This window comes from Solanum lycopersicum, chromosome 4, assembly GCF_036512215.1.
Source record: "Solanum lycopersicum chromosome 4, SLM_r2.1".
Taxonomy (NCBI): domain Eukaryota; kingdom Viridiplantae; phylum Streptophyta; class Magnoliopsida; order Solanales; family Solanaceae; genus Solanum; species Solanum lycopersicum.
The window spans coordinates 5,784,664-5,846,069 of NC_090803.1; the positions used below are offsets into that span (position 1 = coordinate 5,784,664).

General features: G+C 37.2%; 4 protein-coding genes and 2 long non-coding RNA genes across 13 annotated transcripts; 3 read left to right on the forward strand and 3 right to left on the reverse strand.

Annotated features, from left to right (window-relative positions):
* Window positions 1–4,070: 4,070 nt before the first annotated feature.
* On the forward strand, window positions 4,071–11,529 carry LOC101055593 (RNA-dependent RNA polymerase 6). 3 transcript variants are annotated; one of them, XM_010320818.4, is made up of 4 exons: window positions 4,071–4,420; window positions 5,835–5,948; window positions 6,914–9,694; window positions 10,237–11,529. In XM_010320818.4, exons 3-4 carry the CDS (start codon window positions 6,977–6,979, stop codon window positions 11,110–11,112), a joined length of 3,594 nt encoding a protein of 1,197 aa, XP_010319120.1. In that variant the 5' UTR covers window positions 4,071–4,420; window positions 5,835–5,948; window positions 6,914–6,976; the 3' UTR covers window positions 11,113–11,529.
* Window positions 11,530–13,841: 2,312 nt separating this feature from the next.
* LOC101257653 (two-pore potassium channel 1-like) lies at window positions 13,842–17,046 on the forward strand. 3 transcript variants are annotated; one of them, XM_019213315.3, is made up of 4 exons: window positions 13,857–13,952; window positions 14,550–14,635; window positions 14,721–15,659; window positions 16,044–17,046. In XM_019213315.3, exons 3-4 carry the CDS (start codon window positions 14,761–14,763, stop codon window positions 16,207–16,209), a joined length of 1,065 nt encoding a protein of 354 aa, XP_019068860.1. In that variant the 5' UTR covers window positions 13,857–13,952; window positions 14,550–14,635; window positions 14,721–14,760; the 3' UTR covers window positions 16,210–17,046. The 3 variants fall into 3 exon arrangements, with proteins under 3 accessions (XP_019068861.1, XP_019068860.1, XP_069153110.1); XM_069297009.1 differs by having other exon boundaries at window positions 13,866–13,952; window positions 14,546–14,635; XM_019213316.3 differs by lacking the exon at window positions 14,550–14,635 and having other exon boundaries at window positions 13,842–13,952.
* Window positions 17,047–18,355: 1,309 nt separating this feature from the next.
* On the reverse strand, window positions 18,356–23,063 carry LOC138337089 (receptor kinase-like protein Xa21). The gene is made up of 3 exons (XM_069296391.1): window positions 22,960–23,063; window positions 18,892–19,424; window positions 18,356–18,757 (listed from the first exon to the last, which is right to left on the reverse strand). Exons 1-3 carry the CDS (start codon window positions 23,061–23,063, stop codon window positions 18,666–18,668), a joined length of 729 nt encoding a protein of 242 aa, XP_069152492.1. The 3' UTR covers window positions 18,356–18,665.
* Window positions 23,064–26,439: 3,376 nt separating this feature from the next.
* On the reverse strand, window positions 26,440–28,607 carry LOC101257064 (receptor kinase-like protein Xa21). Its single transcript, XM_010320922.4, has 3 exons — window positions 27,813–28,607; window positions 27,055–27,714; window positions 26,440–26,931 (listed from the first exon to the last, which is right to left on the reverse strand). The coding sequence occupies exons 1-3, from the start codon at window positions 28,471–28,473 to the stop codon at window positions 26,585–26,587; spliced, it is 1,668 nt and encodes a 555-aa protein (XP_010319224.1). The 5' UTR covers window positions 28,474–28,607; the 3' UTR covers window positions 26,440–26,584.
* Window positions 28,608–29,906: 1,299 nt separating this feature from the next.
* LOC101258848 (uncharacterized) lies at window positions 29,907–35,867 on the forward strand. 3 transcript variants are annotated; one of them, XR_740856.4, is made up of 5 exons: window positions 29,907–30,056; window positions 30,158–30,279; window positions 31,984–32,057; window positions 34,552–35,249; window positions 35,338–35,867. It is a non-coding gene; the product is annotated as an uncharacterized lncRNA (long non-coding RNA). The 3 variants fall into 3 exon arrangements; XR_740857.4 differs by having other exon boundaries at window positions 30,161–30,279; XR_011220551.1 differs by lacking the exons at window positions 34,552–35,249; window positions 35,338–35,867 and adding an exon at window positions 32,143–32,171 and having other exon boundaries at window positions 29,909–30,056.
* A 20,774-nt stretch (window positions 35,868–56,641) lies between these two features.
* Window positions 56,642–58,926, reverse strand: LOC104646684 (uncharacterized). 2 transcript variants are annotated; one of them, XR_011220553.1, is made up of 4 exons: window positions 58,803–58,926; window positions 58,581–58,699; window positions 56,807–56,877; window positions 56,642–56,721 (listed from the first exon to the last, which is right to left on the reverse strand). It is a non-coding gene; the product is annotated as an uncharacterized lncRNA (long non-coding RNA). The 2 variants fall into 2 exon arrangements; XR_011220552.1 differs by having other exon boundaries at window positions 56,643–56,721; window positions 58,581–58,702; window positions 58,803–58,904.
* Window positions 58,927–61,406: the final 2,480 nt, after the last annotated feature.

The window sequence follows — 61,406 nt, forward strand, 5'->3', positions numbered from 1 at the left end:
TTGCGATGATCCAAGAATAGTGCCGAAAAAATGTTGAACGTGCATTCGGAGTTTTGCAATCACGTTTTACAATTATTTGCAGGACCGTCACGTTTTTAGAGAAAGAATTTGCTACATGATATAATGACTACATGTATTATACTGCACAACATTCTAATTGAGGATGAATGTGATCTCAATGCACCAATTCAAGATGTCGTAGAGGCTTCAACTCCTACTATAAAAATCGTGGTCGATGAAAATCTTCGATTTGAATAATTTTTAGCTAGACATTAAAAAATTAAGGACAAAAATGCTCATTTTAATCTCCGAAATACATTAATAGAGCATTTATGAAAGCAATGTAAAAAATTTCAAAAATTGTGTATTTATGTAATTGTATGTTACTTTATTTAAATTCGTCCCCTAATTTATGTATTATAATATATTTTCTTGCAATTTATGTTATTTAAAAATTTAGAATAAAATATAATTTTATATCACATTAAAAATTAAATAAAGTAATTATTTGGAAATAAAATAAATGATTTATATTATGAAATAAATAATTAAAAATATTAATGATATAATATTGAGGAGAGAGAAAAAGATTCCTTTTTAAGAGAGTAAAATAGAGAACTGAATTGGAATTGGTTGTCTAAAAAAAAATTATATTTAGAAAATATAACAAAAAAATAATGAGGAGATGCCCTTGGCTCAATTTTAGGCTTTTAATTAATTTCTATTTTTAATTGAGTCAATTACTCAATTTTAGGCTTTTAGTTTTTCAGTTCAATTCTCTCTCTTTTTTCTTTATGTATTTTCATTAATTAAAACATATGTTTCATCGTTTATCTAATTTAGTGATAATTAAAAAAAATTGCATTACGTAAATATATTTTGTATTCATATTTTCATTATTCCATCTTCACTCTATCAACATGGCTTGCTTATTTGTATTCACATTTATGACCCACTTTAATTCTTGTCATTCACCTTACAAAGTTGAGTGGGGATCCACGTAGGTATTCCACACTTATCCTCGGACCCCATATATATATATATATATATATATATATATATATATATATATATATATATATATATATATATATATATATATATATATATATATATATATATATATATATATATATATATATATATATATATATCTTATTTTAGTTGTTATGATTTTCTTTTTTAATTCAAATTATAGAAACTTCGATTAACATTTTATAATGTATTTTTTCATCATATTAATATAAAAAAATTGCAATTCATAGTATCTTCGTATTTTTTAAATATCTGAATTTTTTGTTCAAAATATGGAATTAATGTAATTTAATTTAATTTTAAAAATTATCAAATTGACTTTCAAAAAGCGTAACATGATAACCAAAAGAAGATGGACAGAGTAGTAATTAGTAGTTACCGACTTCAATTAGTACATCGGATCCTAAATTCTTGTCATTCACTTTACAAAGTTGAGTGGGGATCCAGGTAGGTATTCCACATTCATCCTCTAATGGGTCCGCTTCAGTTTACAATTATATCGCAAATTTTACATTTTAATATATATATATATATATATATATATATATATATATATATATATATATATATATATATATATATATAAACTTTCTATCTTCATCCATGGATCCTTTATTCATACTTATTCAATTGGAAGTATTGATCCAATTCAAAAATTCTGTTTCGCAATTTCATAATCCAATTTTTCTCACGTGAAGATGCAGAATTAAAAAGAATTCGTTTATTCGTCTTATTTTATTTATATAAAAAAATTTTTTATTATATATATTTATTAATTAATATTATAATGTTAGACAATTTAATATTAGCGATGGGGTCTTACTAAGACTTCTTCAGAAAAATATTTATCCACCCTATATCTATAGTATTAATCTATAGTATTATTTATATCTATATACTATAGATATAGAAGATATAGAAAATACTTTAGATTATGGTGTTTATACATCAGCCCAACCAATGACTATTCATGATTCCATAATTGAATCAATTCCATACCGGTTCTTAGAGGAATGTTATGGTAAAACTTCGTTTGAAACGATGTGGTAGAAAGCAACGTGCGACTTGAAGGACACGATCCGTTGTGGATTTGTACATCCACCATTTTTTGTAGGAATGAAGGTGCTCTTAACTCGACATCATTGGTTCTGTTTCACTAGAACCCCTCGTTTTTTGTTGTCTTGGAATGTAAATAGTCCATGATGGAGCTCGAGTAGAAAGTATTAATTTCTTTCTCGGGGCAAGGGTCTAGGGTTAATGCCAATCAATAAAACAATTGAAACAACTTCGTAAATATATCTAATATATCTTAGGTATGGAAATCGAAAGAATCCAATTCGAGCAAGTATATATATATATATATATATATCTTTTTTAATTGTTATGATTATCTTTTTTAATTCAAATTATAGAAACTTCGATTAACATTTTATGATGTATTTTTTCATCATATTGATATAAAAAAATCGCAATCCATAGTATTTTCGTATTTTTTAAATATCTGAATTTTTTGTTCAAAATATGGAATTAATGTAATGTAATGTAATTTAATTTTAAAAATTATCAAATTGACTTTCGAAAGGCGTAACATGACAACCAAAAGAAGATGGTCAGAGTAGTAATTAGTACAGTTACCGACTTCAATTAGTACATCGGATCCTAAATTCTTGTCATTCACTTTACAAAGTTGAGTGGGGATCTAGGTAGGTATTCCACATTCATCCTCTAATGGGTCCGCTTCAGTTTACAATTATATCGCAAATTTTACATTTTATTATATATATATATATATATATATCTTTTTTTAATTGTTATGATTTTATTTTTTAATTCAAACTATAGAAACTTCGATTAACATTTTATGATGTATTTTTCATCATATTGATATAAAAAAATCGCAATCCATAGTATTTTTGTATTTTTTAAATATCTGAATTTTTTGTTCAAAATATGGAATTAATGTAATGTAATGTAATTTAATTTTAAAAATTATCAAATTGACTTTCGAAAAGCGTAACATGACAACTAAAAGAGGATGGACAGAGTAGTAATTAGTACAGTTACCGACTTCAATTAGTACATCGAATCCTAAATTATTGTCATTCACCTTACAAAGTTGAGTGGGGATCCAGGTAGGTATTCCACATTCATCGTCTAATGGGTCCGCTTCAGTTTACAATTATATCACAAATTTTACATTTTACTGTATATATATACATCTTTTTTTAATTGTTATGATTTTCTTTTTTAATTCAAACTATAAAAACTTCGATTAACATTATATGATGTATTTTTTCATCATATTGATATAAAAAAATCACAATCCATAGTATTTTCGTATTTTTTAAATATCTGAATTTTTTGTTCAAAATATGGAATTAATGTAATTTAATTTTAAAAATTCTCAAATTGACTTTTAAAAAGCGCAACATAATAACTAAAAGTGGATGGATAGAGTAGTAATTGGTACAGTTACCGACTTCAATTAGTACATAAGATCCTAAATTCTGTAAATATCACTCTTGTGAATGTCAATATTTATTTGCTAACAAAAATTTAGTTTTCTCTCAAAATTCTATTGTGCCTTACAAAATGAGACTAAAAAGGTAACATAGATTATTTGAAAATGACATAAAACTTATTAAAAATCACAATAATTATGAACTTAAAATATTTAGGAGACAGATAAAAAATTGGTTGAACTCTTGAACATAGAAAGTAATATATGTTATTGAAAAATTAAATTAAAAGTACTATAAATTACAATAATTGATAATTTAAAATGTCCACAAGATAACAAAAAATAATAACTCTTGTACTGCTTTTGTCACATAAATTAGAATTGAAATGATTTTAAAATTTTAATTTTTGATTATACATTATAAAATAGTCAAAAATGTGAAATGCTATAATTTTTTAAAATTAACCAACTGAACCGTCCTAGCGCTAATGTTATCTCTGCACGATTTAATTTTACTTAAATTTTAAAAAAAATTATGTCATTTTTATCCTCAGTTTCATCGCTATATTTATTTATTGTTTTCTTTTTAAATTTTACTACGACGCAAAACATGAACAAATTTCCTAGTGTCATAAAATTGCTAAAGATAATATAATCTGTTTACACTTTGCATTTGTAGAAATACTTTATAATACGATTCAATACATTAGGAAACATTAGAGAACAACAATTGAGATCCCAACAAAATATATAAATGAAATTAAATAAATAACGGAGAAAATGGTAGCATCCTTGTCGCGTGAAATCCCTTACCCAGCCCCCTAGTACACTGTAACTGCAAGTGCTTCTTGAAGAAGCAAAAGATACACACCCTTATTGTTCTGATTTCTTGTATTTGTGTATTTGATCAATCAGTTCAGAAAGGTTAGTGGGGTTCTCTTATTTTTCCTTTTTTCTCAATTGGATATCTTAAAGTTTGTATCTGTGTTGAAGTTCTTGATCAAAATTTGCATCCATGGTTGATTTGCTTACTGCATTTCTTCTATGGGTTTTCCATTTTTCTCAATTGGGTATCTTAAAGTTTGTATCTTGATCCAAATTTGCATCTATGGATGATTTTGCTTTACTGTATAGTTTATACTGTTCTTTTTTTTGGTCATTTTTTCTCAATTGGGTTTCTTAAAGTTTGTTTCTTGTTGAAGTTCTTTGATCAAAATTTGCATCCATGGTTGATTTTCTTTACTGCATTTCCTACATAGTTTTTTCTATTTTTTTGTATCTTGTGCAACTAGGGGTGATTTTGCTTTACTGTTTTCTCAATTGGGTTTCTTAAAGTTTGTATCTTGTTGAAGTTCTTGATCCATATATGCATCTGCGGTTGATTTGCTTTACTGCATTGAGTATACAGTTTTTTTCCTTTAATACAGAAATGGGGTTCTTAAAGTTTGTTTCTTGGCGAAATTTGGTATCAGAGCAGTCAGGTTTATCCTACTGTGATGGCTCAGCTATACATGTGAACCGTCCTATGGCTCCCTGAGGGTTAAAGCCAAGGTGTTGCATCCATGTATACGTTTCCCTCGGAGTAAAAGTACCGTAGGCTTCGGTCTGGTAATATAGCTGAGGGGCCAAGATGATGGCGAAGTTCTTGACCAAAATTTGCATCCATGGCTGATTATCTTACTGCATATCTTATATGGGTTTCCGTTTTTCTCAATTGGGTATCTTAAAGTTTGTATCTTGATCCAAATTTGCAACTATGGGTGATTTTGCTTTACTGTATGGTTTATACTGTTTTCCCCATTTTTCTCAATTGGGTTTCTTAGAGGTTGTATCTTGTTGAAGTTCTTGATCCAATTTTTCATTTATAGTTTATTTGCTTTACTGCATTGAGTGTACAGTTTTTTCCTAATTACAGAAAGTGGGGTTCTTTTATTTTTCTATTTTTCTGAATTAGGTTGTTAAAGTTTGTATCTTTTTGAAGTTCTTGATCCAAATTTGCATCTATGCTTGATTTGCTTTACTGGTTTATACATTTTTTTCCTTTAGTTACAGGAAGTGGGGTTCTCTTGTTATGTATATTTCTCCATTTGGTTTCTAAAAGTTTGTATCTTTGATGTTTTGAGTCCAAATTTGTCTTTATGGTTGATTTGGTTTTCTGCATTGTTTATACGGTTCTTTCCTTTAATTACAGAAAGTGGGGTTATTTTTCGTTTTTTCTCAATTGGTTTCTTAAAGTTTGTCTCTTGTTGATGTTATTGATCCAAATTTGCATCTACGGTTGTTGTTGTTGTGTTCTTGTTGAGTTTCTTACATATTGTCTTGCTACCCTGTTTTGTAGTAGCTTTTGTTGAGCCAAGGGTCTATCGGAAACAAACTATCTACCCCCACAAAGGTGGGGGGTAAGGTTTGTGCACATTCTACTCTCCGGACCCCATTTGTGGAACCTAACTGGGTATGTTATTGTTGAGTTTCTTACATTTTGTATCTTTTCTAAGTTCTGATCCAGATTCTCATCAATTGGTGATTTGTCCTTCACTAAGGGAAAAGAGGTGAGATATTGGGAAAAGAATTAGGCATAATTTGTATGATTAGCTATTTTTCACTTGCTGTTTTGGATGTATCTTCTGAAGGAGTAGAGAGCTGGTTCTAGAACACTATTACTTATAGGACACAAAAGATCTTTGTTTTGCGAAATGGCTAGTATATTTTTTTGTACTTGCTTCACTTTATGTTATGGATTGATACTGCAAATAAAGTTGTGTTTATATAGGTTTTTCTTCTTCAGAGAAAATCAAATTTAGGCTAAGAGCTCTTTTCTGAGATTGCTTGACTAGTTATATGTTATTGCTAGCTGAATGTCTTAATTTCACTAGGCCAGACAAAACGGTATTCAAAGGCTAGCTGTTAGATGTTTTCACATATCTGATAATCAGATAAAAGAATAGGAGTTTTGGACAAAAATATGACTAATACCTGAAGATAGAAATACTGATCTGCAGATGTCTGTTTTTCAAATTCTCAACTGGGAAATATGTGAATCTATTAGCTCATGTTGCCCTCTTGATCACTGTCTTCTACAGTGTCTCATCACGGTCTGATTACTAAAATGCAGTGTACATATATTTCATCTTGTTGTCCTTGATTGGTTAGTTTATTTAATATTTGTTCTGCACTTGGAAGGTAGAAATGCTTAAGGATGTTTCAGAAGGTTATCTATGTTGTCTAAATGTATTATCAACATTTCGATTGGTATGGTTGTGAACTATGATGTCCAGCTCATGGATGGCTTTTCTTAGCAACCTGATGCTCTATCATATTCTATAAATAGTTAAATATTTTGTTGTCTCATACATTGGCCATTCTATAAGATTTGTTCAGTTGTTTCGTTTTATTCACAAATTTTTGGTCATGTAACAGGTGAACTTGGAGGCTGTGTGAATAAGTGAGTCCAAAAGTCTGTGTGACTCCTTCAAGGAAAAGATGGGATCAGAGGGTTCTGAAAAGAATCTCGTAGTGACTCAAATTAGTGTTGGTGGGTTCAGCAATGATGTCAATGCGAAAATGCTTTCAGAATATCTGGAAGAACAAGTTGGACAAGTGTGGAGGTGTAGATTAAAGACTTCATCCACTCCTCCTGACTCTTACCCGACTTATGACATTGATGTAGAGAAAGTGCGAAGAATGAACAATTACATAAAAGTGGAACCTCATGCATTCGTTCATTTTGCATCTTCAGAGTCCGCACAGAATGCTCTTGCTGCTGCTAGGCGTGATGAACTCTTCTTAGAAGAGAAGCCTTTGAAGGTTAGTTTGGGTCCTGAGAATACCTTTAATATGAATGAGAGGAGAAGAACTTTCATGCCTTATAAGTTTTCGGACGTTGGTGTAGAAATTGGAGTACTGGTTAGTAATGATGACTTTGTGGTTGGTTGGAGGGGACCTCATTCTGGTGTTAACTTTCTTGTGGATCCATTCAATGGGAAATGCAAAATACTTTTCACAAGGGATACTGCTTTCTGTTTCAAGGGTGAAGGAAAGCATGCAGTTATAAAGTGCAATTTCAAGATTGAGTTTTTGCTGAGGGAAATCAATGAGATAAACGAATGCAAAGACTTTTCATCTTTGGTATTATTGTTGCAGCTGGCGTCATCTCCATTGGTTTTCTATAGAACTGCTGATGATGACATTGAAGAATCAGTTGCTTTTGACTTATTAGATGACGATGATCAGTGGATCCGAACCACAGATATTACATTTAGTGGAGCCATTGGTAGGTTTAATACCTACCGTGTTTCAATTCGACCTCGCAATGGTCCTAGCTTTAAGAAGGCCATGAACTATTTCAGAGAAAGTAGGGTGCCTGTGGTAGAACAGGGTGAGCAGATGCTCCGGGTGAGAAATGAGCCGGATTTTGGGGAGTCCGTCTCAGAACCTTTCTTCTGCTTTCAAAACCATGAAGGTATAAGCTTTAAGGTCTTGTTTCTGGTAAATGCGGTTTTGCACAAAGGCATAGTTAATCAGCATCAGATGACTGCTGAATTCTTTTCTTTGCTTAGAAAGCATCAGGAGGGAGTAAATTTAGCTGCACTGAAGCACATCTTTTCTTACAAAAGGCCTGTCAATGATGCTATTCGGAAGTTAGCAAGTGTACAGAAATGGCTATTTAATAATCCTAACCTTCTCGAGAGAACTGGACAGTTGGATGATGTTGTAGAGGTTAGAAGGTTGGTTATTACCCCAACCAAAGCATACTGTCTTCCGCCAACTGTGGAGCTATCCAATAGAGTCCTCAGGAAGTATAAGCATATTTCAGATCGATTTTTGCGAGTTACTTTTATGGATGAGGGCATGCGTAACCTGAACAGGAATGCTCTGACATACTATGCAGCTAATATTGTGAGAGAAATTACATCAAGTTCTAATCCCCAGAGAACTGGAATCTTCCAAAGGGTGAAAATTATTGTGAATAAAGGATTTTATCTGTGTGGTCGAAGGTATTCTTTTTTGGCTTTTTCAGCTAACCAGCTGAGGGATCGTTCTGCCTGGTTTTTTGCTGAAACCCCGGAAATTAGGGTGACCAGCATCATAAACTGGATGGGTAAGTTCGGTAACAGGAATGTTGCAAAATGTGCTGCTAGGATGGGACAGTGCTTTTCATCAACCTATGCAACAGTGGAAGTCCTTCCAAGCGAGGTTAACTCCGAGCTTCCAGATATAGAAAGAAATGGGTATGTTTTCTCTGATGGAATCGGCATGATGACAGCAGATCTATCTATAGAAGTTGCAGCGAAGTTGCAATTAAGTGTCAATCCTCCTTGTGCTTATCAGATAAGGTATGCTGGTTGTAAAGGTGTTGTTGCATGTTGGCCGGCGGAGAAAGATGGTATCCGCCTTTCTCTGAGACCAAGTATGAAGAAATTTGACTCAAATCACACTATCCTTGAAATCTGCTCTTGGACGAGATTACAGCCTGGTTTTCTGAACCGGCAAATAATAACCTTGCTCTCATCCTTGGAAGTTAAAGATGAAATGTTTTGGGAAATGCAGAAAGAAATGTTATCAAAGTTGGATAAGATACTTGTGGATTCGGACGTGGCTTTTGATGTGATTACAGCTTCATGTGCCGAGGCAGGAAATACAGCGGCTATAATGTTGAGTGCAGGGTTTAAACCTCAAAGTGAACCTCATTTGAGAGGGATGTTGGCTAGCATTAGAGCTGCTCAGCTTGGCGACCTCAGGAATAAGACAAGGATGTTTGTTACTTCAGGAAGGTGGTTGATGGGCTGTTTGGATGAATTAGGTGAACTTGAGCAAGGCCAATGCTTTATTCAAGTGTCAAGCCCTTCTTTGGAGACCTGTTTTGTTAAGCATGGTCCAGAGTTTTCTGAAATCAAGAAAAATCTTCAAGTAGTAAAGGGCCTTGTTGTAATTGCAAAGAACCCGTGTCTTCATCCCGGGGATGTGAGGATTCTGGAGGCTGTAGATGTTCCTGGTTTACACCATCTCTATGATTGTCTGGTCTTCCCTCAGAAAGGGGATAGGCCACATTCAAATGAAGCATCAGGGAGTGACCTTGATGGTGATCTCTACTTTGTGACTTGGGATGAAAATCTCATTCCACCCAGTAAGAAAAGCTGGATGCCAATGGCCTATGCACCTGCAGAAGCCAAACAGTTGGGTCGTCAAGTTCAACATACGGTAACTATCCAACTATGATGATATTTCTTGCAGCTTTGTTCACATCTTCCTATATTTGGTTAGCTTTTCCAGATCTGTATAAGTTTGTTTTACCGCGTAATGCTCATTTGGTTAGAATGCTGATGAGATTATTATAAGCCTTCTTGAAAAGCTAGCATTAATTGTTCTTTAGCTAATATTTACTATCATTGAACAACTGTATTGGGTTTTGTTGCATGTATTGCTCACTTTTCTTGTATAATGCATCCCAGTGGTATTCAACCATATTTAAGTTGTATGGTTTTTCCATACTGTAGTTGGTTGTAATAGAAGAGGGAGACTCTTTTTCTGTAGGCACACTCACTATGATAAAAAGAAAAATTTAAAGACACTCACCAATGATCTTGTGCTCTTCTTGCACTTGATTAGGAATTTCAGTCTTCTTTATGTCACTTATTATTTGTTGGATCATTTAACTGATTGCATAATATTCTTTTGTATTTATTTTTCTGATGTACTGTTCATTTGTTCAGTTTTTTAACTATCGTCTTCTTTTTTTACAGGACATAATAGATTTTTTCTTAAAGAACATGGTCCAAGAGAGTCTAGGAGAAATCTGCAACGCACATGTGGTTCATGCTGACCTCAGTGAATTTGGAGCTATGGATGAGAAGTGCCTTAAATTGGCAGAACTTGCTGCTCTAGCCGTTGATTTCCCCAAAACTGGAAAACTTGTCACCATGCCATTTGACCTCAAACCAAAAATGTATCCCGACTTCATGGGGAAAGAGCCGTTTCAATCATACGAGTCAAAGAAAATTTTGGGTAAATTATATAGGCAAGTGATAGATGTATATGATGCAGAGGGTGGAGAATCTTCTGGACTTGAGTATGTCCCTAAAGACATCCCATATGACACTAATCTTGAGATTCCGGGATACGAAGATTTCATAGATGATGCATGGAACCACAAATGTTCTTATGATGGTCAGTTGAATGGTCTTCTAGGACAATACAAAGTAAACGGGGAGGAAGAGGTGGTTACTGGACATATATGGTCCATGCCAAAGTACAGTGCTAAGAAGCAAGGGGAATTAAAAGAGAGGCTGAAACACGCATATAATATGTTGAGGAAGGAGTTCAGGAATGTTTTCGAGCAAATGGAGCCTGATTTTGATCTGCTTCCCATTGATGAGAAGAATGATATGTATGAAAGAAAGGCATTTGCGTGGTATCGGGTCACCTACCATCCTCATTGGGTGACTAGATCACTAGAGCTGCAATTGCCAGATGCTGTTTCAAATGGTGTTATGTTAAGTTTTGCTTGGATTGCAGCAGATTACATTGCTCGAATTAAAATTAGACAACGGGGAATGCAAAATTTTGACTCTACCAAGCCTATCGATTCTCTTGGAAGGTACCTTGTTAACAAGATATAACAGCCAAAACTGTCATGCGGTTAAATGCAAATCTATTGGCTTCTTATCAGCTATTTGGCTGTAAGGCCACTCTGCCATTATCAATACCTGGTTTGATGTCCTTCCGAACCTCCTTAATCCTACTATTGGATTGTTTCCTTGTGTGATCAGTTATTATATGAAATGTCGTCCAGGAGTTTGCCTGCTGATCGATGAAAATCTTCTCTTTTCATCATTGCTGTTTTCTGGTTTGTAGTATATGTCATATCCTCGCTACTAGTTTGTATCTGTTGTTGTTGCTGCTGTAGAGGATGTTATGGTTACTCTCGAACTGCTTATGTACTTTCTCTTACTTTTTTCGTGGTTGGTCCCTAACCTCTGTAATCTATTGATTTCGGACAATGGAGACCAGAAATGTGAGTGGTGAAGTTGAACTTAGCATTGCCACACATGTGTATTGACATTTTTCAGTCCAAGAAAACAAAGAGTGAATATAACAACATATATTGAGTGTAATATTACAAGTGCGGTCTGAGGAGGATAGAGTGTACGTAGATCTTACCCTACCTTTGGAGACTATTTCCTTTGAGATACCTTCACTGTCATTCGTGATGAACGTTGCCCTGTTTTGGAACGATACAGTAAGTGGATTTACATCAATCTAGCTCTAGTCTCATCTGAAGTAGTGCTCTCACTCATTTGTTTGGGTACTACTATGTACAGGACATGAACATCAAAATTGTGTTTATACATGGCGCCCCTCGCGTTTATTTCCTTAATTTCGCGTGACTAAAGTGTGTTGTTACTTGTTAGGGACAAAATTCTGCATCTCCTTTAAGGGACTTATGTTTAAAGCTATGTTGATGGAGTCCCGAAATGTTGTCACACTCGTGTTGAATTTTTCAAAAATGCACTACTTTTAAAGATTTTAACACTATCTGTCGATATTTTCAAAGAGTCTTCAGCCAACATAGGCTTAAAGTATTTCAACAGATGACATTTTAACAGCACTGTAAGGCAAGCAGATAATGATACAAATCTCTGAATAATCAAACAAAAGGAATACGTGTGAATGGTAAATTACATTTACAGGTGAAACCAGCAAAAGCAATACAACTCTTGTCGAGGCTCTTGCCTACATCAAAGTTCCATGTTCGATCTCTCGATGTCAACAAACAATAATATACTCAATGTAACTTCAAAAATGAGATATGTGGGAGATCTTACTTGTACTTGTGAGGGGTAGAGACGTTGATTTCAAATAATGAAAAAGAAAAGTATTTAACACCTGATATGGTAAGTGTTAGGATCGAAAAAATAGCAGGTGTAACTGCGGAAGCTAGCAAAGCAAACCTCGAAAGATCACGAGTAAGAAGACAACGAAAAATATACCAAAAGACACAAAGATTTAACGTGGTTCGGTCAATCGACCTACGTCCACAAAGGAAGTGAGCAATCCATTATAAATATGAGAGTATAAAATATAGAGAAAAACAACCTCAACCAATTCACTTGAAATACATGGGAGGTTCACACAAGTGATAACGTATCAAACTTGTGACCCACAAATTCTCTCTCTAACTAAAACTCTCAAAGTCTTAAGATTACATTGTGAATGCTGATTAAGTTAGAAGGAACATTCATCTATTTATAGAATCCTAACCCTTTTCCTACGAGAAAAAGATTAGTCAATCTAAAACCTTCATCTTAAAGGAAAATCTATTTATGGTAAGAAATTTAGGGCAAATAAAACCCAACAAATCTCCCCCTTGACCTGAATTTTTGACAAAATAAATTTGTCTACCTTCTTTACTTAATCTTCAACAAGTTGATTCCCCTCTCCATAATCTCCTTTGCAAAATATGTGTCTCAACACAGAGAATCTCTCTGAAACAATTTCTCCAACAGAATCTTCATTATTGTAAAAAAGGTTGCGTCTAGAACTACACTTGTCAAGATGAACACCTCTTTCTAACTCTGGTTCAATCATCGATTATCAAACCACTAAACCTGACTCCATCATTGAATCTGGTATTGATACCACTTGTTAGGACCAGAAATATGTAGGTGTAAATGCGGAAGCTAGCAATGCAAACCTTGAAAGACCATGAGTAAGAAGACAATGAGAAATATACCAAAAGACACAAAGATTTAACGTGATTCGGTCAATCACCTACGTCCACAAAGGAAATGAGCAATTCACTATAAATATGAGAGTACAAAATACAGAGGGAAACAACCTCAACCAAATTCACTCGGAATACATGGGAGGTACACACACGTGATAACGTATCAAGCTTGTGAACCACAAATTCTCCCTCTAACCAAAACTCTCAAAGCCCTTAAGATTACATTGTGAATGTTGATTAAGTTAGAAGGAAATAGAGTCCTAAACCTTTTCCTACAAGAAAATGATTAGTCAATTCAAAACTTTTTCCTAAAAGGAAAACCTATTTATGGTAAAAAATTTAGGGCAAATAAAATCTAACAAGAAAAGAAACAATAATCATGCAAAAAATCAGATTGAATGATAAATACGGTAAGTTAATTAAAATTAAGTAAAGTTAAAATAGAGTAACCATATAATATTGTTAAAAAATTAGAATCAATTGAAAGCCTCCAATAAATTTTGTAAGGTGAGTGGACAACATTAATTTATTTGTGATTCACAATAACATGTCATTTTTATCCTCTAATCATAAACCCCTTTTTGTAGCCCTAACTAAAAAAATCTTTTTTTTTTCATGCTCATTATTCCTTTTTTCCTTTTGATTTTTTTATTGCTTTCTGTTTTCATCGAAAAGAAGAATAATTGCATGGATTTGAATATTTGATGAATATGATAGTTTTTTTAACATAAGGTAATATAACATTCTCCACCTTATACATATTTTTTGGAAATTTTCTCTAGATTATCTTTATTACACATTTGTTTCTTGTTTTTTGAAGTTGGATTTAAAATATTCAAAGTTGTTGCACTTGCATACTCATTGGATTTCTCTCATTAGTGTTGATTTCTTGAATTCTGTTCATCATGTGTTTATTCCTTTATATTTCGACTCTCTTAATTGAAAATCCTGATTTCGTCGCCTTCAGTATATATAGTGATATTTTGACTGGATTGTTGAAACAAGTGACCATAAAGAGGTATATGTGTATGCAATTCCCATTTTTCTAATTTTTATGGTTAAAGCCAGTGTTGCAAAAGATCGAAACTTTGACATGGCGATTGGATTCAACATCAACTATATATACTAGAAATATAATTTTAACCTTATGTATAACAAATTTTTCAATGGAAGGGGCTCAGATGAACCCTATTCGAAATCCCCTTCTGGTACCCTAGCTCCGCCCATGGATGTTATGCATAGTTCAAGGTTATATCATTAACAATATTTTGAACTATATTCTAATTAAGACAACAAATGATTGAAACTTAAATATTTGAACTTAGAAAGATTACAATCATATGCATTGGGAATAGGCGAGATGAGTCGAGGGTCTACTGGAAACAACCTCTTTATGTTCCAAGAGGGGGGGTAAGGTACACACTACCCTTCCCAAACTCCAGTTGTGGAATTACACTGGTATGTTGTTATTATTATTGATCAACATTACCTTGATTGCAGTTTGATTTTGATACTTAAAACCATGTTCTTTTGAGCTGTCATGGCGAATGGCGATGTTGAAGAGCCTCTACTACGAGGCAATGCAAATTCATCGATTCGATTTAGTGATGTGAACTCATTTAAGCGAAGGCGGTCTCAATCTAGCAGCACTTGTTGTACTATTAGTCATACACAGATAAATAATGAGGAACCCCCTCATTACCCTGAGTTCATTTCAACAAAGAGTTTTAGACTCAGAGATGTACTCTTGTTCTTGTTTGTTTATATAGGAGTCGGAGCGATTTGCTTCTTCATCATAAGCGATCAAATCGAGGGAAAAAAGACTAATGGGATTCTTGATGCTATATACTTGTGTATTGTTACAATGACTACTGTTGGATATGGTGATCTTGTTCCTAAAAGCATCTTAGCTAAGTTTCTCGCGTGTGTTTATGTGTTCACCGGTATGGCTCTTGTTGGATTTGTTCTGAGTAAAGCAGCAGATAGTTTTCTTGAGAGGCAACAAATCATGTTTCTCAAAGCCATAAAGATGAGGAAAGATAGTATTGTTAGTTCAACAGAGGTTTTGAAAGAGGTAGAAACGAACATCGAAAAGTACAAACTGTTAAGTACTTTGGCACTTCTTGTTGTACTTACTATGCTTGGAACAATTTTTCTATGCCAAGTTGAGGATTTGAATTTGTTTGATGCTTTTTATTGTGTTTGTGCTACTATTACTACACTGGGGTATGGAGATAAGAGTTTCTCGACGAAATGGGGGCGTTTATTTGCTTCTTTTTGGATATTGATGAGCACAATTTGTTTGGGACAGTTATTTTACTCCCTTGCTGAGTTATATACAGAACAAAGGCGAAAATCTATGATCAAATGGGCTCTAACTCGCGAGTTGACAAATTCAGACCTCCAGGCTGCAGATCTTGATCATGACAGTGAAGTGAGGTAAGTCGTTAACGTGCAACAGACATAGAGCAGAACGAAAGAAAACGATCTATACGATGATAACAATTAGTTGGGAATATATTTTAGTCATTTTATAAGACGTTTACGAAGGAGAGCCTTGGTGCAATAGAAACAGGGTTGTCGTTTGACCAAGAGGTCACAGGTTCAAGTGGCGAAAACAACCTCTTGCAAAACTGCAAGGTAAGGTTGGGTACATTAGACCTAATGTGGTCTGGCACTTCTTAGTCCACCGGAATGTCCTTTTACGTTCCTATGCTTTCCAACACCAACTTGTTTAGAACTGAGGCGTAGTTGTTATTGTTATATCGTGTTCAAGTTTTTGTGCTAACATTCTAATTATCATTTTCATTTGTCTTCATCCAGCGCTGCAGAATTCATCGTCTATAAACTTAAAGAGTTGGGGAAGATAACTGAGGAAGACATCTCTATAGTGATGGAGAGTTTCAAATTACTTGATGTTGATCATTCAGGCACATTGACTGAAAATGATATTGCACTTTTGCAGTCGTCGTCTCAATCCAAAAGCTGATAACACCCCTCTAAACATCTTATGCTTAGATGATAGAACTATGGAAATTGCATAGAAATTTTCGTTAACTTTCAAACCTATGCACTTAATGTTTGGAAAAAGGGATGATAGTTACATTCAAGATTCAAACAGATCGAAATATGGTTAGTGAGAATTCATATAGTCGACACAAACCTATTTTAAATTGAGGCATAGTTATCGTTGTTGTTATTTCACGTCGTCTATAAACTAATTTTCTTCAAGACTATTGCGAAGAATGTAAGTTTAAGGCATGTAAAATTTTGAACAAATTGAGACATGTTACATTGCCAATATCATCTTAGTAGCTCTTTAAACATGAACAAGAATGTACATTTATCAATCATTTACCATACATACACTTTCCACCAGAGGCGGATCCAGAATTTTAAGAAACACCGTTTCCAAGGTCCTGGATACACTATTTTACACATTTTAAGTAGATTTATTAACATAAATACAGAGTTTTGACCTAAGCTACTAGATTCTCCCGAACCCTTAAGGCCTTCAGAACCGTTGCGGGCGACTGAATATTAGAACTCTTCAAGTTGCTCCTGGTGTTGGTGCCCTGCAAGAAAATCAAGTAATGATCCTTCACTTTCTTTTACATTGGAGAATTCAACAGCTAATGGTGGTACATTATTGAAGGCAAGAATTGTGACTAAAAGTAGAGTTGTGGATAGCAAAAGAGGCCAGAAATAAGTAAGAATATTTGGTGCCAACATTAAAAAAAAAGTTATGAAAATTGATAAGGAAATCAATGTGACAATGTGGTTTTTGAAGTGCAAAATCTTGGCAAAGATTTCCATATTGTGATTCAATTTTAGAGATTTAATCAATCATACACTTAATATGTTGTGTTTTGAAGGAAGAGAGGTTTTTGTCTCTGTGCTAAAGATTCTTTGTCCAAAGTGACAAGATTTTGTGTTGTGTCTAAATTGTTTCACAAGTAATTCTATTCTTTGCTACCTTTGCATTTAGTTTTATTTTAATGGATTGTGCATTCTTGTCTAGTTGTCTTTAGATTTCTTCATGTTGAGGGATATGCTAAGATTAAAAAAGTTGTGAGTATGGGAAACCTCTCACAATTAATGTTTCGGAGGGTGATGTGTACGCAATTTTATTTCTATCTTGTGTTAAAGGTAGAGAGACACTTTTAAAACATCCGGCTCAAGTAAAATGTATCTAAATGGGTAAAAAATGAAAATACAGAAGTAAGGAACCATATAAAAAATAATTTCTTGATGATCATTATTATTATCGATTTTTAACTTACGAGTAGTTTTCTGTTCTTGTGGAATTTTTTTCATATTGCAGTAAAACATTCATTTATGGGATGGCTCTATATCCAATAGAGTTCGAATCGGTCGAGACATTTTGCTAAGTACGAAGGAGTGATTTTAACACTCTATCACATTCCTCGTTGATACGCTACAAGTAGTTATGTTTAGCTGCATAGAAGTTTAATTTTTTCTATATATGATCTTTCAACCATCTCAAAGTGAGCAAAACTCCTCTTTGGTGGAATTTTAAGGATCAATAATAACCTAATTAGTGAAAATTAGCACTAAAACACTGTGAAATTTTTAGTTGTAACAATGCATCTTCTAAGTTCTAATAAGTGCAAATTAGTACTTTAATTGTCCTTTGACTAGATAAAGAGATTAAATATAAAATATATATTTTTGAACTTGCAAGGTAAAATAAGTCATAAATATTTTTACAAAGTGACTTTGATTACATCATTCGTGCAAATAATTTACATGACTTTGATTACATCATTCGTCCAATATGTACTACTCTATTTTTACCGGGTTAAAATGACTTATAATAAGTTAACGACTCCGTTAGAGAAATTAGGTTCTAACCATAATGTGTAAAAATTATTGAATTATATTTATGATCTGTTCTTTCATTCACCTACAAAATTCACCAACTCCAACTAAGCATTCCATTTATTAAATAGTTGAATATGAAGTAGAGGCAAACAGAAAGTATATTAGTGCAGCTAAACACTTTCTTAATTTTATTCAAGCGTTCAAAACATATTAAAGACTACTCAAATGTAAAATCACAAAATGAGGGAAATGCGTACGAATAGTACATGTCTTCAGGAAGTACGAACGACTAAAGAAACAAAAAGTATCATATTAACTTGCAGCGCAAAAAAGAGCACCATCGATCACTTCTACGTTTCCAGATATGTATTGTTGATTTTGTTAAGCCTCTTCACAACATCTTTCATGGTTATTCTTGATTCTGGCATTTCCTTTGTGCATTCTAAAGCCAATTTTATCATGGAGGCTATGCACATTTCACTTTTACTAGTGATTTGTTCTTCCTCACAAAAAATATTGGCATCCACAACATCCATCATACTCCCTGAAAATGATTGTATTATCCATTTCCTCAGGTCAAGATTTTCATTGCATATCTCTTCATCTGTTGGCCTTCGTCAAAATCTCCATCAACATGATGCTGTAGCTATAAACGTCACCGCTAGCAGACACTATTCCCTCTGAGCCATATTCTTAGAAAAGGATTGAACATAAGTTACTCAATTGAAACACAACAATTACTCTGCATAAATGAAGACTTGCTTTTTTTACTTCTAGAATGCTAAACTATGATAAGAGAAAATCAAAGAGAGAATTTTCTTTATACCTGGTGCAATGTATCCAAGAGTGCCCAATGTTTCTGTATAAGCCATTGACTTGCTTATGGCTAAAATTCTAGAGATGCCAAAATCACCAACATGAGCCACCATATCTTCATCCAAAAGAATGTTGGCTGGCTTTAAGTCGCAATGAACTATTGGAGTTACATGACCATGATGTAGATATTCAACTGCCATAGCTGCATCAAGCATTACAGCAACTCTTTGATGAAGGTTCAAGTGCCGATTCTCTTTGTACAACCAATTCTCAAGACTTCCATTGGGCATAAAATGCAGAACAAAGGCTCTTATATAGTCACTAGAACACGTAGTAACCACAGAAACAAGATTTCTGTGTCTAACATATCTCATCACTTCACATTCGGTATCAAACCTCTTGCATACTTGCTCATTTTCCAAATCCAGAACCTTAATGGCCACTGCAGTTCCACCAAACAATGCACCTTTGTACACAGAGCCAGAGCTTCCCTCACCAATTAAATTGGATTCATCAAAATTATTTGTTGCTCGTTGAATCTCGCTGTAGGGGCAGCGATTTAAAAAAAAATTAAAAAATATTAAATCGTTGTTGGGCAGTGAATTAAAAGGGGCAACGATTTCTTTATTTTTTTGAATTTTCTTTTTGAAGAAATCGCTACTCCCCAGCAGCGATTTTACTTTTTATTTTAAAAAAATTAGATTTTGCAAAATCGCTGCAGAGGCAACGATTTTGCTTTTTTCGGTGGGGCAAGTCGCTGTTGGTGCAACGATTTTACCGTTTTGATTAATACAAAATTTTATATACCGTTTTAGAATTTTTGTTAATATTTTGTACCTTTAGGCTCCGGACTCCACATATTATAGGATCGTAGAGGCGTGGACTTTTAGAAAGTCATCGTAGTAATGTCACTTTGTGGTAACAATTAAAATAATAAGGTTTAATCTCACTTTTATGGTAACAATTAAATTGAAAAAAATGAAAAGTCATGCAAATATCTAATACAAGTGACCAATGAATAACTATATGATTCCCATATCTATATTTGATAATAGGGTAAAATTACTTGGTGTTTCAATTGATTTACAAATTTTGGAGTACACATATCACCCTTCATTGTTTTAAGTTTACGAGTATATTTCTTTTTTTAATAAATCCTACTTTATGTGTCATTTATATACTTTATACATGTCTCATTTTTAAAAACTCAATATTAATTGATCAGGTACACATGCGACACATGTGAGCAACGACTGGTATTATTAAATAACATGATTTGAGTTCTTTTTTGGTTAAAATGTGTCCAATTGAGATTTCTTACTTTGTCTCATTATTAATTGTAATACTCCAAATTCCTTACCTCAAAGTGAATGCATCGAGATAATGATATGAGAAGTTAATAATAAGTCATAAATGAGATTATAAAACAAAAGGGAAAAGATAACAGCCAGTCAAATTAAATTTCTTGATAGTGTTTAAAGTTCCTATGCAAATCGTGGTGCAATATTAATGTTTCATCAATTAAAAGTTTGATAGGAGATTATTTACTTTCTGTGTAATTATAATGGATGTGTATAAAATATTGTATTAAGATTTTATCCACAAACACTTTAAACTAATTATCTAATCACAACTCTAGGGAAAAGTAGAAGAGTAAGACTAAAAAAATTATAGTTGAAAACTGAAAGGAAATTTCTTTATTTATCGTCAATAATAGATAGTATGAATAAATATTTTTGTGTCTTATTTGAAAAGTCATAACCTTTTCGAGAAGTCACAATTCTTCTGAAAAGTTAAAACTTATTGAAAATTAAAAGTCACAACTTATTGAAAAAGACACAACCCTATGGAAAAGTTTCAACTCTTTGGAAAAGTCGCAACTCATCGAAAAATCATAATCCTTTCAAAAAAGTTACAACTTATTGAAAAAGTCACAACTCATCAAAAAAATCACAACCTAAATTAGAAATATCGTAATAATTTAATATTTAAATTAGGAGTTCATACTTTTAAAGTAAATAGATTGTGATTTCCTCAAACTTTTATGTGATGTTATTGATATGTCATCTCATTGAGGAATATTACAATGGCCAACTTTATAAAGACAAAACCACAAGAAAGACAGGTCAATTATGCGTTAACTGAGGGGTAAGGGAATTGATTGAGAAAAGTCAGTCAAACTTGTATCAGTGAAATCACTTTTTTTAATTAAAAAAAGTTGCATATATGGTCCAAAACCAAATGAAATATCTTCACCTAATATTTGAAGGGTATTTCTCTAGTTATGTTGTTGAAAGAAATGAATGAAATTAGATAGTAAGATATATAGTTTTTGGCTAAAATCATTTATCAACTATGATTCAAAATTAATGTATATTTTTATATTATCTAAGCGAATAAAAAACATCCTTAAACGATCCAAACAATAATATGAACCATCCTTCAGTATATTTTAGTTAAAAAAACTGATAGAACCATTAATAATATATTTAATTTGATCATGTCTTGACCATGAGAATCATCTCATTTTTGGCGAACTTTTTAAAGGCAAAAACACATGGATATATATTGTATGGTCAATGGAAGTCTCCACAGTCTAAGATAAGTTTAGGAAAAAAACATGTCGTTTGACCATCAGTTATTGGGACAATACAAAATTTATTTGTGAAATTTTACTAATGGTAATAAATAGTGTATATGAGCCTGTAACTTTAAAATATATAATGTATTTAATTTTTATACAGGTAAATATTGAATCTGTCTTTTGATCACGTATCAATAATTGAATAATCTATAAAATGCTGTTGCAACAAACACATTTTGTAGAAATAAATTATAAATTATTTAAGTGTAGTTTTATTTTCGGATAAAAACAAATTGGTTTTGAACAGATAAATAAAGAGCTAACAAAGAAGATATCAACGGTAAATATTGTTAGTATCAAGACCAAAAGTTCAGGCATGATGGTACACACCCCAGAATTTCAAAAAAAATGTGTGTAAGCCGAAAGAATACATAAGAAACTACCGAAGGGAAGTCAGACCACAACACCTGATAGCATAAGTATAAAGAGCATCTGATACCATTCCGTTCTTATTTTATCTCTAAACTAAATAAAATATTAATATATAATTAATTTAATATGAAATAATAATTTTATTTAAATTCATGCCTCTAGACATAATGGTTCAAATTCTTAGGAAAACAGTTACAAGAAGAAGAAAGACCAAAAGTTGCATTTTCCTTAAGAAATGTGCTAATAATCTGTAATAGAGAAAAATATACAAGAAGTAGGAAAGACACTAAAGGTTATTTCTTTCATATTGAATCTTTATGTTTTTTTCTTTTTTATTACTTTATTTGTTTAATCTTGAATCTTTTAATTGTATTTTAATATATTTTCTTCAAAGGAGGAAGGAATCGTCAAGCTCATATGGACATGAATCAATCAGCCGAAATCAAGGACTCAACCAGGATTATTGATTTGAAATACCCTTGGGTTATTCCTTAACAAGTGCAGTCCCCAATCACTATATAATCCTCGTCTATCCTTAATTATGAATGATGAACTTCACTTGAACTTATATTGTAATCTTTTTTTATCTTTCATAAAACTCTGTACATCTTTGAGTGAACAATTCTAAAGTAAAGAAAAAGAAAGATCTGAGTGTAGGTTATGAAGGTAGATGTTGTGTCAGAGAAGAAGGTTTGATTTGCATATCAGACGGCTCTTAATCATAACATTCTGTAATATTCAAGTTCTCAACAATCTCTTAAGGAAACCCTTGTAACCCAAGGGGACTAGACCAGACACCACATCGGTGATTCGAACCAGTATAAAAACACTCTGTGTTATTTACTTACTGCAAGTTATTAATACTGTTTATCTGTTTTACTAACGTGCAAGTGAGTCAACTGACCAGAGTAGGAAGTCGACTTAAAGAAATTTTATCATTATTGTTTATGTGTTTTACTAACATGCAAGTGAGTCGACTGACCAGAGCAGGAAGTCGACTTAAGGAAATTTTAATTTACCCCTCCCACCCTCTCTTGACTTTCAATTGGTATTAGAGCATGCCTCACAGATTCAGTGTTTAACCACACGTGAGCAAGATCTAATGGCACGCTATCTAATTCTTGGCGCGTTACTTCAAGACGGATATCCCTCACACCGACCACCATACTTTAATGGACAACATTACTCTCACTGGAAAGACAGATTTATAATCTTTGTCTGTTCAAATGATTATCAAGCATGGATAGTAATCAAGAAGGGCCCGGATCAGTTCACTTGTAAATGAATATGAGTTGTTCAAAATGGCCAAAGATGAAAATGTTGAATCCATGTTCTCGAGATTCAGTTTAATTGTCTGCGAACTCAAATCTCTTGGAATGGTGTATTCAAATGCATTACAAGTCAGAAAACTCATTAGAAGTCTTCCCAAAGCTTGGGAAACTAAAGCTGTCATTCTTGAAGATGTAGATCTGCAGAAAATGACATACGATGAACTTTGACTACTCATTGAATCGACATTAGTTAATTAACGAGCTTCTTAAATTTTAACAAGATAAAATAACTAACTCAATTATAAACTAAGGACTCAAAATATAAGATACTTGTTTAGACAAAATTAATCTAATAAAGCGTTAAGTAAAATTAAAATCTTTTTGAGACAATTTTCGAATATTTTATAAGATAAATTAATTATATAAAAATATATATTATTTAAAAATTATTAAAATCGACTAAAGCTACTTTAAAATGATTTAAGAAATATTTTAAATTTTATAAAGTCAATTATTTCAACTCATTTGAAATTTAAGAAACTCGGTAATTAATATATATTGTGGAGGTCCAAAATTGGGTGTCAACAATCATCACAATTGAATTTCCTAGAATCTAAATCATGTAATAGTAAGAGAATTTTAATGTGGTTTTCATCTTTCCATTTGTTTCCATTTCGTAGTTTCTGATTCAATAGTTGATATTCTTTTTGGGTTTTCACAGGTTAGATACAATATAACGTAGTTTCAGCTGACCGAGCACATGAACTTAGATAACAGGCTATGAACAACTCGAATTAGGTTTTAAAGGTTAGTTACGTAGTTGACTGTTATTTGACTACTTTGTAGTTTCTTGTTTGATTTTCTGTCACTATTTGACATTTATTGTACTTCGATTATTGTCTTATTTTATTATAGTTATTGTTATATTTTAAGAAGATAGGAGTTCTCATATGCTTTTTGCTTTTTCCCGAATTACTTTTTCTTCGAATTTCACTTGTGGAATTATACTGACAATGTCATTATAGTAGTAGTAGCGGTGATCTATTTGGGCATTTACCTCAGGATTATATTCCTATTATGCTTGATAATTTCAATGCTAATGTGGATATGGATGGAAGAATTTTCAATTTGGAATTATCAATCCCTGCTGATACTTTTTCTTTCAACTAGATTCTGAGAACGTGGCTTGCACGTTTGTCCCTTATTATTATTATTAAATTTTTATATACTAAAATGGTTAAGTAAAAGATGCTTAAATTAAAAATAGTAGTTTAACTATTTATCTTTTATTCGCTAAATAATAATAAATATAATATGAAGAACATAAATAGATGATATATCCAGTTATTTTTTTGTTATCCTTCTCTCATTCTCTTTTCTTCTCATTTTGAATAGTGTAATTTCCTTCCTATGATAATATCAATCTTAGTAATTGGTTCGTAAAAAGCATATTAAAAATTTAATTCTCAAAGTGTTTTTACATAAATAGTGGAGAATGACTCTTCACATTGAGCTTTTAATTTTAAAAAATTATGTGTATGAGAAATAATTAACATTCAATAATTTGGCAAGAATATCACATTATCATAAATAAAATAATATCTCTAAGTCAAAAGTAAACATTCTAGTTTGGTAAATAATTACTACTAACTATTTATGGGTCTAGCTCCAATCAATAATCTATAGATAGGAGTTTGACAATTTTCCAACTACAGTTAAAATTTTACATCAACAATAAATAGCTTATTATCACAGTAGATAGACGTTTGATGCATAAAATTTATAAATGCTAAAAGATTTCGTCAATGTAGTACATATGCAAACTTATGATAAAAACACTTGGTATATTACGAAACATACTTGAAGCAATTACCATGATTAATATGTCAATTATTTTTATCATTATTACATATATACGTCTTCTTTTTAACCATAAAAAGTATTGTACACATGATTTATGAAGAGAAAAGAATAATACTCCTTTTTTCATAACATTACTCTTTGAATAATTAATATAAATTGAGCAATATAAACTTTTCAAAATGACTTATTCTAGATATATGATCAATTTGAGGAATGAATGTTCCAACAAACATATAATAGACTAATAAGATCAATAAATTATACATATAAACGAAAAGTTTAAATAAAAATACAACCTCAAAATCACATATATACTATATAGAGTATGATCCATTCTTTATCTCCAATTAGGTGGGCCATTTTATTTTTAGTTCATATATATATATGATTTCTCATTTAGTCATTATTCTCACTACTCATAAATAATAATTTCAAAAATATATTTATACTAAAGTAGAACACTCTATCGAGAGCCAAATAAGCATGTCAAATAAACTGATTAATCTTTTGTAAATATGAATTTCATCAGTAATTAAGATACATAGTAGAACATGAATTGTATATTACTATTTTCTTCTTGTAGGATACAAAATATTCTAATAAAAAAACAAAATCATAAGAAAGTACATCAACATATATATAAAGGAAATACATAATACTTAGGACGGACAAAAAAGAGCGGATAAAAACAAAATATAATTACTGCACATACAAAATGATTTGCAATGTTCATTTTTGCATGATAATCTCTCATCCTCTTCTTGTCATTTACATAAAGATCATGCTAGGTAATTTATAGAAGTAGCTATGATGACCTTTGAGTAGATAATTAATTTGCAATAAATTAGTTCAATGGTTTTAGTCCATATCAAATTTGTTTAATGGAAAAACTTTTCAAATATTCCTAATTTTCACAATAGAGTAATTAATTATTAATGTGAATTTGATTCATACACCAATCTAAATGAGTTATTTATTAAATTTTTAATTATAGTTTATAATATTTATTTAATTATTTTAATATAAAGGTAAAATGGTAATTCAACTTTGAATTTTGAATCTTTCCACTTATAATATAATATGATGGATTCATTGCTCTTATAAGATATTTTAAAATTAAATAGTTAAATTCGCAGGAAGATGAGATTGAACACACCCCTTTACAGAAGTATGTGACAGTCACCTGCTGGATCCACTTATTCATACACATTTTTTTTATATTTCATCTTTGCTCCTTTACATTCATTTCATGTATCTATAACTACTACATCGACTATTACTTTTGGGCCAGTGCTAACACGAGCACCACGTATCTAGTATTTTCAATGAAATTGTTAGACTATTTTCACTAATTGTTTCTTTTTATTTTCACATTCACTCATTATCACATTCAAAAAAAACAAAATAGTGCAGCTAAACACCTTTAAGTAGATCATAGAGTAAAATAGGTCAAAAACCACTCAGTTGAAATTAAAAACAATAAACGACAACTATATTAAAGAAACAAAAAAGCATCATATTAGTTTGCGGCTCAGAAAACAACAACATGATTTCTATGTTTCCAGAAATGTGTTGTTGATTTTGTTAAGCCTCTTTACTATATCCTTCATAGTTATTCTTGATTCTGGCGTTTCCTTTGTGCAATCTAAAGCCAACTCAATCATGAAAGTTATGCACATTTCACTTTTACAAGTGATTTGTTTTTTCTCGGAAAAGAGATTGGCATTCACAACTTCCATCATCCTCCCTGAAATTGATTGTGTGATCCATTTCCTCAAGTCAAGATTTTCATTGCATATCTCTTCATCTGTTGGCCTTCTTTTGATCAAGACTTCCATCAATATGATACCGTAGCTATAAACATCTCCACTAGCAGACACTATTCCCTCTGAGCCATATTCTTAGAAAAGGATTGAACAAAAGTTACTCAATTGAAATACAACAATAATTCTCCTTTTACCTCTACAACTTGGAGAGGCTTTATTAAGATAAGAAAAAATCAAAGAGAGTAGATTTTTCATACCTGGTGCAATGTATCCAAGAGTGCCCAATGTCTCTGTATGTGCCACGGATTTGCTCACAGCTAAAATCTTAGAGATTCCAAAATCACCAACATGAGCCACCATATCTTCATCCAAAAGAATGTTGGCTGGCTTTAAATCGCAATGAACTATTGGAGTTACATGACCATGATGTAGATATTCAACTGCCATAGCTGCATCAAGCATTACAGCGACTCTTTGATGAAGGTTCAAGTGCCGATCTTCATTGTACAACCAATTCTCAAGACTTCCATTGGGCATAAAATGCAGAACAAAGGCTCTTATATAGTTACTAGAACATAAAGTAATCACCGGAACAAGATTTCGGTGTCTAACATTTCTCATCACTTGGCATTTGGTATCAAACCTCTTGCATACTTGATCATTTTCCAAATCCAGAACCTTAATAGCCACTGCAGTTCCACCAAACAATGTGCCTTTGTACACAGAGCCAGAGCTTCCCTCACCAATTAAATTGGATTCATCAAAATTATTTGTTGCTCGTTGAATCTCCTGATAAGAAACTAATTGATGAGTCCGGATCTCCGGTATATTCTCCACATCTATGGACTTCCCTTTCTTCCGTCGTTTCATCATCCAAATTGAAACCAACAAGAATATCAGAAAGGATGCAATAATCACTGGAATAACAATTTTTAGCAGAACCTCCGTAAGCTATTGTTTGCCAGAGCTACAGAAAGTAGAGACGATATATTAAACAGTGTTGGAGGAATGGGACCTGTTAATTGATTATCTCTCAAGGATAAAAATGCAAGCTGGCTCAGATTACCGACCTCCGTTGGAATGTTGCCGCTGACTCTATTCCCAGACAAACTGAAGTTCATCATTTTTGTGGCATTTCCAACAGAAGGGGGGATTATACCGGTGAGGCTATTTTTCCTGAGATTTAAGACTCTGAGTTGGGGTACATACCATGGCCCTCTCCACATTTCACCCAATGAAATTACTTCAACTCTACGGTTTTGAAATAGACTTGTTGGTATACTTCCGTTGAGCTGATTGTTTTTAACATCAATCACTCGCAAGCGAGGCAGGTGACCAAGTCCATAAGGGATGCCACCGTGGAAGCTGTTATTCTGGAGATTGAGAACACTGAGGAAGGACAAATTGGCCAAAGACGGGGAAATTGTGCCTTGAAGTTGCAAATTAGGAAGATCCAAGGCAACAACCCTTTGTCTTTTTGGAGTGCAAGTGACACCAAACCAAGAGCAAAAAGAAGGACTTTTGGTCCAATTATTGGCCAAAAAATGATTAGGAGTTGTAATGAGATTATGGAAAGCTAGTAGAGCTCTTTGGTCAGTCTCATTTGAGGAAGAAAGCGATACAGAAAATTGAATTAGAAATAGAAGAATCAATAATAACAGAATGTTATTCTTCATGATTGATCCAAAGCTTGATTTGTTTTTCAAATGTATATAGCAACACTTAAGTTGTTGAGTTGACCGAACAATTCGTATTTTCCTAAGTCTTTCTCAAGTGTTCACTACAAAGGGCAAACGTATCACATCAATCATGAATGAAAATATTTAGTCCTAAATATGTTATTATATTTGTATGGCTATATTATTTGTTTTCTCATTATAGATAAAAGAGATAAGTCATAAGTATTCCCCTAGATTATAATCGAAATTCCAAAGTTAACTAAATTAAGATTCTATTATTCATAAATTTATTTTTTTTGTAATTTTGTGCACCTTTTATCTTACGTGGCACACTCCATCACTCCACGCAATTGAGGCGCGTGGAATATGTTTGGATGACACATAAGACAAAAAGGTGCACAAAATTATATATAAAAAAATGGTATGGGCCAACTCTATTCTATTATTTCTGTTACTCCGTGTGCGTTGCCTAAGGAATAAAAAGTAGGGTGACGCGTACATGATTTTATTCCTATCTTGCAATAAAGGTAGAGAGACAGTTTCAAAACATTTAGCTCAAGTAAGATATATCTAAATCGGAAAAAAATTAAAATACAGAATTGAGAAACCATATAAAAAATAATTTGTTGATGATCATTAATATTATCAATCTATTACTTTTCTACTATTGAGAAAATTTCATTATCACATTACGATAAAACATTCCTTAGTGGAGACACAACTCTATATTATTCAATTATATCATACCACTTTATGTGTTGACTTGACAGAACAATTGGTATTTGCCCAAGTCTTCACGGCATCAACAACAACAAACATATGGAATGACTCCTTGATCTGCCTTTATTTCCTTTTTCCAAAAGTATTTTATATCTAGCCTTAGTGCTTTTGATTATCTCATCTCACATTGGCCAACTTTATAAAGGCAAAAACATATGGATCGTATATTGTATGGTCAATGGGAGTCTCCACGGTTTAAGATAATAGTGGACATGAACCTATAACTTTAAAATATACTCAACTTTGTCATTTAGAGCTGATATACCCCTCGTTATAAAAGTGACTCATATATACCCCTACTTGTAAACAAATGACTCACATATACCCCTCATTAATTTGAGGTTGAAGTTTCTTGCACATATCATTACAAAAGACATTTTCCAAGTAGGATCGATCACTAATGCTAATTTTCTAGTCTTCATTAGAAGAAGTCGAACTCGATAGTGAAAAATAGCAAATTCACTCAACTTAATTAATTTACACAAAACGTATTATTAAATTTGCTCTAAAAGGATAATATCTCAAGATAATTAATCACAGAAATTAGATTTCATAATTAAAACTGAAAAGATTTAAAAAAAATAAAATAAAAATTAACGTGTAGAGGGAAATAAAAACATATTATATGAAAGAAAAAAAGATAGTGTTATATGATTCATTTTTGAAATTATTATAATAATTGACCGTTACCCAAAGAGCTCTTTTCATACAAAACTCTCTTCTCTTTTCTTCACAAACACAGACAGAGGCTCTTTTCATGGCTGAATTTCTCTCTTCTGCACCATAACGCCATCAGAATGGTGATTTTTCCAATTCCCCTCTCAATGAATTTCCTGATTCCCCATTCAATTTTACTTCTTTTTTGGATAAAAAATAATCAACTGTTTGTGTGTGTATGCAGCAGACAGTAATCGCGAAGATGAAGGTGGTGAGGAGTGAAATTGCTGCGAAACAAGTGGTTGTGATCGAGGAAAATGAGGAGATACATTGGTATGCTTCTTGAATTTCGTCCGGAGGACACAGGTACTTTTTCCTCTGACTTAGGGTTTGGGGATTTAGTTCATTGATGGGTTCTTTGTATAATTTACATGAAATCAACTGGTAAGAATTGGGAATTAGCTGTATCAGTTTATGGATCATATAACTTGCAATTGCTAGAGGGTGTTTACCACCGATATGGCTGATAGAAAAGTTTGTTGTGAAGATAATTTTCTATCTTGATCTCTTAATTAGGGAGTGAAATTTTTGTAGGGAATCAAAAACTTGAACAGTAGCTGCAAGTATAGGTTTCGGTTGACAGTGATTTAAAAAGAATTTCGGACAAGTGATTAATGTAAGCTTAGATAAGAAGATATGAAGCCAAGAATCATAATAGAGAGTTAGTAGATATTCTCACATAAAAAATGCAATTTAATTTTTCAATCTGTTTGTTACATTATCTGATTTTTATGTCATAATGGTTTCTTGAAACCCTGCTTTGAAGACCTCCAAAACAATCCATGTGCAGTAGAATAAGGTTTGTGTTTCCCAGATCCCAATTGTGAAGTTACGTATGTTATTGTTGTAACATAAGAGATGAAGTGCCACAGTCAAACCTTAATTTATAGCATGGTTTGGCTAGAATGTATTGATTGAATGAGTGATATATAAGCAGACACACAACTAAAAGGTCTTCCAAGAACTTGTTTCGGAATATGAACAACCAAATACAAGATGTCCGAACAAAAGAAGAGCAGTGAAAGTAGATATTCTACCATCAGTAAGTACGATTTCATTCCGAATACAGTAGTTACAAAATCCAGCAGCCTCAAGCAGCTCAAATTATGTCGCTACAAGCAGAACTTCTTTTGGGAGTAATTTCCAGTAAAAACAGAAATTCCTAACTAACTTAAATCAATCTAGACATGCATCTGTACAACATATTTAGACAAGTATGGTTTGGCTAGATTTTCAGGTAAAGTTGATATTTTGGGGTTTGTTTAGGTCTCTTTTGCTCTTTAGTGTATGCAAACAAGAATTAAAAAAAGAAATCTGGCCTTGCATGTTGAGTCAATCATTTAGCTTGAAATAGAGAATTTTGTTTTACTTCAAGATTGCAGTTTCTCACTGCCACAGCATGGGTGTTTACCACCGAGATCGCTGAATGGAAAATCTCTTGTATCTTAATGTTTTAACTATTGTTCCTTGTTCCCCAGTCTGAAAATTTGTGCATATAACCTCTGACTTAGGGTTGTGGGGGCTTTGTTGATTGATCAATTTGATTGAATAAATTGTGAACTCTCTCTTGTTATTACTATTTGGAATTTTGCTTTACTTCAAAATTTCCTCCCCAAAAAAATTTCAACAACTCATTGATGCAATTGCTGATTGGCCTGCAATCCACCCAAAACCTTTTTATCATTTATACTTTAGATTGCTATCTGAGAGTACTACTTTTCCCATTCCTGATGTCCGCATTAATAGCATCAGATTATTTTTATCTGCAGAGCTTGAATCTGAAAGAGGCAGAGGGGTGGTTAGCTTTGTTTTTATTCATTGATCCCTTACCCAACACAATCAGCAAAGATTTTTGATGATTTTTTTGAGTTTGATTGCTCAACATAGATTACAATCCTTCCAATTTTCCAGATCATTTTAAATGTGAGAAATTCCTTAGGGAAGTCTTATGCTCGTTCCTTGATTTCTGTTCCTTTTTCTAATCTTCTTTTTCTTAATTAATTTGTGAAGCTACTACTCAAATCCAAATGCAAAGGATCTTCAAGATTAATGGGATAAAACAAGACCTTGGTTCATTGTGAAAGGTTTGACTGCCCAACTCAGTTTTTGTTCTTGTCTTCTTTTTGTTACGAATCTGTCGTGATCATTAACAATTTCAGCCTCGCACAGGGCCGGCAAGAACTCGAGGCAGGTGGCAAGAAGTAGGTTTGGTGGGGGACGGGCGGCGGGAGTGGGGGTAGGGGGAATGGGAGTGGGCGGGATGTGGGGTCAGGGTGGGGCGAGGACAGGGTCGGGGTCGGGGTCTAGAGGCACCATGCGTTCCTTCAGGGTCGGGGGTGGGGCCGAGGAACTGTATGTGCCTCAGGGTTGGGGGGCAGGGGACGGAACCGAGGCACATGCGTGCCTCAGGGTCATGGGTAGGGCGAACCCGAGGCTGTCTTGGGATCGGGGTGTGGGCGGGGGAGGACCCAGGGTCGTGGGGGGCAGGGGGCGGCCCCGAGAAACGCGCGTGCCTCAGGGTCGTGGGGGGTCGGGGTGGGGGGCGGCCTCAAGGCACACGCATGCCTCAGGGTCGTGAGGGGCGGCCCCGGGGCACGCGCATGCCTCAGGGTCGTGGGGAGTGGGGGGGCGGCCAGGGCATTGGCGTGCCTCAGGGGCGGGGGGCGGCCCCGGGGAATTGATGTGCATCGGGGTTGTAGGTGGCGGGGAGCGGCCCCGTGGCACGCGCGTGCGTCGGGGTCGTGGGGGGCAAGAGGCCGCCCCGGGGAACGCGCGTGCCTCGGGGTCGCAGGGGGCGGACTAGGGGAATGCGCGTGCCTCGGGGTCGCGTGGGGCGGACAGCGGCCCCGGGGCACGCGCGTGCCTCGGGGTCGCAGGGGGCGGGGAACGGACTCGGGGCACGCGCGTGCCTCGGGGTCACGGGGGGTGGGGGGCGGCCCTCGGGGACGCGCGTGCCTCGGGGGGCGGGGGGCGGAGGGCGGCCCCTGGGGACGCGCGTGCCTCGGGGGCGCGGGGGCGGCTCGGGGAAGCCCCAGGCTGCGCGTGCCTCGGGGTTGCGGGGGACGGGGGGCAGCCCTGGGGCACGCGCGTGCCGCGGGGTCGCGGGGGGCATGGGGCGTCCTCGGGGCACGCGGCGTGCCTCGGGGTTGCGGGGGGCGGGGTCGCGGCCCTGGGGCACGCGCGTGCCTCGGTGTCGCGGGGGGTGGCACTGGGGCACGCGCGTGCCTCGGGGTCGCGGGGGGAGGGGGGCGGCCTCGGGGCACGCGCGTGCCTCGGGGTCGCGGGGGCGGGGGGCCCGGGGCACGCGTGTGCCTCGGGCTCGCGGGGGGCGGCCTCGGGGCACGCGCGTGCCTCGGGGTCGCGGGGGCGGGGGGGGGGGGGGGGCGGCGGCCCCGGGGCATGCGCGTGCCTCGGGGTCGCGGGGGGCGGGGGGCGGCCCCGGGGCACGCGCGTGCCTAATTATGTATTATTTTGCATTGTTATGAAAAGAAAAATTCTTTATTTTCGTGTTAAACTTTCAAGTGTTATTTAATTGACAAAATTTCTATTTATACATGATGAGTTTTTAATACTTGAATATTTTATGCATAATAGTGATGTTAGGGGAAATATATATATTCGTGATATTCATGTGCTTTGTCGAGAACTCGTGAAGCATTTGGCTTTTTGTTTGATTAAAACGCATGGTAGATTTTGTATAACTTTCCATATAAACTTCCTGAAAGCTTTCAAATGCTCCTTTTTTTATGTATGAATTTATTTCTTTACTTCGTTTTGGATTCATGTCCATTTTCAGTCTCTTCTGAGTATCAAGTAAGTTGGCATCTCTGTTTTATGTATCTTCTTTATCACTAAGTTAAGGGTAAGACTCAATTTTCTTTCTTTAATCGCTATTGATATGTCAATTTCTTAGTGCTAACAATTTCGAGCTCGCCGTGAAATACGGGTGTCCTGTTTGAGTAGTATAAACAGTATGGGTGTCCAGCTGCTGGAATGTGCTATCACTCCTCTTCATCTATTTTGTTTGTTTTCTCAGTTTATGTGTGATCCATAGCTGAAAGTTTGGCATTAATCTCGGTTTTCCCTTCCTATTTGATTTTTTTTCAATAATCTCCATTAGGTCAATTCTGCTATTTAAGGTAAAATCTGATTGATAGATTACGACTTGGAGAAATTTAAAAATCTGATAGTAGTGTCAAAGTAAGAAGTCTTTAACTGACAGAATATTTGAATGGTATCAGTCAAGTTTCAACCAGCTTTTGGGAATTCTGGAAGTCACCGTGTTCATCAAAGTAAATTTTATATACAGTGATGCAACCTCCACAATGGGTGTTCAAATCCAGTGGTGCATTGTGACTTGAAGCCAAGTGTCTTGCTTGCCATGTCAGTGATTTTGGCATTGCAAAATTGTTAGGTGCAGGGGAGAGTTTTGTTCAAACAAGGACAATAGCAACCATTGGATACTTGCTCCAAGTGTTGAAACTTTTACAGCTTCCTCGTGTTTTTAGAATACCCACAACCTAAATTCTTTTCCCCGATATAGGAAGCTTTTTTGACCATTTAAAACCATGATTGCAGAGTATGGACAAGATGGAATCGTATCCACAAGCTGCGATGTTTGTAGTTTCGGTATCCTGATTGATGGAAAATTTACTGGATAGTTGAGCATACGACGTTGGGTTAGTGATTCTTTTCCAGATGAGATTCATAAGGTGGTGGATGCTAATTTGGTACAGCTAGGGGATGAACGAATTGATGCAAAGATGCAGTGTTTGTTGTCTATTATAGAGTTAGCTTTGAGCTGTACTTATAGCACCTGATGCAAGAATTAGTATGGAAGATTCTCTTTCATCACTTCAAAATATCAGGCTCCAGTTTGTCGGTAGTCGCCACCGAAAAAAGCAGCTGAAGGATTTAGTACCGAAAAAAGCAACTTGCTTGGTAATGGGAAGGTCTACAATGTACAATTGGAGGGTGCATTCAAAAGTTTTGATACATGCTGAATGGGACACTTGACAAATGGCTATACAATCACAACTTTTTCTTAGACATGTTGCAGAGATTAAGTATAATGATAGATGTTGCATCCGCAATAGACTATCTCCACAATGGCTATTCAACACCTGTGGTGCATTGTGACTTGAAGCCAAGCAACGTGTTGCTAGATAACGAAATGGTTGGTCATGTCAGCGATTTTGGCATTGCAAAATTGTTAGGTGCAGGGGAGGATTTTGTTCAAACAAGGACAATAGCAACCATTGGATATATTACTCCAGGTATCGTAATTATAGATTAGTACTCAGTTTAGCATGTTCATCGGTAACCAGAAAGCTTTTTTGTAATTATCTTTTACCACGATTGCAGAATATGGACAAGACGGAATAGTCTCCACCAGCTGTGATGTTTATAGTTTTGGCATCGTGATAATGGAGATGTTCACAAGAAGGCGACCAAGTGATGAAATATTTACCGGAGAAATGAATATATGATGTTGGATTAATGATTCTTTTCCGAGTGGTATTCATAAGGTGGTGGATTCCAATTTGATACGCCAGGGGATGAACAAATCGATGCAAAGATGCAGTGTTTTTCATCTATCATGAAATTAGCTTTGAGTTGCACTGTAGTGACACCTGATGCAAGAATTAGCATGGAAGATGCTCTTTCAACACTCAAAAAGATCAGACTCCAGTTTTTCAATAGTCTCCGCTAGGTAGAATTATACCGTTGTGTTTTATTGAGTGTGAAAAATTAAGGTGAAAGTTGAGGTAATCAGCCAGCTAAGCTACTTATTCCCGAATGTTTTATTGAGCGTGAAAAGTTAAAATAGATATTTCTCGTTGACATTCATTTATTACAGAATTGAGTTAAATATGACATTGTTATCAGATCAATTTGGCAATGCACATGACATGAAAAATCACATTAACGCCACAATTTTTTTCGAGCTCATAATTTTTTCTTTGTTACATCGATATTTCTATCATGAGCTATATAAAATTTTAAATAATAAATTTAATATGGTATTCCGTTTTTTTTTCCAAATCTGTATAATTTAAAAATTATATTTTAAAAAAAATACTCAAATTTTAATATCATCACTTATTCGAGAAAAGAAGTTACTCGACATCATTTTGAAATACAGATAGGTATTGATTGAATTTTTGTCATATCTAGTCAAATCCTACTAAGTGATTTTGGCGTTTAATATTTACAGAAAATCATTTAGAATTCTCACTTATTTAGAAAAAATGTTACTCTGCATACAAAGAGGTGTTCATTGGAGTTTTGTCATATCCAGTCAAGTTCTAGTAAGTAATTATTAGTTATTTTTCCTATTTTAGTACAAAAAAAATCATCCAAATATGGATGTACATAAATTAAAATGACAAGTAATCACTATAATGAAAAACTTCATATAAAATTAAGAACTACAATATTTGTGTTTATACATCATTGATTATAATTTTGTAATAAAGCTCCGAAGAGTTACATGGATAAGAATTCTTCGAAAATAACTTATGCGATTACCATTGATGACTATTCATTATATTATATATATTTCATGGGATGCAAAAATAGTACTAGTAAGAAATTACAAAATCACTTCATCAAGTCTAAGTTGATGGTTGGTCAGCAAAATGAATTTTGAGTTCCTTGGATAATGAATTTCCACAAAATACAGGGTTTATTTTCCTTTTTCTACTTCAAAAATATATATATATTTTTTCCAATTACTTATTTTTGATAGATATTTTCAAACATCAATTCTCAGATGTAAATATTTTGTTTTAGTCATTTTGGTTTGCAGTAGGAATGAAAGGTCCAAGTTCAAGATACCAACCATATGGAAAAGAAATTGATCCAATCAATGATAGGCATGTTTTCTTTCTTTTATTCTCCAAATTATCATCAATATGTCAATGCGATATAACTCATCTCATCTTGTTAATTAATATATATTTTTTAGGGTTGGTCAAAACAGTTGAGAGTCAAGATCAAAAAAACTCTCAAAGTTATGGCTATTTCAGTGAAGTGATTACATTGACAAGTATGGAGAGTCGAAAAGAAAATGAACATGAGTTGCAGTCTTGTTGGAATGCACAAGACATCCACTTCGATACCCCAACCAATATTTTGAGCTTAGTACGCAAATAAGGCTCAAAATACTGACGTTCAAGAAACATCATTTTTAGGACCAATGTTTTATTGCCTCAAAATACAATAGTGCTCTTCATCTATGTTATGAAAATCGCTGTAAAAGTCATACTGTATGGAACAAAAAAATGATGGTCATTAATTAAATGCAACGTCGCCACAACTGGCCTAGAAGTAATAGAAACTTCGAGTTGACACAGACAAAAGAGTCTTGTAGCCTGTAAAACCTAATTCATTATGCTTCTCTGGAACAGGTTCTGTAAATACTAATCCTCTATCTTCATTTCTTCGTCATTAGGATGTTGCATAATTGATCACCTTTATATTAATTCTAGAAACATTGCAGGCTGAATACCACAGGATATATGGATCGGAAGACAATTGTATTTTACGGTTTAGTGTCATGATGCCAGATTTTGTGAGTGGCTTACACTTGCATCCTACGATCTTTTGCCCTGCAGAGAGAAACTTGTTTTAGAGCATAGGGTACTATACACTGAAGTAAATTATTACCAATCTCAAATAGCATTGATGGAAACAACGATTGAGGTGAATAGTGCCACTGCATCTGATATGACAAAGATGCAGTGAAGACAGCAGCAAACACGGTCTTGGCAATCAAAGTTGCAACAATCATACATGACTTTGAAGTGTCTTTTATCCACCTTTGCCCTTCCTTTAGTAATGACTTGTGCTCTTGCCTGAATAATTCTCTAGGGGTTTTCCCGTGCATCCTTGTTTGTCCAGTCGAAGCAACAACAAATGAGAATTAATAAGGACACCACTGCTCCAGCTATGATCTCAGGAGGGGGCTTAAATTCTATGATACAGAAAAAATAAGAATACTACCATTTGTTTGTTTGTTTTTGATTGAGTAAATAGTTCAAGTCTAATCTTTAGTCTAAAGACATTATTATTATTTCATTATGTGTAGGTAGGTTCACCAAAATAATAGAATTAATAAGAGAAAGAGATGGCAGAATTAATGTTCCTTTCCCAGCATAACGAAAACGCACTTGTGAATAAGTTTCTGAGAAGAAGGCATAAGGTTAAAGACTCGTACAGAGTTTTCTGACAAATTGAAGTTGTTGTAAGACAGGTCTACCATAAGATTTTCCCAATACTATCAAGGGAGTTGTAATACTTGTGCAGGATACAACTGCTAGTTAGTAACATTTTTATAATCCAAATGAAATTAGCAAGTAGCTCTCTTATTTACTTGTTGATTCAGAGAGTAGAAAGTTGAGTTCATTCACTGTATTATCATAAGTGACTTTGGAATGCTCACATATCTCATCTTAATTCCAGAAAGAACTATATGACTATACAAAGGACCCATATCCAAGTTGCACCCGTTTGGCATGGGTACATCAAGGCGAATGAAGGACACATAACATAGATTAGGAGTTTAAACTGAAGGTGATACGTACCGAAAACTACATAAGCCTCCTGATGCAAAAAGTAGGCTTACAGGTGGACATGCAACGTTCAACAGAAATAAAGTTCAATTATTGCAGCCAACATATCTCCACACAAAAACAAAAAGTTAAGGGATGTAAGGAAGGGCCCATACACTATCAAAGATAAATAGGGAAGAACTCTTATTGAATTGGAGTGAGGAGTAGTAACACTTTCAATACAGAAATGGAGCCAACAATTATTTCAGGTTTTTGGCTGAAGGCATTCCTGCAACCACTTCTTCTTCAAACCACACTCGTTTGATCCTCTTCTGACTTTTTGTTTGAGAAGAACATCATAAGGCAAGCAATACATTCATGCACAAACCGCTCAAATATTTCCAGACTGAGAAATTAGTGCATTTAAACAATGACATCTAGCTGCATTAAAGCAGATCATTCGACTGAAATTGTTGCTTGGGATTCATATCATATAATACCAAAAAAGTCAGGATCAGAACTTTACTCTCTTCCTCAATCATTCTTATCGTAAACAGTAAAAGAAATCTCAAATACTACAATATACAAAAAGATGTATTTTCTCAGAAGTACAATAAGTGTATAAAACAAAATAGTATGACCTCTTAAGTGACCACAGCATGCTACGATATCATTTGCTGACACAGAGATATTCTACCTCACACATAAAAATTGAATAACTAGCTACCATAACTAGAATAAACTTGCATGAAGGAATGAATTTAACCAGCCAAAATGAATACAGAAACAATCAGACAACGACTCAGCAGCACCAAAAGCCCAACAAGAACCACAATGTCCCTGAATACAAATAGTCAGATTGTTCAAATACCCAAAGAGACATTAGCATAAGAAAGAAAAACAAATGATTGAATTAGAACCAAGACAAATCTTCAGAAACTTGAATCCTAATTAGTGTTTACTTGAAGAATCACATATCACAGACATCAAGTTCAGGTTTTTGTCTAAAGCACTTCTTCTTGCCACACTCGTTTGTTCCTCTTCTGATTTTATGTTTGAGAAGAACATCACAAGGAAAGCAATACATTCATGCACAAACAGCTCAAATATTTCCAGACTGAGAAATTAGTGCCCTATATACTTTGACCGATTTGACTTTCGTTTTTTCTTATAATTTTTCCCTATGTATGGTCAAAAATCTATAAATGTAAAATTATAAGTCCTATGGCAATGCGTGGTATTTTTTCGCGTAGATATCAGAAAAATAATCAGGTTGGAAAAAAATCGCCTCGATCGGACATCGAATGCGCGTTTTATGTCAGTTTGAAGTTCAAATTTTCACAGTAGTACTCCTTTAAAGTCACATTTCTTGAAACTTCAAGTGGCCGTAGATTTTTCCTCGAGCATCTTTTGGGGGTATTCTTTTTCAAACTTGCTTATTTTTTTGAGATATACACCGTAGACCCAATCCCTTTGACCGATTTGACTTTCGTTTTTTCCTTATATTTTTACCCTATATATGGTCAAAAATCGATAAACGTAAAACTATAAGTCCTATGGCAGTGCGTAGTGTTTTTTCGCATAGATATCGAAAGAAAATTAATCAGTTAGGAAAAAAATTGGCTTGATCGGACATCGAATGCGCGTTTTATGTCCGTTTGGAGTTCAAATTTTCACAAGTACCCCTTTAAAGTCACATTTCGTGAAACTTCAAATGACCGTAAATTTTTCCACGAGCATCTTTTGGGGGCGATTCTTTTATTAAACTTGCTTATTTTTTTTGAGATATAAGTGGTAGACCAAATACATTTGACCGATTTGACTTTCGTTTTTTCCTTATAATGTTGCCATATATATGTTCAACAACCAATAAATTTAAAACTATAAGTCATATGGCAGTGCATGGTATTTTTTCGCGTAGATATAGAAAAAATAATCAGGCTGGAAAAAAAAACTTGGCTCGATCGGACATCGGATGCGCGTTTTAAGCCCGTTTGAAGTTCAAATTTTCACAAGTACCTCTTTAAAGTCAAATTTCCTGAAACTTCAAATGGCCGTAGATTTTTTCTCGAGCATCTTTTGGGGGCGATTCTTTTTTTAAACTTGCTTATTTTTTTGATATATACGCGGTAGACCCAATTCCTTTGACCGATTTGACTTTCATTTTTTCCTTATAATTTTGTCCTATATATGGTCAATAATCGATAAACGTAAAACTATAAGTCATATTGCAGTGCGTGTTATTTTTTCACGTACATATCCAAAAACTAATTAGGTTGGAAAAAAATTGGCTCGATCGGACATCGGATGCGCGTTTTATGTCCGTTTGAATTTCAAATTTTCACAAGTACCCCTTTAAAGTCACATTTCGTGAAACTTCAAATAGCCATGGATTTTTCCTCGAGCATCTTTTGGTGGCATTCTTTCTTTAAACTTGCTTATTTTTTTGAGATATACGCGGTAGACTCAATCCCTTTTACGAATTTGAATTTTATTTTTTCCTTATAATTTTGCCCTATATATGGTCAAAAATCGATAAATGTAAAAATATATGTCCTACAGCAGTGCATGCTTATTTTTCGCGTAGATATCAAAAAAATAATCAGGTTCAAATTTTTTTTGACTCGATCGGACATCGGATGCGCGTTTTATGTCCGCTTGAAGTTCAAATTTTCACAAATACCCCTATAAAGTCAGATTTTGTGGAACTTCAAATGACCGTAGTTTTTTCCTCGATCATCTTTTGGGGGCGATTCTTTTCTTAAACTTGATTGTTTTTTGAGATATACGCGATAGACCCAATCCCTTTGACCGATTTGACATTCCTTTTTTCCTTATAAATTTGCCCTATATATGGTCAAAAACCGATAAATCCGATGGCAGTGCGTGGTATTTTTTAACGTAGTCGGCAAAAAAATAATAAGGTTGAAACTTTTTTTGGCTCGATCGGACATCGGATGCGCGTTTTATGTCCGTTTGAAGTTCAAATTTTCACAAGTACACTTTAAAGTCACATTTCATGAAACTTCAAATGGCCGTAGATTTTTCCTTGAGCATCTTTTTGGGGTGATTATCATTTTAAATTTGCTTGTTTTTTGAGATATACGAGATAGACCCAATTCCTTTGACCAATTTGACTTTCGTTTTTCGTTATAATTTGCCCTATATATGTCAAAAATTGATAAACGTAAAACTACAAGTCCTATGAAAGTGCGTGGCATTTTTTTCGTGTAGATATCGAAAAACTAATCAAGTTGGAAAAAAATTGGTTCGATCGGACCTCGGATGCGCGTTTTATGTCCGTTTGAAATTCAAATTTTCACAAGTACCCCTTTAAAGTTATATTTCGTGAAACTTCAAATGGCCGTAGATTTTTCCTCTAGCATCTTTTGGAGGCGATTCTTTTTTCAAACTTGCTTATTTTTTCGAGATATAAGCGGTAGACACAATTCCTTTGACCGATTTAACTTTCATTTTTTCCTTATAATTTTATCCTATATATGATCAAAAAACGATAAACGTAAAAATATAAGTCCTATGGCAGTGCATGTTGTTTTTCGCGTTGATATCAAAAAAATAATCGAGTTGGAAAAATATTGGCTCGATCGTACATCGGATGTGCGTTTTATGTCCGTTTGAAATTCAAATTTTCAGAAGTACACTGTAAAGTCACATTTCGTGAAATTTCAAATGGCCGTAGATTTTTCCTCGAGCATCTTTTGGGGGCGATTCATTCTTTATACTTGCTTATTTTTTTGAGATATATGCGGTAGACACAATTCCTTTGAACGATTTGACTTTCGTTTTTTCCTTATAATTTTACCCTATTTATGATCATAATCGATAAACGTAAAAATATAAGTCCTACGGCATTGCATGTTGTTTTTCGCTAGATATCAAAAAAATAATCAAGTTGGAAATTTTTTTTCTCTATCAGACATCGGATGCGCGTATTAAGTCTGTTTGAAGTTCAAATTTTTACAAGCACCCCTTTAAAGTCATATTTCGTGAAACTTTAAATGGCCATAGATATTTCCTCGAGCATCTTTGGGGGCGATTCCTTTTTTAAACTTGCTTATTTTTTTGAGATATACACGGTAGACCCAATCCGTTTAACCGATTTGACTTTTGTTTTTTTCTTATAATTTTGCCTTATAATATATTCAAAAACCGATAAACGTACAACTATAAGTCGTATGTCAGTGCGTGGTATTTTTTTCGTAGATATCAAAAATTAATCTGGTTGGAAAATTTTTTATTGGCTCTACGGACATCGGATGCGCGTTTTAACTCCGTTTGAAGTTCAAATTTTCACAAGTACCCCTTTAAAGTCACATTTCATGTAACTTCAAAAGGCCGTAGATTTTTCCTCGAGCATCTTTTGGGGCGATTCCTTTTTTAAACTTGCTTATTTCGAGATATATGCGGTAGACCCAATCCCATTGACCGATTTGACTATATTTTTTTATTTTATAATTTTTTCCTATATATGGTCAAAAACCGATAAACGTAAAACTAAAGTCCTATTGTAGTGCGTGATATTTTTTCGCGTAGATATGAAAAAATAATCAGGTTGGAAAAAAATTGGCTCTATCGGACATCAGATGTGCGTTTTAAGTCCTTTTGAAGTTCAAATTTTCACAAGTACCCCTTTAAAGTCACATTTCATGAAACTTCAAATGGCTGTAGATTTTTCCTCGAGCATCTTTTTGGGCGATTCCTTTTTTATACTTACTTATTTTTTTTAGATATATGCGGTAGACCCAATCCCTTTGACCGATTTGACTTTCATTTTTTCCTTATAATTTTATTTTATATATGGTCAAAAACCGATAAATGTAAAAATATAAGTCCTATGTCAGTAGGTGATATTTTTTCTCGCAGATATAAAAAAAATTAGGTTGGAAATTTTTTTTGGCTCTATCGGCATCGGATGCTCGTTTTAAGTCCGTTTAAAGTTTAAATTTTCACAAGTACCGCTATAAAGTCACATTTCGTGAAACTTCAAATGGCCGTAGATATTTCTTCGAGCATCTTTTGGGGCGATTCTTTTTTTAAACTTGCTTGTTTTTTCGAGATATAAGTGGTAGACACAATCTCTTTGACCGATTTTACTTTTATTTTTTCCTTATAATTTTACCCTATAAATGTTCCAAAATCGATAAGCATAAAACTATAAGTCCTATGGCAGTGTGTGGTATTTTCTTGCGTAGATATCCAAAAAATAATCAGGTTGGAAAAAATTGGTTCGATCGGATATCGGATGCACGTTTTATATCCGTTTGAAGTTAAAATTTTCACAAGTACCCCTTTAAAGTCACATTTTGTGAAACTTCAAATGGCCGTAGATTTTTCTGCAAGCATATTTTTGGGACGATTCTTTTTTTAAACTGGCTTATTTTTTGAGATAAATGCGGTAGACCCAATCCCTTTGACCGATTTGACTTTCGTTTTTTCGTTATAATTTTGTCCTATATATGATCAAAAATCGATAAACGTTAAACTATAAGTCCTATCGCAGTGTGTGGTATTTTTTCGCGTAGATATAAAAAAAAATCAGGTTTGAAAAAAATTGGTTCGATCGAACGTCGGATGCGCGTTTTAAGTCCGTTTGAAGTTGAAATTTTCACAAGTACACCTTTAAAATCACATTTCGTGATACTTCAAATGGTCGTAAATTTTTGCTCGAGCATCTTTTGGGGGCGATTATTATTTTGAGCTTGCTTATTTTTTAGACATAAACGCGGTAGAACCAATCTTTTTGACCGATTTGACTTTCGTTTTTTCCTTATACTTTTCCCTATATATGGTTAAAAACTGATATACGTAAACTATAAGTCCTATGACAGTGCGTGGTGTTTTTCGCGTGTACATCAAAAAATAATCACGTAGGAAAAAAATTGGCTCGATCGGATATCGGATGCACGTTTTATGTCTGTTTGAATTTCAAATTTTCACAAGTAACCCTTTAAAGTAACATTTCGTGAAACTTTAAATAACCATAGATTTTTTCCTCGAGCATCTTTTGGGGGCGATTCCTTTTTTAAACTTGCTTATTTTGTTGAGATATACGCGGTAGACCCAATCTCTTTGACCGATTTAACTTTCGTTTTTTCCTTATAATTTTGCCCTATATATGGTCAAAAACAGATAAACGTAAAAAATATAAGTCCTATGGAAGTGCATATTGTCTTTTCGCATACATATCAAAAAAATAATCAGGTTGGAAAAAAAAGTTGCTCGATCGAACATCGGATGCGTTTTTTAAGTTCAAATTTTGAGAAGTATCTCTTTAAAGTCACATGTCGTGAAACTTCAAATGGCCGTAGATTTTTCCTCGAGCATCTTTTGGGGGTGATTCTGTTTTCAAACGTTCTTATTTTTTTTGAGATATATGCGGTAGACCCAATTCCTTTGACAGATTTGACTTTCATTTTTGTTTTTAATTTTGCCCTATATATGGTCAAAAACTGATAAACATAAAACTATAAGTCCTATTGCTAGATCGGACATCGAAAGCGCGTTTTATGTCCGTTTGAAGTTCAAATTTTCACAAGTACCCCTTTAAAGTCACATTTCGTGAAACTTCAAATAGCCGTATATTTTTCCTTGAGCGTCTTTTGGGGGCGACTCTTTTTTTAAACTTGCTTATTTTTTTGAGATATACGCGGTAGACCCAATCCCTTTGACCGATTTGACTTTCATTTTTCCGTATAACTTTGCCCTATATATGGTCAAAAATCGATAAACGTAAAACTATAAGTCTTATGGCAGTGCGTGGTATTTTTTCGCATAGATATCCAAAAAATAATCAGGTTTGAAAAAAATGGCTCTATCGGACATCGGATGCTCGTTTTTAGTCCGTTTGAAGTTAATTTTTTACAAATACCCCTATAAAGTCATATTTCGTGAGACTTCAAATGACGTAGATTTTTTCTCCAACATCTTTTGGGGCGATTCTTTTCATAAACTTGCTTATTTTTTTGAGATATATGCGGTAGACTCAATCCCTTTGACCGATTTGACTTTCGTTTTTTCTTATAATTCTCTATATATGGTCAAAAGCCGATAAACATAAAATTATAAGTCTTATTGAAGTACGTGATATTTTTTACCTCACATATCAAAAAAATAATCAGGTTGGAAAACAAATTGGCTCGTTCGGACATCGGATGCGAGTTTTATGTCCTTTTGAAGTTCAAATTTTCACAAATACCCCTTTAATGTCACATTTCGTGAAACTTCAAATGGCTGTAGATTTTTCTCGAGCATCTTTTGGGGGCGATTCTTTTTTTAAACTTGCTTATTTTTTTTATATATACGGGGTAGACCCAATATCTTTGACCGGTTTGATTTTCATTTTTTCCAAATAATTTTGCCCAATATATGGTTAAAAATCGATAAATGTAAAATCATATGTCCTATGGCAGTGAAAGGTGTCTTTTCGCATAGATATCGAAAAAATAATAAGGTTGGAAAAAAATTTGGTTTGATCGAAGATCAGATGCGCTTTTTATTTCCGTTTGAAGTTCAAATTTTCACAAGTACCCCTTTAATGTCACATTTTGTGAATTTTCAAATGGCCGTAGATTTTTTCTCGAGCATCTTTTGGGGGCGATTCTTTTTTTTAACTAGCTTATTTTTTTGACATCTACGCGGTAGATCAAATCCCTTTGACCTATTTGACTTTTATTTTTTTTCATATAATTTTGCCCTATATGTGATCAAAAACCGATAAACGTTAAACTATAAGTCCTATGATAGTGATTGGTGTTTTTCACGTAGATATCAAAAAAATAATCATATTGGAAAAAGAATCGGCTCGATTGGACATCGGATGCGCGTGTTATGTCCGTTTGAAGTTTAAATTTTCACAAGTAACCCTTTAAAGTCACATTTCGTGAAACTTCAAATAGCCGTAATTTTTTCTCGCGCATATTTTGGATGCGATTCTATTTTTAATCTTGCTTATTTTTTCGAGATCTACGCGGTAGACTAAATCCCTTTGAACGATTGTACTTTCGTTTTTCCTTATAATTTTTCCTCATATATGGTCAAAAATCAATAAACGTAAAACTATAAGTCCTATGGCAGTGCGTGGTATTTTTTCGCGTAAATATCAAAAAACTATCAGGTTGGAAGAAAAAATTGGCTCGATCGGACATTATATGAGCGTTTTATATTTGTTTGAAGTTCAATTTTTTCACAAGTAACCCATTAAAGTTACATATCGTGAAACTTCAAATGGCTGTAGATATTTCCTCGAGCATCTTTTGGGGGCGATTCTATTTTTAAACTTGCTTATTTTTTTAGGTCTAAGCGGTAGACCCAATCCCTTTGAGCGATTTGAATTTTATTTTTTTTCTTATTATTTTGCCCTATATATGGTCAAAATCCGATAAACATACAACTTTTAGTCCTATGGCAGTGCGTGATGTTTTTCCGCATAGATATCTAACAAATAATCAGGTTGAAAAAAATTTGGATCAATCGGACATCGGATGCGCTTTTTATGTCCGTTTGAAGTTCAAATTTTCACCCTTTAAATTCACATTTCGTGAAACTTCAAATTGTCAAAGATTTTTCCTCGAGCATCTTTTGTGGGAGACTTCTTTTTTTAAACTTGCTTATTTTTTTTGAGATATATGCGGTAGACTTAATACCTTTGACCGATTTGACTTTCATTTTTTCCTTGTTATTTTGTCCTATATATGATCAAAAATCGATAAACGTAAAACTATAAGTCCTATGGCTGTGCGTTGTGTTTTTCGCGTATATATATAAAAAATAATCACGTAGGAAAAAAATTGACTCGATTGGACATCGGATGCACGTTTTATGTCCGTTTCAATTTCAATTTTTCACATGTAAACCCTTTAAAGTCACATTTTTTGAAACATCAAATGGCCATAAATTATTTTCTCGAGCATCTTTTGGGGGAGATTCTTTTTTTTTAAACTTTATTGTTTTTTTAGATATACGCGGCAGACCCAATTCCCTTGACCGATTTGATTTTTGTTTTTTCCTTATAATATAGCCCTATATATGGTCAAAAATTGATAAACTCAAAACTATAGGTCCTATGGAAGTGCGTGGTATTTTTTCGCGTAGATATCAAAAAAATAATCAGGTTGGAAAAAAAATTGGCTCGATCGGACATAGGATGTGCGTTTTATTTCCATTTGAAGTTCAAATTTGCACAAGTACCCCTTTAAAGTCACATTTTGTGAAACTTCAAATGGTCGTAGATTTTTCCTCGAGCATCTTTTGGGCGATTCTTTTTTTTAAACTTGCTTAGTTTTTGATATATACACGATAGGCCCAATACTTTTGACCGATTCGACTTTTGTTTTTTTCTATAATTTTGCTCTATATATGGTCAAAATCTGATAAACGTAAAACTATAAGTCCTATTGTAGTGTGTGTTGTTTTCTCGCATAGATATCGAAAAAATAATCAGGTTGGAGAAAAATTGGCTCGATCGGACATAGGATGTGCTTTTTATTTCCGTTTGATGTTCAAATTTTCACAAGTACCATTTAAAGTCACATTTCGTGAAAATTCAAATGGTCTTAGATTTTTTCTCGAGCATCTTTTGAGGCGATTCTTTTTCTAAACTTGCTTAGTTTATTTATATATACGCGATACCTTTGACCGATTTGAATTTTGTTTTTTCCTTATAATTTGCCTCATATATGGTAAAAAAATTGATAAACATAAAACTATAAGTCCTATTGCAATGTGTTGTGTTTTCTCGCGTAAATATCAAAAAAATAATCAGGTTCGAAAAAATTAGCTCGGCCGTACATAAGACTGGTCAACGGACCGAAACCGGTTCACCGAATCGGAATGAACCGGTACCGGACCGGAACCCGTTGACCGCTATGTTGACCGGTACCGGAATGAACTGGACCGGAAATACCAGGATGATTCATTGGTTGCGTCCTATACCGAGATTGAACCGGAATGAATCGGAACTGACCGGGATGGAACGGGACGGGATAAACGGAACGATATTTTTTGAAATTACGAAAATATTTTTTTTTTTTTGTAAGTATAAATTAATAGTTTTTAAATTTATACTATAATTTTTTAATTGAGTTTATTTTAAAGATATTTTATGAATTTTTGTTGTTGTTGTTAAGTTTGCAAGTAAAGTCTAATAAAGTTTTCAAAATTTAAATCTTTTAAAGTTTATACTTTATAAGTTATTACTTATATTCATTAATATTTATTTTATAAGTTATATTTATAAAATAATAAGAGTCAAAAAATATATAATATAATTTATAAAAAATATAATATAAATTATATAAAATATAAAAAAATTAATATATATTAAATAAATCGGACCGGAACCGAACCGGACCAGAACGAAACCGGAATGAACCGGTACCGGTACACCGGTACGAAATCACGGTTCCGTCCCGTTCCGTGTACCGGTTCAGACTATCCTGTCCCGTCCCGTAGGCAACCGAAACGGGACGAACCGGAACGATACCGGTACGTCCCGTTCCGTTGACCAGTCTTAGTCGTACATAGGATGCGTTTTTTATTTCCGTTTGAAGTTCAAATTTTCACAAGTACCCCTTTAAAGTCACATTTCGTGAAACTTCATATGGCCGTAGATTTTTCCTCAAGCATTTTTTCGGAGGCGATTCTTTTCTTAAATTTACTTATTATTTTGAGATATATGCGGTAGACCCAATCTCATTGACCGATTTGACATTCATTTTTTCCTTTAAATTTTGTCCTATATAAGGTAAAAAAAACCGATAAACCTAAAACTATAATTCCTATTGCAGTGTGTGGTGTTTTCTCGCATAGATTACGAAAAAATAATCAAGTTGGAAAAAAATTGGCTCGATCGGACGTAGGATGCACTTTTTATTTCCGTTTGAAGTTCAAATTTTCACAAGTACCTCTTTAAAGTCACATTTCGTGAAACTTCAAATGGCCATATATTATTCCTCGAGCATTTTTCGGAGGCGATTCTTTTTTTAAACTTACTTATTATTTTGAGATATACGCGGTAGACCCAATCCTTTTGACAGATTTGACATTTGTGTTTTTCTTATAATTTTGCCCTATTTATGGTCAAAAACGATAAATGTAAAACTATAAGTCTTATGGCAGTGTGTGGTGTTTTTCGCGTAGATATCAAAAATAATCAGTTTGGAAAAAAATCGGTTCGATCGGACATCGGATGCGCATTTTATGTCTGTTTAAAGTTCAAATTTTCACAAGTACCACTTTAAAGTCAAATTTCGTGAAACTTCAAATGGTCGTAGATTTTTCCTCGAGCATCTTTTGGGGCGATTCTTTTTTAAACTTGCTTATTTTTTGAGATCTACGCGGTAGACCCAATATCTTTGACCGATTTGACTTACGTATTTACTTTATAATTTTGTCATATATATGGTCAAAAACTGATAAACGTAAAACTATAAGTCATGTGGCGGTGCGTGGTATTTTTTCGCGTAGATATCGATAAAATAACCAGCTTTGAAAAAAAATCAGCTCGATCGAACATCGGATACGCGTGTTATGTACGTTTGAAGTTCAAATTTTCACAAGTACCCCTTTAAAGTCACATTTCTTAAAACTTCAAATGGCCGTAGCATTTTCCTCGAGCATCTTTTGGGGGCGATTATTTTTTTAAACTTGCTTATTTTTTCGACATCTACGCGGTAGACCCAATATCTTTGACCGATTTGACTTTTGTTTTTAATTATAATTTTGCCCTATATATGGTCAAAAACTGATAAACATAAAACTATAAGTCTTATGGCAGTGCGTGGTGTTTTTTTGGCATAAATATCGAAAAAATAATCAAGTTGGAAAAAAATTGGCTCGATCGGACATCAGATGCACATTTTAAGTCCGTTTGAAGTCAAATTTTCACAAATACCCCTTTAAAGTCATAATTCGTGAAACTTCAAATGGCCGTAGATTTTTACTAGAGCATCTTTTGGGGTCGATTCTTTTTTTAAACATGCTTCTTATATTTTCAAGATCTATGCGGTAGACCCAATACTTTTGACCTATTTGACTTTTGTTTTTTCCTTATAATTTTGCCCTATATATGGTCAAAAACCGGTAAACGTAGAACTATAAATCCTATGGAAGTGCGAGCTATTTTTTCGCGTAGATATCAAAAATATAATCAGGTTGGAAAAAAATTGGCTTGATCGTATATCGGATGCGTGTATTATGTCCGTTTGAAGTTTAAATTTTCAGAAGTACCCTTCAAAATCACATTTCGTGAAACTTCAAATGGCCGTAGATTTTCCCCCGAATATCTTTTGGGGGATATAATTTTTTTGAACTTTCTTATTTATTTGAGATATACGCGTTAGACCCATTCCCTTTGACCGATTAGACTTTCATTTTTTCCTTATAATTTTTCCCAATATATGATCAAAATCGATAAACTTAAAACTATAAGTCATATGGAAGATTGTAGTGGTTTTCGCGTAGATATTGAAAAATAATCAGGTTAAAAAAAATCGACTCGATCGAACATCGGATGCGCGTTTTATGTCCGTTTGAAGTTCAAATTTTCACAAGTACCCCTTAAAGTCACATTTTGTAAAACTTCAAATGGCTGTAGATTTTTCCTCGAGCATCTTTTGGGGGCGATTTTATTTTTAAACTTGATTATTTTTTTGAGATATACGTGGTAGACCCAATCTCTTTGACCGATTTGACTTTTATTTTTTCCTTATAATTTTGTTTATATATGGTCAAAAATTGATAAACGTAAAACTATAAGTCCTATGGCACTGCGTGGTATTTTTTAGCATAGATATCAAAAAAATAATCAGGTTGGAAAAAAATTAGCTCGATCGGACATCGGATGCGCGCTTTAAGCTCGTTTGAACTTCAAATTTTCACAAGTACCTCTTTAAAGTCACATTTCGTGAAACTTCAAATGGCCGTAGATTTTTCTTTGAGCATCTTTTGGAGGCGATTCTTTTTTTAAACTTGCTTATTTTTTCAACATCTACGCGGTAGACGAAATCCTTTTGACGTATTGGAATTTCGTTTTTTCCTTATTATTTTGCCTAAAACAAAAACCGATAAACGTAAAACTATAAGGCATATGGCAGTGCGTGGTTTTTTCGCGTAGATATCGAAAAATAATCAGGTTTGAAAAAAATTTGGCTCGATTGAATATCGTATGCGCGTTTTATGTCCGTTTGAAGTTCAAATTTTCACAAGTACTCCTTTAAAGTCACATTTCGTGAAAACTTCAAATTGCCGTAAATTTTTCCCCGTGCATCTTTTGAGGGCGATTCTTTTTTTAAACTTGCTTATTTATTTGATGATATATACGCAGTAGACCCAATCCTTTTGACCGATTTCACTTTTGTTTTTTCCTTATAATTTTGCCCTATATATGGTCAAAAACTGATAAACGTAAAACTATAAGTCCTATGGCAGAGCGTGATATTTTTTCGCGTAGATATCGAAAAAAATAATAAGGTTTGAAAAAAATTAGCTCGATCAGACATCGGAAGCGCGTTTTATGTATGTTTGAAGTTCAAGTTTTCACAAGCACCCCTTTTTAAAGTCATATTTCGTGAAACTTTAAATGACCGTAGATTTTTCCTCAAGCATCGTTTGGGATCGATTCTTTTTTTAAACATGCTTATTTTGCCGTATTTTGCCCGATATACGGTGCCTCGAGGCCGCCCCCACCCCCCAGCCTCGAGGCACCATCGTGCCCCGAGGCCCCCCCCCCAACCGCCCCCAACAGCCTCGACGCAACGTCATGCCCCGAGGCCCCCCCAGCCGCCACCCTCCCCCCCCCGCAGCAGCCTCGAGGCACCGTCGTGCCCCGAGGCCGCCGCCCCCCAGCAGCCTCGAGGCACCGTCGTGCCCCAAGGGCCCCCCCCCAGCAGCCTCGAGGCACCGTCGTGCCCCAAGGGCCCCCCACAGCAGCCTCAAGGCACCGTCGTGCCCCGAGGCCCCCTCCTAGCAGCCTCGAGGCACCGTCGTGCCCCGAGGCCGCCTCCCCAGCAGCCTCGAGACACCGCCGTGCCCCGAGGCCGCCGCCCCCAGCAGCCTCGAGGCACCGCCGTGCCCCGAGGCCGCCGCCCCCAGCAGCCTCGAGGCACCGTCGTGCCCCGAGGCCGCCGCCCCCCAGCAGCCTCGGGGCACCCTCGGGGAACCGTCGTTCCCCGAGGCCGCCCCCCCATCAGCCTCGGGGCACCGTCGTGCCCCGAGCCCGCCGCCCCCCAGCAACTGCCCCGAGGCCGCCGCCCCCCAGCAGCCTCGAGGCACCGTCGTGCCCCCAGGCCGCCGCCCCCCCAGCAGCCTCGAGGCACCGTCGTGCCCCGAGGCCGCCGCCCCCCCCAGCAGCCTCGAGGCACCGTCGTGCCCCGAGGCCGCCGCCCCCCCCAGCAGCCTCGAGGCACCGTCGTGCCCCGAGGCCGCCCCCCCCAGCAGCCTCGAGGCACCGTCGTGCCCCGAGGCCGCCGCCCCCCAGCAGCCTCGGGGCACCGTCGTGCCCCGAGGCCGCCGCCCCCCAGCAGCCTCGAGGCACCGTCGTGCCCCGAGGCCGCCCCCCCAGCAGCCTCGAGGCACCGTCATGCCCCGAGGCCGCCGCCCCCCCAGCAGCCTCGAGGCACCGTCGTGCCCCGAGGCCGCCGCCCCCCCAGCAGCCTCGAGGCACCGTCGTGCCCCGAGGCCGCCCCCCCCCCCAGCAGCCTCGAGGCACCGTCGTGCCCCGAGGCCGCCCCCCCCCTCCAGCAGCCTCGAGGCACCGTCGTGCCCCGAGGCCGCCCTCCCTCCAGCAGCCTTGAGGCACCGTCGTGCCCCGAGGCCGCCCCCCAGCAGCCTCGAGGCACCGTCGTGCCCCGAGGCCGCCGCCCCCCCCAGCAGCCTCGAGGCACCGTCGTGCCCCGAGGCACCGTCGTGCCCCGAGGCCGCCCCCCCCCCCCCCCCCAAGCAGCCTCGAGGCACCGTCGTTCCCCGAGGTCGCCCCCCCCCCCAAGCAGCCTCGAGGCACCGTCGTGCCCCGAGGCGGCCCCCCCCCCCCAAGCAGCCTCGAGGCACCGTCGTTCCCCGAGGCGGCCCCCCCAGCAGCCTCGAGGCACCGTCGTTCCCCGAGGCTGCCCCCCCAGCAGCCTCGAGGCACCGTCGTGCCCCGAGCCCGCCCCCCCCCAGCAGCCTAGAGGCACCGTCGTGCCCCGAGGCCGCCGCCCCCCCCAGCAGCCTCGAGGCACCGTCGTGCCCCGAGGCCGCCGCCCCCCCAGCAGCCTCGGGGCACCGTCGTGCCCCGAGGCCGCCGCCCCCCAGCAGCCTCGGGGCACCGTCGTGCCCCGAGGCCGCCGACCCCCAGCAGCCTCGAGGCACCGTCGTGCCCCGAGGCCGCCGACCCCCAGCAGCCTCGAGGCACCGTCGTGCCCCCAGGCCGCCGCCCCCCAGCAGCCTCGAGGCACCGTCGTGCCCCGAGGCCGCCGCCCCCCCCAGCAGCCTCGAGGCACCGTCGTGCCCCGAGGCCGCCGCCCCCCCAGCAGCCTCGAGGCACCGTCGTGCCCCGAGGCCGCCGCCCCCCCAGCAGCCTCGAGGCACCGTCGTGCCCCGAGGCCGCCCCCCCCCAGCAGCCTCGAGGCACCGTCGTGCCCCGAGGCCGCCCCTCCAGCAGCCTCGGGGCACCGTCGTGCCCCGAGGCCGCCCCCCCCCAGCAGCCTCGGGGCACCGTCGTGCCCCGAGGCCGCCCCCCCAGCAGCCTCGGGGCACCGTCGTGCCCCGAGGCCGCCCCCCCCCAGCAGCCTCGGGGCACCGTCGTGCCCCGAGGCCGCCCCCCCAGCAGCCTCGGGGCACCGTCGTGCCCCGAGGCCGCCCCCCCCAGCAGCCTCGGGGCACCGTCGTGCCCCGAGGCCGCCGCCCCCCAGCAGCCTCGAGGCACCGTCGTGCCCCGAGGCCGCCGCCCCCCCAGCAGCCTCGAGGCACCGTCGTGCCCCGAGGCCGCCCCCCCCAGCAGCCTCGAGGCACCGTCGTGCCCCGAGGCCGCCCCTCCAGCAGCCTCGGGGCACCGTCGTGCCCCGAGGCCGCCCCCCCCCAGCAGCCTCGGGGCACCGTCGTGCCCCGAGGCCGCCCCCCCAGCAGCCTCGGGGCACCGTCGTGCCCCGAGGCCGCCGCCCCCCAAGCAGCCTCGAGGCACCGTCGTGCCCCGAGGCGGCCCCCCCCCCCCAAGCAGCCTCGAGGCACCGTCGTTCCCCGAGGCGGCCCCCCCAGCAGCCTCGAGGCACCGTCGTTCCCCGAGGCTGCCCCCCCAGCAGCCTCGAGGCACCGTCGTGCCCCGAGCCCGCCCCCCCCAGCAGCCTAGAGGCACCGTCGTGCCCCGAGGCCGCCGCCCCCCCAGCAGCCTCGAGGCACCGTCGTGCCCCGAGGCCGCCGCCCCCCAGCAGCCTCGAGGCACCGTCGTGCCCCGAGGCCGCCGCCCCCCAGCAGCCTCGGGGCACCGTCGTGCCCCGAGGCCGCCGACCCCCAGCAGCCTCGAGGCACCGTCGTGCCCCGAGGCCGCCGACCCCCAGCAGCCTCGAGGCACCGTCGTGCCCCCAGGCCGCCGCCCCCCAGCAGCCTCGAGGCACCGTCGTGCCCCGAGGCCGCCGCCCCCCCAGCAGCCTCGAGGCACCGTCGTGCCCCGAGGCCGCCGCCCCCCCAGCAGCCTCGAGGCACCGTCGTGCCCCGAGGCCGCCGCCCCCCCAGCAGCCTCGAGGCACCGTCGTGCCCCGAGGCCGCCCCCCCCAGCAGCCTCGAGGCACCGTCGTGCCCCGAGGCCGCCCCTCCAGCAGCCTCGGGGCACCGTCGTGCCCCGAGGCCGCCCCCCCCCAGCAGCCTCGGGGCACCGTCGTGCCCCGAGGCCGCCCCCCCAGCAGCCTCGGGGCACCGTCGTGCCCCGAGGCCGCCCCCCCCAGCAGCCTCGGGGCACCGTCGTGCCCCGAGGCCGCCGCCCCCCAGCAGCCTCGAGGCACCGTCGTGCCCCGAGGCCGCCGCCCCCCAGCAGCCTCGAGGCACCGTCGTGCCCCGAGGCCGCCGCCCCCCAGCAGCCTCGAGGCACCGTCGTGCCCCGAGGCCGCCCCCCCAGCAGCCTCGAGGCACCGTCGTGCCCCGAGGCCGCCGCCCCCCCAGCAGCCTCGAGGCACCGTCGTGCCCCGAGGCCGCCGCCCCCCCAGCAGCCTCGAGGCACCGTCGTGCCCCGAGGCCGCCCCCCCCAACAGCCTCGAGGCACCGTCGTGCCCCGAGGCCGCCCCCCCCTCCAGCAGCCTCGAGGCACCGTCGTGCCCCGAGGCCGCCCTCCCTCCAGCAGCCTCGAGGCACCGTCGTGCCCCGAGGCCGCCCCCCAGCAGCCTCGAGGCACCGTCGTGCCCCGAGGCCGCCGCCCCCCCAGCAGCCTCGAGGCACCGTCGTGCCTCGAGGCACCGTCGTGCCCCGAGGCACCGTCGTGCCCCGAGGCCGCCCCCCCCCCCCCCCCCCAAGCAGCCTCGAGGCACCGTCGTGCCCCGAGGCCGCCCCCCCCCCCAAGCAGCCTCGAGGCACCGTCGTGCCCCGAGGCGCCCCCCCCCCCCCAAGCAGCCTCGAGGCACCGTCGTGCCCCGAGGCGGCCCCCCCCCCCCAAGCAGCCTCGAGGCACCGTCGTGCCCCGAGGCCGCCCCCCCAAGCAGCCTCGAGGCACCGTCGTTCCCCGAGGCTGCCCCCCCAGCAGCCTCGAGGCACCGTCGTGCCCCGAGCCCCGCCCCCCTCCCAAGCAGCCTCGAGGCACCGTCGTGCCCTGAGGCCGCCCCCCCCCCCCAGCAGCCTCGAGTCACTGTCGTGCCCCGAGGCCTCCCCCCCAGCAGCCTCGAGTCACTGTCGTGCCCCGAGGCCCCCCCCCCCCCCCAGCAGCCTCGAGTCACCGTCGTGCCGCGAGGCCGCCGCCCCCCCCCCCCCCCAGCAGCCTCGAGGCACTGTCTTTGCCTCGGTGCCGCCCCCTGCCCCCCAACCCCTGAGGCACATACATTTCCTCGGCCCCACCCCCGACCCTGAGGCACGCATGGTGCCTCTAGACCCCTACCCCGACCCTGTCCTCGCCCCACCCCGACCCCACATCCCGCCCACTCCCATTCCCCCTACCCCCACTCCCGCCGCCCGTGCCCCACCAAGCCTACTTCTCGCCACCTGCCTCAAGTTCTTGCCGGCCCTGCGCGAGGCCGAAAATGTTAATGATCACGACAGATTCGTAACAAAAAGAAGACAAGAACAAAAACTGAGTTGGGCAGTCAAACCTTTCACAATGAACCAAGGTCTTGTTTTGTCCCATTAATCTTGAAGATCCTTTGCATTTGGATTTGAGTAGCTTCACAAATTAATTAAGAAAAAGAAGATTAGAAAAGGAACAGAAATCAAGGAACGAGCATAAGACTTCCCTAAGGAATTTCTCACATTTAAAATGATCTGGAAAATTGGAAGGATTGTAATCTATGTTGAGCAATCAAACTCAAAAAAATCATCAAAAATCTTTGCTGATTGTGTTGGGTAAGGGATCAATGAATAAAAACAGAGCTAACCACCCCTCTGCCTCTTTCAGATTCAAGCTTTGCAGATAAAAAAAATCTGATGCTATTAATGCGGACATCAGGAATGGGAAAAGTAGTACTCTCACATAGCAATCTAAAGTATAAATGATAAAAAGGTTTTGGGTGGATTGCAGGCCAATCAGCAATTGCATCAATGAGTTGTTGAAATTTTTTTGGGGAGGAAATTTTGAAGTAAAGCAAAATTCCAAATAGTAATAACAAGAGAGAGTTCACAATTTATTCAATCAAATTGATCAATCAACAAAGCCCCCACAACCCTAAGTCAGAGATTATATGCACAAATTTTCAGACTGGGGAACAAGGAACAATAGTTAAAACATTACGATACAAGAGATTTTCCATTCAGCGATCTCGGTGGTAAACACCCATGCTGTGGCAGTGAGAAACTGCAATCTTGAAGTAAAACAAAATTCTCTATTTCAAGCTAAATGATTGACTCAACATGCAAGGCCAGATTTCTTTTTTTAATTCTTGTTTGCATACACTAAAGAGCAAAAGAGACCTAAACAAACCCCAAAATATCAACTTTACCTGAAAATCTAGCCAAACCATACTTGTCTAAATATGTTGTACAGATGCATGTCTAGATTGATTTAGGTTAGTTAGGAATTTCTGTTTTTACTGGAAATTACTCCCAAAAGAAGTTCTGCTTGTAGCGACATAATTTGAGCTGCTTGAGGCTGCTGGATTTTGTAACTACTGTATTCGGAATGAAATCGTACTTACTGATGGTAGAATATCTACTTTCACTGCTCTTCTTTTGTTCGGACATCTTGTATTTGGTTGTTCATATTCCGAAACAAGTTTTTGGAAGACCTTTTAGTTGTGTGTCTGCTTATATATTACTCATTCAATCAATACATTCTAGCCAAACCATGCTAGAAATTAAGGTTTGACTGTGGCACTTCATCTCTTATGTTACAACAATAACATACGTAACTTCACAATTGGGATCTGGGAAACACAAACCTTATTCTACTGCACATGGATTGTTTTGGAGGTCTTCAAAGCAGGGTTTCAAGAAACCATTATGACATAAAAATCAGATAATGTAACAAACAGATTGAAAAATTAAATTGCATTTTTTATGTGAGAATATCTACTAACTCTCTATTATGATTCTTGGCTTCATATCTTCTTATCTAAGCTTACATTAATCACTTGTCCGAAATTCTTTTTAAATCACTGTCAACCGAAACCTATACTTGCAGCTACTGTTCAAGTTTTTGATTCCCTACAAAAATTTCACTCCCTAAATAAGAGATCAAGATAGAAAATTATCTTCACAACAAACTTTTCTATCAGCCATATCGGTGGTAAACACCCTCTAGCAATTGCAAGTTATATGATCCATAAACTGATACAGCTAATTCCCAATTCTTACCAGTTGATTTCATGTAAATTATGCAAAGAACCCATCAATGAACTAAATCCCCAAACCCTAAGTCAGAGGAAAAAGTACCTGTGTCCTCCGGACGAAATTCAAGAAGCATACCAATGTATCTCCTCATTTTCCTCGATCACAACCACTTGTTTCGCAGCAATTTCACTCCTCACCACCTTCATCTTCGCCATTACTGTCTGCTGCATACACACACAAACAGTTGATTATTTTTTATCCAAAAAGAAGTAAAATTGAATGGGGAATTGGGAAATTCATTGAGAGGGGAATTGGGAAAATCACCATTCTGATGGCGTTGTGGTGCAGAAGAGAGAAATTCAGCCTCTGTCTCTGTTTGTGAAGAAAAGAGAAGAGAAGAGCGTTTTGTATGAAAAGAGCTCTTTGGGTAACGGTCAATTATTATAATAATTTCAAAAATGAGTGATATAACATTATCTTTTAAACTTTCATTATAATATGTTTTTATTTCCCTCTACACGTTAATTTTTATTTTATTTTTTTAAAAATCTTTTCAGTTTTAATTATGGCATCTAATTTCTGTGATTGATTATTTTGAGATATTATCCTTTTAGAGCAAATTTAATAATACGTTTTGTGTAAATTAATTAAGTTGAGTGAATTTGCTATTTTTCACTATCGAGTTCGACTTCTTCTAATGAAGACTAGAAAATTAGCATTAGTGATCAATCCTACTTGAAAAATGTCTTTTGTAATGATATGTGCAAGAAATTTCAACCTCAAATTAATTAAGTCTTGGTCTTTCTGATAAGTACTTGTGGCCTTGCATTTTGAGTACTGCCATTAATTTTTGGGTCAAGACTTAGAAAGTCTCAATAAGACTTTGATTACATAAACTCTTGGCACATTAGTCAACATGAAAAGTTTTGATAAAAGAAATATGTTTTGTGTTTTGCGTAATCTTCTTTTTTTTTCCAAAGGAAATACATTGACTTTGTAGAAGGAGACGAATATATGAACGAAGAAATAATTTGTGAGGAAAAACTGAATTTGCTAGATAAGTCAATTGTGGCAATTAGTAAGCACAAGAAAATAGAATTCTAATGCATAAATATGTCCTTTAATATGGTCTCAGATTACGTATACACTCTCCAACTTTGGATCTACACAACTAGATACTTAAACTTGTATAAAATTGCACACATAATTAAACACAAATGTCCTACATGACATTCTACATGACATTTTGTGTCCTACGCTTCTACCAGGACCGGAATGATTATCCCTGCCCGATGGGTCTACATCCATCCCTAAATGTCGTCGGGTACTGTTAACTTCCCCGCCATTCTTGTAACTGTCACCTGTAATCCGCGCAGGAGTGTCCGCACCCCCCTGAGTGGAGTCTTACATGTACATGGCAGTATTTGATCTTTTTTTCTTTCTTTATAATATGTTTCAATTTCCCTCTTCACTTTTAAAAAAATCTTTTCAGTTTTAATCATGGAATTTAATCTATTACATTGTGTGGCTATTTATTTTGAGATATTCTTCATTTAGAGCAGATTTAATAATATATTTTGTATAAATTAGTCAAGCAAAGTGAATTTGCTAGTTTTTGCAAAAATTAATGGACATAATAAAATAAATTCAAATTTAAATATTTAATTAATTAAAAAATAGTCAAGCACAACTCTAATTTTAACTTAAACTTTTTAAATAAAATAAATAGTATCAAGAAATGTGTTCAAACTAAAAATAAATCTTATTATGTATTAAAGTCATTGGGGCCTAGAATATATTTAGTCAAGTCTCAAAGTCAACTGCTCTATTTTATGATCTTTAACTCTAAAATAATAGGGTTCTCAAATGCTGAGTCAAAATCTCACATTAAATGACGTGTGTTTATATAAACTTGTTCAATTCTTTTATTATGACCTAATTTTTGAAATCGAGTTAAATTCAATTGTCATATTTTTATAATAGTAAATCACAAAACTAAATTTTGTGAGTAAACTGTATATGTATTAGAAAATATAAATGATGAGAAAGTCAAATTTATGATGTTGGAAATGACATCACGTCACCAAAATAAGTTAGATACATGGTTAAAATGAAGATATTCAAGAAAAGACGCATTTATCGCTAAATGCATTTCATATTGCATAATTTCAACTTTTTAAAATGTTCTCTTTTTCTATAAATGTACAGAATCAAGAGGACTATATCCAATGACTGGTATATTTGACGCTGCAAATAAAATCGAGGAAGGTAATTTTGGGTCTATCTACAAGGTTCATCTCAATCTTATCTCTATTAAGCTTTTATTAGGTTAATTAGCTACAACATCTGACATAGATAAATAAACATGGTACACTCTAGGACGGTGCAGTTATTGTTGTTGAGCAACGGAAGCATTAGTTTGTAAATGAGGTAGGTATTATTTCTAAGTTTACAACGCCCAAATTTATATGGATTTAAAATAACATCTTTTTTCGAATAAGTGATGATACTAAAATTTGAGTATTTTTTAAAAATATTATTTGAAACTTATAAGATATGGAAAAAAAATCTGAATGCTATACTAAATTTTTTATTTAATATTTTATATAGTTCGTGATAGAAATATCGATGTAACAAAGAAAAATTAATTTCTTGAAAAAAATTGCGGCGTATATGTGATTTTTCATCTCATGTGTATTGCCAAATTGATTTGATAATAACGTCATATTTAACTCAATTCTGTAAAAGATGGATGTCAATGAGAAAGATCTGTTTAAATTTTTCACGCTCAGTAAAACATTTGGGAATCTAAGTAGCTTAGTTGGCTGACTACCTCAACTTTCACCTTAATTTTTCACACTCAGTAAAACACAACAATCTAATTCTACCTAGTAGAGACTATTTATTTTGAGATATAATTCATTTAGA

Excerpts from the sequence above, each read along its gene's own strand:
- LOC101055593 (XM_010320818.4), top strand. The coding sequence starts at position 6,977 with ATGGGATCAGAGGGTTCTGAAAAGAATCTCGTAGTGACTCAAATTAGT. Across the intron at positions 9,695-10,236 it reads GTCGTCAAGTTCAACATACG|GACATAATAGATTTTTTCTT; the intron begins GTAACTATCCAA and ends CTTTTTTTACAG.
- LOC101257653 (XM_019213316.3), top strand. The coding sequence starts at position 14,761 with ATGGCGAATGGCGATGTTGAAGAGCCTCTACTACGAGGCAATGCAAAT. Across the intron at positions 15,660-16,043 it reads GATCATGACAGTGAAGTGAG|CGCTGCAGAATTCATCGTCT; the intron begins GTAAGTCGTTAA and ends GTCTTCATCCAG.
- LOC138337089 (XM_069296391.1), bottom strand. The coding sequence starts at position 23,063 with ATGGTGGTCGGTGTGAGGGATATCCGTCTTGAAGTAACGCGCCAAGAA. Across the intron at positions 19,425-22,959 it reads TTAAACACTGAATCTGTGAG|CGAGATTCAACGAGCAACAA; the intron begins GCATGCTCTAAT and ends CTGCCCCTACAG. Across the intron at positions 18,758-18,891 it reads TCTTGGATACATTGCACCAG|AATATGGCTCAGAGGGAATA; the intron begins GTATAAAGAAAA and ends TCCTTTTCTAAG.
- LOC101257064 (XM_010320922.4), bottom strand. The coding sequence starts at position 28,473 with ATGAAGAATAACATTCTGTTATTATTGATTCTTCTATTTCTAATTCAA. Across the intron at positions 27,715-27,812 it reads GAGAGATAATCAATTAACAG|TGATTATTGCATCCTTTCTG; the intron begins GTCCCATTCCTC and ends TTGTTATTCCAG. Across the intron at positions 26,932-27,054 it reads TCTTGGATACATTGCACCAG|AATATGGCTCAGAGGGAATA; the intron begins GTATGAAAAATC and ends TCCTTTTCTAAG.